We start from the raw sequence: 72,089 nt of genomic DNA on the forward strand, positions 1-72,089 counted from the left end.
TTCTCTTGTTAAAAGAAATGTCCCATGTAGAGACGGCACAGATGCTCACTGGCCGTTTCTGACCTTTATCAGAACTCCCACAGGGAAGAGTTTCTACAGTAGACTTTACACAGAATAGTGGAAACAAAGTGAGAAGTATGAAAGGATTGTTGATGAGAGAGTTTATTGTCTTTTGTTTATTGTCTTTTTTTTATTGTCTTGTAATTTTTTGACCTGCACTGTCTTGTCTGTCTTGTTCGTCTTGTCCTGCACTGTTTGCACCAGGTTGCACAGATGCACTTTATGTGGCTAAGACTTACTTACTAAAGCCGCGTTCACACTGCAAGTCTTAATGCTCAATTCGGGATATTTTACTCAGATCTGATTTTTTTGTTTGGCTGTTCACATTACCTTTTAAAATGTGTCCTATATCAGATACCAGTGTGAACTGTTTGCTGTTTCGAACTGACCCGCATGCACAAACGAACAATAACAATGACGTCACACGCAGCACACCGTTGCGCTAAAGGAATGGAGGAAGTAGGCATTTTCACTTTTCTTTCTAAATGTTTGTGTAATGGCAGCACAGAGACGCAGTGTTTTGAAAATTTTCGTATGTCGAGGGCAACATTTGATGATTTGATCCATTTTGTAGGCGTAGTCACGTTTGTGTGCGTACTCGGTGGCGCATAATTGTGACGAATGTCGATGTAAATTGACGTAAAAGTCGCATCAAATCCGCATTGGTTGTTCACACTGCGGCCACATTGGAAAAAATCAGATTTGGGTCTGATTCAGGACCACATACGGAAGTGGTCTGAATCTGATTTGAAAAAATCAGATCTAGGCTAAATTTGAGTGTTCACACTACTCCTGAAAAAGTCTGACTTGGTCACTTGACCCTAAAAAAATCAGATTTGGGCCACTTTTACCTGCAGTGTGAACGGGGCCTAATTCCTTAGCTCTGTCTTTATTTAATGCAGCTTCATGGTCCTGGAGAAATGTTGTCTCATTTCACTGTGTACTGCAACAGCTACAGTATATATGACAATAAAAGGGATGTGGTAGCCTAGTGGTTAAGGTGTTGGGCTACCAATCGGATGATTGTGAGTTTGATTCCTACGTCCACCAAGCTGCCACTGCTGGGTCCCTGAGCAAGGCACTTAACCCTCAATTGCTCAGTTGTATAAAAAAAATGAGATAAAAATGTAAGTCGCTCTGGATAAGGCCGTCTTCTAAATGCTGTAAATGTAAAAGCTTCTTGAATTGACTTTTGAGTCCAGAGGAAAATATTCCGGTTATTCTTTATTCCGATTAAAATTGACAGGGAAAGGTTGTGTAACTAATATAACCACTCTATATGTCTCTGATGAGCAGAAAAATATCTCACATGAGTGCAAAAGATGTCTCAGCTTGAGGTGGATGTCAGTCGGCAGCTGGTATTTTCCCTGTCTGAAACTGTCCAATTCCAATTAAAACTTCACTGAGACAGAGAAAAGTCAGTTGAAATTCATGGATGTTTGCATGGATACATCATTAGCTAATGTCACCTAAAGGCAAACAGATTTTGTCACCAATTATGATCAAATAATGCACTGGAGATGGCATTAATTTTCCACAACATTAAATTCTAGGCTTCACAACTTCGATATTCCGTGGCTAAAATTATTGTTTGCTTGTGGTTTGGGGCCTTGTAATTGAAACTCATGGCCTAGATATATTATTTTCCTGTTCATTTGAAGCCTGTCAGGATCCAGTTGAGGAGATGGATACAAATAAAAATGTTATGTATGAATGTATAAATTGCACAAACAGCAACAGAAATTCAAAAACTGAATTCAAAAACCATGCATTTAAACATAAAATATAGCAGATGTAGCAGGATTATGGTATACATGGCAACACACAAAAACACAACAAAACAATGAATTATATAATGTTGCTATATATTTTATTAGGACTTGTAGTTAATAAATGTAGTTTATACCAATCAAGAAAAAAATCAGTGCAAATGCAAATAATGGAAGCAGGACAAATAATACAACAGCAAAAGTCAAGTCAAGTCAAGAGTCAAGAAGCTTTTATTGTCATTTCAACCATATATACTGTAGCTGTTGCAGTACACAGTGAAATGAGACAACGTTTCTCCAGTCCTAGATACATAAAGTGTACTGTATCTGTGCAACCTGGTGCAAACAGTGCAGGACAAAAGACAAACAAGACAGACAAGACAGTTAGGATTTATGTATTAAACAATATTGCGTATGCAGTAATACTGGAATGAACACAGTGTTATAGCAGCAGTTACCTGAGATATTGTAAAGGGTTGTGCAAAACAGCAAATGACTGAAATGTGAGACAGCATGTGCAAAGAGCAAAAAAGTGTGCACTACAAATGAATTGCAAATATGCAAAATATAGCAACGCAATATATAAAGCAATACAGTATGTGAAATATAAGATATATGTAGTAGAAAACTCATTGAATGAGCTAAATAAACATACAGAGATATATAACCAATTTTCTACTTTTATTTAGTTAGTGGAGTAGCCTGATTATGTTGAGGTGGGTCGCATCACTGTTGCAGTAGTGTTAGTGGGTTAGTACAATACCGCTGTGCCGGTAAGATTTCAAATACCACACCTACTGTTGCACCATTCCACCCTGGACATGAGGAACAACTTATTTACTCCCAAGGAAATGCTTGAGTCAGCACAAAACCTGCTCCCTAATTGAGTTGCAATTCCCTGGTTGGGAGGTTTGTTCAAAGCTTCGAAGCTACTAATGCAACCATATTTTTGTTCTTTTGGTCAGTCAATGTTTGAGGTGCCGTTTAGCTCTGTTTTAAAAACAACTCAAATTCTTCTTCATCAACATGAACATTTCATTTTTCAGACAAACGGCAGTTTGTTCATCAGTAATTAAGAAGGTCCTTTTTAAATTACTTTACTTACTTACTTACTATTTATAGACAGGGTTTATTTTGAGGAATATGCAAGAAATAGGGGTGTTTTTCTACCTATCAAAGTGCGAAACAGAAAGTCTTGTCTGTTGCAACATATTCATTTAGCATCTGCAAGCTTGAAAAAGAACAGCGAGTACAAATTCATAGAACTGATGGGAGATTTTCTCTGGAACAAATACTGCACATTTATACAGACAGTACACAAAAGCACAAGCATGGTATAGAATTTATTTTGGGCCAATCAGACAAAAAGAAACACCTAGGTTTCCTTAGCAGTATTACAGGATACATTTTAGGCACTGAGGTATTTGAGTAGTTTGATGTATAAAAGTAGTAGGTCTTCCAGAAAGATGGTGAAGTTTGCTAGTTCTAGTGTTAGCAAACAGCTATAGTCCTATAGTAGTTCTTCAGGAGATATGTAACCAGGGGCGGTTCTAGGGGCGGGGCCACAGGGGCCCCGGCCCCTGCTGAAATCTGATTGGCCCCTGATTGGCCCCCGTTCCATCAATCGTTGACGAGAAGAGCAACCGGAGAATTTTTCACAACGATCACAGATGCAATTTCACCCCCAAACAACTGGCGGCACTTGAGCGTTTGAAAAAGGAATGACTGCTGAAATGTATTTGCACCGTACTGAATAAATTATTTTGTGTGCTTGAATGTACCCTGTACTTGGCCCCTGAATGTAACATGTGGCCCCTTAATGGCCCCTGTTACAGAAAAATCCTAGAACCGCCACTGTTTGTAACCCTCAGAAATTACTGCATAGAACTATTAATTACTGAATAATTATTAGTGAATTTATAATTATTAACATTCTAATTGAGTTATTAACTAGTAGTTAATAGGAATATGATACGTGTTGATGAAGAACTAATCATTAGTGAGCTATGATGTGTTGAACAGTATTATAAAGTGTCACCCTTATGAAACATTCTTAATAATGAACAACGGCTTCTTTTACTCATGCAAGATTTTCTACATTTTAGATACTTTCCACCACTAGTTGGATCACTACTATGGTTATACAGTACTATGATTAACTGTTTCTGATCATTTCTTTCTTTTTTTTGATCCTGTAATATTGTTTTTTTTCCAAAACACTCTGTTTGCAGATGTGTCTAATTGCTATCTTCCCTTCTCTGTCATTGTTATGCATGAGGAACGTCTTCAAATGGAGCGTGTCCTACAGGCACAACACCCACAACTGTCTTCCAGAAGAATCAGTTACAATATTTTTTGGATGTATTGCTTGCAGTGGAAATGAGGTCAGAGCTCTGCAAAAATAAAAAGAAAAATAGTGAAGGAGGATCCAATGCTAAAAGATCGTCAACATGAAAATAATGCATTTCAAAGTTATTATAACAATCCAGTTTATGAATTAATTATTTTTTTTTTTTCCCAATGGTGGTTATTCAGCATCCCTTCTAATGGCTTGAAGACATTGAAGACATAAATTCATGATTTATATTGTAATAGATTTACTTTATCAGTCAATAGCACAACATCACTGAGAATTTACTGTTCTTTATTTTAAGATCTTCAAAAAATTCTGATGGGGGCACGGTGGCTTAGTGGTTAGTGGTTTGTATGTTCTCCCTGTGCCTCGGGGGTTTCCTCCGGGTACTCCGGTTTCCTCCCCCGGTCCAAAGACATGCATGGTAGGTTGACTGGCATTCTCTGGAAAATTGTCTGTAGTATGTGATTGCGTGAGTGAATGAGAGTGTGTGTGTGTACCCTGCGATGGGTTGGCACTCCATCCAGGGCGTATCCTGCCTTGATGCCTGATGACGCCTGAGAGGTTCGGATAAGCGGTAGAAGATGAATGAATGAATGAATGAATATTACAATTGGAGTTAATCTTGTAGAAAGCCTTTTTTTTTTACTTGGAGAGGATTTCGTTTATGAAAATATTGCATCAGGATCTGCCTGTACTGAGATGTGGGATGTGGCTCAACACATGGTAGACGGGCATACAAAAAAAAAACTAACATGGCATTTTCTTCAGTCAGGATTAATGATCACGAAAATGATCTGTTCACTGGAGCACAGTGATCCTGAAAAAAACTCTTGTAGAGGAGACAGCATTTCTACAGCATGGCCTTATATCCATGAGAGTAAAATCTTTTATTACTGTAAGTGTGACACACACTGCTGCCTTTACTTCCCTTGGGTTCAAGGAACTCAAGAGATATATTGATTAATTACATCCCATCACTGGGCAAGCCATTTGTTTCAGCATTTTGCCTTAGTGATAGAATTAAATTCAGTTCATTTATTTTGATCTTTTATTCTCATATACAAGCCATTGATAAATCACTCCGGTCTACGCAGAGTAATAATAAAACATTTGGCTACAGCATTATACAGAAATAATCCACTTCAGTGTAGTAATTCTTAACCCCAGCGGGTATCACACTAACGTGCCATGGATCGTATACCAGTGCAGCCCAAAATATATAATACGGTAGAATTAAAGAGTGTGCACTTGACCAATAAATGTTTCCTTTTTTCTCACTTTTGCTCATATGGTTTTATCAAGACATTTATGAGATTTAATGTAGGTTCCACACAACATCGCTCAGTGGCAGGCATGAGTCACCATGCAACTCACCGCAAACTGAATGACCTAAATGTCTGTATCAATGACGTTTAAATCTCTTCTGTATTGTCTGCTGTGTGGCTTTTGGTAAATAACCTCTATAAAAGAGCATGGGAGCAGTTCTTGCCCATATAATGGAAAATAATAGGATGATGCACATCCAAAATAATAGAGGTTCACATATCTGCGATCAGGCTTGAATTATCAAGCCTCCCCATCTCAGTCTTTTTGTTCAATGCATCTAGAGTAGCAGGAGTGATAGTCAGTGCGGGGGAGGTGTAGGAACTTTGCACATCGCACATGTCTTGAATTGAGCCTGTGACTGACAAGTGCAAACCTCAAAGGGGGAAAAAATTCAATGACCAATCCAAACACATTTATTTCATTTTTGAATTAAATTGTGTGGAATCTAATCAGTATGAATGCAATGAATGAAAAGAAGAGGTCTTATTATAAAAATGTAGAGACGTTCATGTAAAGTTTTGAGGAAGAGAATTAGATACATTTAATAGCAGTACTGTACTTGACAAGAAGGTATGAAAATAAAAATTGTATATAATCTGTAATATAAATAAAATTGCCTATAGAAATGTTTGGACTTGCACCTCAACCCCACTGAACACCTTTGGGATAGTTGGAACTGTGTTTTTAGACTGTAAATTGTTGTAAATAATGCGTTAGCAGGGGCACAGTGGCTTAGTGGTTAGCACATTCGCCTCACACCTCCAGGGTTGGGGGTTCGATTCCCGCCTTCACCTTGTGTGTGTGGAGTTTGCATGTTCTCCCCGTGCCTCGGGGGTTTCCTCCGGGTACTCCGGTTTCCTCCCCCGGTCCAAAGACATGCATGGTAGGTCGATTGGCATCTCTGGAAAATTGTCCTTAGTGTGTGATTGCGTGAGTGAATGAGAGTGTGCGTGCCCTGCGATGGGTTGGCACTCCGTCCAGGGTGTATCCTGCCTTGATGCCCGATGACGCCTGAGATAGGCACAAGCTCCCTGTGACCCGAGGTAGTTCGGATAAGCGGTAGAAAATGAGTGAGAGAATGCATTAGCACTAGTGGAGATTGTGTTTTGGGATAAATGTTTGGAAGGGGTATATGCAGTTGTTTAGGGTACAGGTGGCCCTCAAAAAATCCATCCACCCATCCATTGTTATACATTAACTGGCCACTTAGGTGTACCATACTAATACATGGGTAGGGGCAGGATCCCCTATACACCCAGTCACCTGGCTCAATACTTGAAGGCATGGATTCCACAAAATGAACTTCCCCTCTCTCATCAATAAACCATGTCCACCTGCAAAAACAACTAACTGGAAGTTGTGTGTAAAAATTCCAGGATTAGTTTTTGAAACAATCAAACCAAACCGTCTGCCACTAGCAACCATGACATGTTAAACAGTCAGAGATTACAGTACATGTTACCACATTGTGATGTTTGCTGAGTAGCTGTAGTTGATGTGTTAATCGGTTTATGCATGAGTTTATTCATTATGCTTCTGGCACATGATTGGCTGCTTGTGTAGCTGCTTGATGATGTCATAGCATGTAGATAATCATAGCATAGACACAGCACTGGTTAAAGTGGTAAATGACCTATTACAAGACTCAAGAATCTTCTTACTTGTGTTTAGGTAAACTTATTGCAGGTTTTGACACAGTTGTATGTTCCAGCAATACCAGAAGAGGGGCACCAGCAAGAATGTACAAAGGACAGTAGGCACTTTATGCTTATTAACGTCCTCCTGCTTAATTCTGACAAGGCAAAACCACTTGTCTTAGGACCACATGCAGCTAGAAGAAAGCTTTCTGATTACATAGTGATTCTGGATGGCCTTTCTGTTCCATTATTTGCAGCAGAATTAATAACTTCACAGTTCATTTTGACTCGAATCTTTCATTTGAAGCTCACATTCTTTTCTCAGAAATATCACAAAGATAAGAAATATGACAACATGATGCAGAAATGCTAGTTTATGTTTTTGTTTCCTCCTAGTTAGTTTATTGTAATGCCATATTTTCTGGATGTTACAGAAGGTGCATCACCAAGCCTCCAATTAGTCCTGAATGCACCAGCAATATTCCTTACTAGAACCAGAAGATATGACCACATCCATCACCCATATCTTAAACACTCTGAATCAATGTTGCATTGAAGATAAATATAACTTTTGTTTATAGTGCATTCTACAATAAATTTGCAGATTTGGAGGGTTTCCACCCCACCCCACCCCACCCCACCCCACTCTCAAGCATTTACTTAGGTTTGGTGATGGAATAGTGGCTGGTTGCTTCCCTTTTGGCTCAGACTTTTGTTTTCTCTCTCTCTAAACATGTCACTGCTAAGATGCCAATAATCCTGACTCCCTTCTGCTCTCTGAACATGAAGTTCTCATCATTTGGAAACCACTCGCTGCTGCTGAGGATAAACCCACCCAGATGAAAACTTCAACAAAATATATAACACATATAATTAAAATACAGTTACACAATTGCACTTTTTAACCATATACAGTAGAGCAGTTATAGAGTAATGATTTATAATCTGCTGTCAACCAGCTGATCATGGCTTCCCTTGTGAATCTATTTTCTCTCTCAAGGTTTCTTAGGGAGTTTTTCCTCACGACTCTCACCTCTGGCTTGTTCAGTAGGGATGACCATATATTTCTATAAAGCTGCTTTGTGACAATATCCATTGTTAAAAGTGTTTTACAAAATAAATTGAATTAAATTTCCATATGTTGAGTCTTCCCAGGTTTGTAACTTGTTTTAACTGTTGTGAGCAATTATGGCACTAGAGCTACAGAGCTAAATTTGTAAGTGTGTGGGCTGTTCAGGTCACCGCATCTGAAATCTTCAACCAACCTGAACGCATTCTTCTGCACTCTTGCCTGATTAAGTCTCTTGATTAATGCCATCTTTAGATGGTGGATCTCTCTGCAATATTTAAAATAAGCAAGCATTTCATTACAGAGACCATTTAAGTACTATATACAGTATGATTATTTATACATTTATATAAATGAATAAATCAGATGAGGAAAATAAGAAATATTTAGAAATGAAAATGTTGGAGAAATTTTTGTGTGCATTTTCCAGGAAATAATCTACACTTTCTAAGTGATCTCTCATTATTGTCAATGCACAATGACATTTATAGCATAGTGTTTATCCTAGCACTGAAAACACTTAGGCGATAATTAGCATTTCTTTCTAGATCATCTTGTTCCTTATGAAATGTCTTATATCATAGTGCTGGTGAATTCTTGCATCTGATTAGTCAGATGGTGTTGAATTTTCTCTAACAGCAATTCTGTCTGAAGGACCATCTATGTCTCAAAAGGGTTACTATAAATAAATTTAAAAAAATCTATGTGTTGTTCAGTAATTAAAGAACTGGCAACCTGTTCTGCTGAAAGCCATAATGGGTGGTCATATTAGATGGAACCTAGATGTTTTTTAGGTATGTACATTATTACCATCTGTGCAGTCGGGAGCTGCTTGCTGGCAGCGGCCCCACACTATATTCCTTTTACATATTCATTCTTTAAAGGTGGGGTGCACAATGTTTGAAAGCCAATGTTGACATTTGAAATCACCAAAACAAACACGCCACTAACCCAAATGGGTATCACCCCTGTTTTGATAGCTCCTCCCCACACATACAGTACTGTACATACGTAACCCAGGCAACTGTTATGGCGGAACCTGTTGGGGCGGCTGGCTGAGGGGAGATTTTTATCAGTAAATGAACACGATGAGTAATACTATGGTAATACAAATGTGTTTTTGTAGTACTGTGTGTTGTACCGTGAAAGATTTAGCTCCGTTTCACGCGGGAGGAGACGGTCAACACCTAGAACCCGAGGCAGAGGTAACGGCAGGTATCCACCATGTCAACGTTTCAATCACTTTCTGCTAATGTCACACATGCACACTGAACACTCTCTCTGCCGCATATCGACAAGACACGCCCCATTCTGCTCATTGGCAACTGTTTGTTTTGTTTGTCGAGCCGACTCAGTTTTCTGAAGCATTTCTCAAACATTGTACTTTTTTACTGTTGCTCATTTTTCACTTTTTATTAGAAATCACCATTAACATTATTTGGGTATGATTTTGAAACTTTATTGTAAGCCTTTTTACTTTAATAGTTATCCTTTTTTCTTTTTCATTGGAAAATTGAAAGATATATATTGACCATTTAACTAGAACTATATACTGTACATTACTTATAGCCTAATTTTAACCAAGTTGAACATATACTGATACAATGATTCTATTGATTTTAATGAACTGAAAACATACTCCATATAACTTCAAGAACATGAGAGGGTGAAGTGCCTTCCAGATGGTGTCTATAATATCTATATCATTAGTATGAGAAGTAGGAGTATGAGAAAACAGTTCAGATTTGTATGACTCTTTTCTCATTTGGCTCCATGTGTGATTGGAATATATATTTGCGTAACTAGGCAGGTTAAAGACTATTGCATTTAATTGAATTAATTATTTAGCCCAAACTCCCAACAAGAGACTGAACAAGTGGCATCTGTGGATGAAAATGTCTGGTTCCATCTGCTGTTTAAAGGAAAAACATGAAGTTAATGAGGCTAGAAGGACAGTTAGTGGTCAGGATTACCTCAAAGTTGCATCCATTGACAGATGGTGAGATCTGAAAGTTGTCCACAGTCCAAAATGATAATTATTACACTATGTGACTGCTTTGTGCCTAGAGTTAGCAGCACATCTGGTCACCTTCTCTAGGTTATGTGTTTAGCTGTAGCTCTCTGGAATACTTCGCTCATAGTTCTTCATGTTTTTAGGAACTCATCTTACTATTGGCTCCTGCAATATTTGGGTATTTACTTACTTTGTTTTGGAACATAATTCAACGAAGTGTAGTGAATTGTGGTTTAAGAGACACCAGCTAGACATGTGTTGCACAGAGATAACACTGGACACTACAGTTTGAAGCAATGAAGCATAAAACTGAAAAAGCTGAAAGCATAAATATACAGACAGGAAAAATAAAATTGTCTTTTTATCCACTTTGGAGATAAAAGTAAATGACTCTTATTTGCATGATTTATGTAAAATAATATTTCACATACAAGTGTTTGCATTTTGGATTCAAATTTTTCTATTCTGAAAATTTTATACATGTAAAATACGGGAGTTGGCCAAGCTGTAGTAAACCACAAGGACTGGCCTTCTCTGCTAATCATGAGGGAGTTTTGCTAGTACCCTGAGGAGCTTAGTTCAACTTAATGGTATGCAATTATATTACCGAAATATTGAAACCGGAATTAAATGAATTTTAAATCTCTTTTTAATAAGCATTTATATTTATGTATAATTCACACACATACAGTATCTATGTATAATTCACTGTGATGCCATGCTGTTTCTTTTAAGTGTCCCACTGAGAGCAGCTCTGACAGCATACTTCAAACAATACAATTGCTTCTTATCATTATTCACATGGACTTGTATGGAGGATGGGCCACAATCACAATCAAATGCTAATTAAAGTGGCAACGTTCTGAAGCGAAGTTTGTCAGCGTTTTGCAACAGCCAGTATGTTTTCTGGAACACGAAACACTTTAGGGAAGAGGCGTTTGTGCTTTCTGGTTTCTCTGTCACATGTAAAAAAAAAATTAATTATGTCTTATTAACTTCAATATATACACAATTAAAGTTTAAAATTCATTTAAAAATATGAACTTAGAATTTAAAATATTATATTTCTATCCCTATCCCTAATGAGCAAGCCAGAGGAGAAACTCCCTGAGAAGAAACCTTGAGAGGAACCAGGTTCAGAAGGGAATCCATCCTCATTACAGGTATGTGAATTCTGGTGCCTTCTTTATCCTTGAAAGTTACTCAAGTTATACTTGGAGTTGAAAACATGCACAATATGAATAGCTTCAAACTATACAGCTAAGTAAATAAATATCGGACAGAACACATGCTGAGTCAATTATAAATTGACCATATTTTATAAAAAGAATTTGGGACTAGATGATCTGTGCAGTTCTGCTTTAATTGTGTACATGCAACCTTTTCCTTTTAGCATGCATACATTTCTGCCTCTAAGATTCATGCAATGCTGAAATGTGTTGAGTTGTTCAGAGCAACAATAGACTCATAAGCCATAAACATTGCCATGCTGATAAAGATGGAATCAGACTTTAATCCTCTAGGACAGCGGTCTCCAATCTTATCCACAAAGGGCTGGTGTGGGTGCAGGTTTTCATTCCAACCAAGCAGAAGCCACACCAGAGTCTATACTAAAAGCCAAGAACATCTGATTAAACAGGTGGAATCAGCCGTGGCTTCTGCTTGGTTGGAATGAAAACCTGCACCCACACCAGCCCTTTGTGGATAAGATTGGAGACCCCTGCTCTAGGACAACAAAACAGCATTCAAAAACATTAATTATTCAGCTCATCAATTACAAAGATCATCAGGGGCCTGTTTAAATTGACAGCGAGAGTAAGCATATGCTGCATATAAGCAAGACAACAAGGGCAGACTTCCATATCAATGAGAATCCCTGTTTTTCTTTTAAATGCTAAAGCTAAACCTTGCTCAGGGAAGAAGATGTCTATCCACATCCAATTACTTAATGAATATAAGAACCATGTATGCATCAAAAAGGTCTTCTACTGTAAAATATTCTATCAGATCATGTGATTAGGTAAATTGACACTACAAATACAACAAAGGTCAAGTTGTATGGCCCCATCCCATACTCCAACACATTTACAGCCAATGCGGAATCTATACATAAAAGGATATTCATTTATTCATCTTCTACCGCTTATCCGAACTACCTCGGGTCACGGGGAGCCTGTGCGTGTCTTAGGCGTCATCGGGCATCAAACCAGGATACACCCTGGACGGAGTGCCAACCCATCGCAGGGCACACACACACACACACACACACTCTCATTCACTCACGCAATCACACACTACGGACAATTTTCCAGAGATGCCAATCAACCTACCACGCATGTCTTTGGACAGGGGGAGAAAACCGGAGTACCCGGAGGAAACCCCCGAGGCACGGGGAGAACATGCAAACTCCACACACAAAAGGCGGAGGCGGGAATCGAACCCCCAACCCTGGAGGTGTGAGGCGAACGTGCTAACCACTAAGCCACCGTGCCCCCCTCCATAAAAGGATATACTATACAAAAATAATAACTGTGCTATCACCTTGACCTAATGCCGTCTTAGTTTGGGTGTCCAGTAGATGAGGTGAATTTGCACTCTGGAACATCAAAACCCGACAGACGTGAGGATGAAGAGGGTCTCAAGGCATGGAGACAATCATTAACGTTGCTTGGGCAGACTGACGAGAGGTGGATTACTGTACCTTTCTGTGAGAGATCTGTACATAGGATGACATCTTTTGTTGCAAAATGAGCTGATGAAGTAATGTAGAGGAGATGAGACTTGGACATAGGAGAAAAAAAATTAACTTTACCACTGCTTCTGTAACAGAAGTGTCCTTAGGAGGTTCTAGAGATCATGTTGAACCCCAGCTCCAGTTTAATGGTCAGAATATTGGCATGGTAAAGTGAAGAAGAAGGTGCCCTATAATCAAGGCATGCTTTGCACGAACAGGAAAGGATTATTTACAAAGTAATTTACAAAGAGATTTACAAAGTTCAGCCAGATCAATGAAGGACACAATGCAAGGTAAAAGGAGCGAAGTTTCACAGAATAGTCAAACTTTTACTACAATGCTACAGACAGTAAAGCTGCAGTAAATAAAATAATAAAATTATGGTATCAGTCAGCACATATGCCATGCGTATGGCAGTTGGGACTGAGAAATGAAATGGTTAGGGATAATGAAGTGACCTGGCCTTACAGCACAATCTATTCAGAACTGACAAAAGACAGGTACAGTCATTATTGGCTGTGGGGCAGTAAAAAGGAGATAAGTGCAGGGGTAAATGAGGTTAGATTACAAAGTTTTAGTAACAGGACTGCATTTCTGGTAAAACCACATCATATGAACAAACATACATAATGATGACATACCAGCTAATATCTGGAAGATGCTTGGAGAACCTGGAGTAACATTACTGACAACACACTTCGACTGCATAATAGCTTAGAACAATCCTCCAAATGTAATCTGGCCAATTCAGCTATTATGCCATGTGATGGTGATATTTGATTAATTTGTTAGCCTCCAATGTTCTGTCACCCTAATACCCAACCAATGTGAGTTTGTCAAGAGTGCCAGAAGTGTACATGAGTTGGACCCAACTTTCCACCTTTATAACAGGGAACAAGACGGCCTTAAACAGCAAGGGCCAAAAACTTGCCTCAGGGTCTCATCAGCAAGAACAATGAGTCAACATACAGAGAAGAGGTACAACAGCTAACAGTCTGATGTAGAGCCAACAACCTGTATCTGAACATTGACAAAACAAAAGAGATGGTTGTTGACTTCAGGAGAGCACAGAGCAACCACTCCCTCATTAAGAGCACCAAATTTCATGGTGTTCATCTGGTGGAGAACTTCACCTGGTCACTCAACACCAGCTCCATCACTAAGAAAGCCCAGCAGCACTTTGATTATCTATGAAGCCTGAGGAAAGCACACCTCAAACCACCCATCCTAACCACGTTTTATAGAGGGACATCAAGAGCATCCTGAGAAAATGAAACATTGTCTGGTTTGCAAACTGACAAGACCCTCCAGTGGATAGTGAGGACAGCTGAGAAGATCATCTGCATCTCTCTTCCCTCCATCACAGACATTCATCACAACAGGCTGCAGTCGCAAAGCCAACAGCATTGTAGGTGAGCCCACACACCCCTCACACACTCTCTTTACGCTCCAACCATCTTGGAAAAATTCAGGCCCTCATAACCAGACTGTAGCGATGAGGCAAAGGCAAGTGAGGACCCAATTGCAGTTAAACATTTAATAAACAAAACAAGAAACAGGAACACAGACAGGTAGGCAAGACTAGGCAGAACACAGAGCTAACAGGAAACAGAAACACATACAACGACTAGCGACAGGGAAGTGAACAAACAGTGTACAGTATATATATTAGACAGGAACCAATCACAAAGCAGAGACAATGAGTAACTAAGACAACAAATGAGAGGGAATGAATGAGTTCAATGAGTGTCCATGGCAACAAACGAGTGGGTGGAGCAAACAATTAACAGCAGGGCAAGACAGCAGACAGAAACAGGGCAAAACACAGACAGACTCATTACACAGACTGTGCACTAGTTTCTTCCCTCAAGCAATCAGACTCCTCAACAAACAGAACTGAACTATTCCGAACATACATACATATATACACACACACACACACACACACACACACACACACACACACACACACACACACACACCACTGTGTGACCTACATTGGACTCTTTAAATCAATTACTCACTCAGTTGCTGTTTTGCACATCACATTTCAATACCTCATCAAATTGCTGTTATTACATAAGTATGCATATGTTTATTTGAACCCTGTCTGTTTACAATTTCTCCAGTTTTGCATGTACTTTGTAATATACAGCAGTGGTCCCCAACCCCCGGGCCGCGGACCGGTACCGGTCCGTGGACCAAATGATACCAAAGGAACATTAAATTATTTCCATTTTATTTACTGTGGTGTATTTCTCTAGGGTTTGTGCGACTTTCTATGGACGAGAGGTTAACCGGGAGCTGAGAGACGTCACCTAAAGCCGCACCAATATATCGCAAAATATCATGATATTGGGCCGGGTTTAGGTGACGTCTGGAGCTGAGTGGCTGCAAGAGGCAGTGGTGTTGTAGCTTTGGTGGAGAGAAGGTGTGTATCGCTCTTCTCTCTGTTCACCGGTACTTATGTTTAACAGTGCTTGGTGTACGTGTATATTTTGTTTGCTCAAATTTAACCCAGGGGGCACGGTGGCTTAGTGGTTAGCACGTTCGCCTCACACCTACAGGGTCGGGGTTCGATTCCCGCCTCCACCTTGTGTGTGTGGAGTTTGCATGTTCTCCCCGTGCCTCAGGGGTTTCCTCCGGGTACTCCGGTTTCCTCCCCCAGTCCAAAGACATGCATGGTAGGTTGATTGGCATCTCTGGAAAATTGTCCGTAGTGTGTGATTGAGAGTGTGTGTGCCCTGCGATGGGTTGGCACTCCGTCCAGTGTGTATCCTGCCTTGATGCCCGATGACGCCTGAGATAGGCACAGGCCCCCCGTGACCCGAGGTAGTTCGGATAAGCGGTAGAAGATGAATGAATGAATGAAATTTAACCCACAAATTAGCAAAAATGAATACGAAACTGACGTCGTTAGAAAGTTAGAAACTCTGCCGGTGTTCTGGATTAAAGTCATGTCAGAATACACTGAGATTGCCACCGCAGCACTTAAATCTCTATTGCCATTTCCGACATGCTACTGTGTGAAGCGGGGTTTTCTGCAGTGACAGCAACCAAAACAAAACAATGGAATAAACTGGACATACGCAACACACTTCGGGTGTCATTGTCTCCTATTACACCAGATGGAACCGTCTCGTTGCAAAGAAACAAACTCAGGGTTCTCATTGATTTAGCGTTGTATTGAGTTAATGCATGTTTAAATACAATTAAATTTAAATTATTAATTTTAATTTAATTGTATAGCCGCCACCCTCGCCCCTCGCCCCCCACCCCCCACCCCAGCGAGCCGCGGTAAAATTATCAAACATTGTCCGGTCCGCTGTGAAAAAAATGATGGGGCACTGATATACAGGATGCACACTGGTCAGAACTATTCTGTGTATCTGTCTTGTAGTGTTTTGTCTTGTCTGCTTGCACTGTCTTTTGTTTCACACTGTTTGCACTAGGTTTCACACATTGAACTTTATGTGGCTAGGACTTATAGTCCTTAAGTCTGTGCTGTTTTTGTAGCTTTATATCATTTTCTGTAGCAACATTGTTCTGGTGAAACATTATTTCATTTCACTGTGTAGTGTGTCAGCTATACATGGTTGAAATGAGAATAAAAGCTTCTTGACTTGACTTGACTCGCAATGTTAGAAGTACAATTCAATGCCCAGACAATTTTTCCATTCGACAACACCGTCCACATCCACCAAGGCTCCACCTTTTCACCCCTATTTTTCATCTTTTGCAAAAACGTTTGTTGTCATAGACATTAATGACCAGGAGATGAACAAGAAAACTTAAATTTAACCAATTTAACCAAATTTAAATGCATTGTGTCTCTCATCACCTCAGTGTGTAAAACCCTGCCAGGCACCCAAGCTTGTCACAATGCAGCATGGATGAAATCATATCAAGTCCACAGTGGATGCCAATTCAACTCAAAGCCAAAGGCTTTCAAAACCTTATCATCGCTTGCCCTGTGGTGCTATAAGGACAAACAATGAGATGGAGATCCACATCATGGAAATGAGGATGTTGTTCTGGTCGCTTGGAATTTCTCGAATCTCTTAGCATGACTGAATCATGAACAAAGAAGTACGGAAGAAGATGGGAGTGGCACTCATCATGTATAAGATCTGTGAAGTGAGACTGGAGTGATTCGCTCAGGCTAAATTTACAAAGAACACTCCATCTCCAAGACGGCTCTCTGAATCAGCTCTGACGGACACTAAATGTTTTAGCACCGAAGCAGCGAAGCAGTCAGGAGAAAGCAAATCACAATCTCCACTGATGAACATATTTACAACCAGAAGGAGAGCAGAGGAAGAGGGAGAGGAAGAGAGAGAGGAGAGGAGAGGAGAGGAGATGGAGTGGAGAGGGAGAGGGATAGGAGAGAGAGGAGGGGAAAAGAGAGAGGAGAGGAGAGGAGATGGAGTGGAGAGGGATAGGAGAGGGAAGGAGAGGAGAGGAATAGAGAGAGGAGAGGAGAGGAAGAGAGAGGAGAGGAGAGGAGAGGAGAGGGATCTCTGAGGAGAGGAGAGGAGAGGAGAGGAGAGGAGAGGAGAGGAGAGGAGAGGGAGAGGAGAGGAGAGGAGAGGAGAGGAGAGGGAGGGGAGAGGAAGAGAGAGGGGAGAGGAGAGGAGATGGAGTGGAGAGGGAGAGGGATAGGAGAGGGAGAGGAGAGGAGAGGAAGAGAGAGGAGAGGAGAGGAGAGGAGAGGAGAGGGAGAGGAGAGGAGAGGAAGAGAGAGAGGAAGAGAGAGGAGAGGAGAGGAGAGGAGAGGAGAGGAGAGGGAGAGGGGAAGAGGGAGATGGAGAGGAGGGGAGAGGAGGAGGGAGAGGAAGAGAGAGAGGAAGAGAGAGAGGAGAAGAGAGGAGAGGAGAGGAGAGGAGAAGGAGAGGAGAGGGAGAGGAGAGGAAGAGAGAGAGGAGAGGAGAGGAGAGGAGAGGAGAGGGAGAGGAAGAGAGAGAGGAAGAGAGAGAGGAGAGGAGAGGAGAGGAGAGGGAGAGGAGAGGAGAGGGAGAGGGGAAGAGGGAGATGGAGAGGAGGGGAGAGGAGGAGGGAGAGGAAGAAGTGGTGGAGAGGAGAGGAGAGTAATATCTGCTTTCTTATGAAGTATTGAGCTTTTTGTTTTTTGTTGTTTTTTTCATATTATCTTCAATTTAGCTTGTTATGGCCATTCTTTACTACTTTTGGAGTTTGGAGGGTTTTAACGTACTTAAAAACTTTTTTTTTCCATAAAAAAAGATTAAGTTAGATGTAGCTTAAATATTCACTGAGATTAGATAGAATTTATTCTGTTTAGGTAAAATTAATCCAAATTTAATGGTGGTCTCATTCTGCTGGTGAACTATGTTGGGGATCTCGACCCAACATGATGAAGCCTAAACTTCATGAGAATTTCAGCCCCTTAATACAGATTTTCTCTATCTGCCTCCACAAGGACAAGAAACGAAAGCCTGATATGCATATGCTATACATACACACTGCATTATACACACTGGACTATACATACACACTGCATTATACACACTGGACTATACATACACACTGCATTATACACACTGGACTATACATACACACTGCATTATACACACTGGACTATACATACACACTGCATTATACACACTGGACTATACATACACACTGCATTATACACACTGGACTATACATACACACTGCATTATACACACTGGACTATACATACACACTGCATTATACACACTGGACTATACATACACACTGCATTATACACACTGGACTATACATACACACTGCATTATACACACTGGACTATACATACACACTGCATTATACACACTGGACTATACATACACACTGCATTATACACACTGGACTATACATACACACTGCATTATACACACTGGACTATACATACACACTGCATTATACACACTGGACTATACATACACACTGCATTATACACACTGGACTATACATACACACTGCATTATACACACTGGACTATACATACACACTGCATTATACACACTGGACTATACATACACACTGCATTATACACACTGGACTATACATACACACTGCATTATACACACTGGACTATACATACACACAGCATTATACACACTGGACTATACATACACACTGCATTATACACACTGGACTATACATACACACTGCATTATACACACTGGACTATACATACACACTGCATTATACACACTGGACTATACATACACACTGCATTATACACACTGGACTATACATACACACTGCATTATACACACTGGACTATACATACACACTGCATTATACACACTGGACTATACATACACACTGCATTAGACACACTGGACTATACATACACACTGCATTATACACACTGGACTATACATACACACTGCATTAGACACACTGGACTATACATACACACTGCATTATACACACTGGACTATACATACACACTGCATTAGACACACTGGACTATACATACACACTGCATTAGACACACTGGACTATACATACACACTGCATTATACACACTGGACTATACATACACACTGCATTATACACACTGGACTATACATACACACTGCATTATACACACTGGACTATACATACACACTGCATTATACACACTGGACTATACATACACACTGCATTATACACACTGGACTATACATACACACTGCATTATACACACTGGACTATACATACACACTGCATTATACACACTGGACTATACATACACACTGCATTTAATACCATAATCCATCTGTTACCACTAGATACCATCTGATGCACATCCATGTCACTTCTGTAGCTGTCTGTTACACCTTATAGTATTTTATATATAATATATTTACATATATTTACACATATACATATATAAGTACATATTGTATATACAGTAATGTGTAGTGCTACTGTAAGGATGCCCAATAGTACACTGTGTGTACTGACTATACAGTATGTATGAGCAAATTGCACATTTTCACATGTCAACTCATTATCTATATCTTTATCTGTATAACTGTTCTGCAATTTCTGGAGTTTGCTCCTAAGAATTTTACTCACCAAGGCACATGTGCTGTGGTGATGTGACAATAAAAGTGACTTGACTTGACTATAACTATGAGATGAGAAACTGGATTGAAAATGAAAGAAGCAAAACTATCTTACTGAATACAGACATCACTTAAATGTCATACAAACAGATGCACAAGTTTATTTAAGCAACATGATGTGTTCACCAAGGAGGTATGGTGGTTTAGGGGTTATGTTTGCTTGCACCTCTGGGGTTAGGGGTATGATTCCTGTCTCCATCCTGAGTTTTCCATCTGTGTCAGAAGTTTCCTCTGGTTTTTTCCCCGGTACAAAAATATGCAGTGTAAATTTGACTATAATTCTGTGGTGTGAGTATGTGTGCAGTTATGCACTGAAAGGGGTTGGCACCCCATCCAAAGTGTTCCCTGAGGATGGGAATCTGGAATAGACTCCAGGTTCCCTGTAACCTCGTGTAGTACCAGCGTTCCACAAAATGGATGGATAGATAAATGTTTTTCATCTTGTCTGAATCTCGTAGATGTAAGAATACTTCATAATAACTTTTATACTGTAGGAAATGACTGGAAAGGTGAAGAGGGATCGATATAGTAGAAAAAAAACCACATGAAATGTTTGCATATTTGCCTGACAGGTGCTTAATTGTAAATGAATGAAAAGGGTACGCAAAAAGCAGCACAGGAGTGCTCCATTTTCCACTCAGCATGTGCAATTATACTCAGACTTCCTTTGCTTTAAAGCACTACCGCCTTTTTCTCTCATAAAGGTTAAATGTGCGTGAGCTTGTGTTTGCACGTCCTTGGTCTAAATCTTTGACCTGCTCTTTTTTTAGCACCACTGAGTCATTTAGAAAGCAGTCAGTCATCGCTGATAAAGGATGTTCCATTTAAAATATCTTTATCTGGGATGTCATTATGGCCATGAATCTTCAAATCCTTGAAAATGAAAATGATTTATTTCAATATTTGTGACTTTCCTTAATGACATTCAAAGATTTGAATAAGTACAGTATGAAATATTTTTAACAAAGTCATAAGCACCACACTACAGAGGTGGGAGTAAGGCACACATGTGCAAGTCACAAGCAAGTCTCAAGTCATGAATGTCACGTCAAAGTCAAGTCGAGTCTTATGTTAATATTTGTCAAGCAAGTCTCAAGTCTCAAATTTGCGATTTACAGCAAGTCTGACTCGAGTCAAGTCGAGTCCCCCATCTCTGAAACATTTAACTCAAGTCTGAGTCAAGTCTCAAGTCATGAATGTCAAGTAAAAGTCAAGTCGAGTCTTTTTTTAATATTTGTCAAGCAAGTCTCAAGTCTCAAATTTGAGACTCGAGTCAAGTCATATGACTCGAGCCCCAATATCTGCCTGTCTATCTATCTATCTATCTATCTATCTATCTATCTATCTATCTATCTATCTATCTACAAAAAAAGCTCCTAGTGCAAATAAAAAAGACAGATCATTTAATTTACCATGTTATTGTGGTCTATTTGATCGTTAAAAAGGACTTAGTACTGTCCTATACTATACTATAGAGTCAAACTTGCATTCAGCTGATGCAACTTCAAAATAAAGTCATGGACTGAGGTCTCTTCCTTTTAGAAACTTTTTAAGAGCTTTACAAACCTGCTGTAGAAACAAAATATCACCCATATATTGAGACTAAAATAACTTATTATTAAGTCTTATTATTAAAGACTTATTTATATCCCACTGCAGCAGCTGTGCTAGTAGAACATTATTATTATTATTATTATTATTATTATTATTATTATTATTATTATTATTATTATTATTATTATTATTATTATTATTATTATAGTGATATGGAATTCATTTTATTTTAAGTCTTTAAGAAACACTAAGCCAGTAGCGAAAAAAAAAAAGAAATCCCAGGGGTCCTAGAAGATGTCATTGGGACAAGCTTACTTTGTTTTAAGATGAATAATTGGATACTAAGTCTGTAATTTAAGCAGGTAAATAAACACACTGCAGCATTGTTATATTAGTCTAGTCTCTTAGCTCCAGGGGGAAAAAATAACAAATAGAATAGAATAGACAAATATGATTCATGAAAATAATTTCAGTTTGTGAACTCCATGACTTGGCAAATAGAAAATATGCGTCAGTTAATAATGAGTCTTACATTTCTTTTTTAAAATCCCATCACTTAATAGACACCATTTAAATTATGATACTGGCAGCAAAGGTGAATCAAAGGAAATCAAATTAAAATCCTTCCACAAGCAATCTTACGGAACAGACTGACACCATCAAGACAATTATGACATTCAAAAGGTCTTCTTATCAGCAAGAAGTCAAATCATTCACACACACACACACACACACACACACACACACACACACACACACACACACACACACACACACACAGAAACCAACCCTAAGGAAAAGAATTTTAAATAGTTTCCCAGGAAACTCTTTTTCTCCAGTAATTGTGTGTTGACCTGTTTTACCTTTTCTTATACAATAGAACAAGCTGTACATCCAATTAAAGTTTTACCAAAAAAAAAAAAGTTAAAGTCTACCCTGCTTATGTGCTGAATAAGTTTGTACATGATGTAAAGTAGTGAGCACATTAATTTGTAAGGTGGTCTGTCCACACGGTGTATAAACCCCATGAAATCTAGACAAATATTGACTCATTGCTACTGAGATTCTGAGATATTCAACTTCTTCAGAACTTCTTCAGATCTGTATATTTATAATCACACCCTCCAGTGTCACCCATATGAGGATGAGGTTCCCCTTTGAGTCTGGTTCCTCTCAAGGTTTCTTCCTTCCATTTAAGGGAGTTTTTCCTCACCACAATCACCCGAGTCACTTCAGACTTGCTCATTGGGGATAAATACAAACACATTAAATGTATCTAATATTAATCGTGAATTTTGTATTCTATTAATCTTTATATTATTCTTTATAATAACCTTTTGTTCTATGTTTATGTTCTGTAAAGCTGCTTTGAGACGATGTCCGTTGTAAAAAGCGCTATACAAATAAACTTGAATGGAATTGAATTGAATTGAATAAAGAAGAACTAATAGCAGCGTTAAGGCTGTTGGAGGAAGATCCTCTCAGCATTGCTTACTGTTGACTGGAGTTTTCCAAAAACATGCTACAGTATATGTGCTATGGTAGAACATTCACCATCTTTGTTCACCATTCCTGCATTGCTTTGGTCTTGTTTCACTAACATTGCTAACACTGCTAGAAAATGCAGAATGAAGCAGATTTTCTCCTAATATCTCCCTGTATTTTGCTCCATTCATTCTCTTTTCAATTTGGCAGGTTCTGAGAATAAAACATATCCCCAGGGCATGATGCGAAATATGAAGTATTGAAGGTGTAATATGATAGGTGTTAGTTTTGCACCAATCTTGGTCTGATCACACCAAAAAAAAAAGATCTTCACTGGGTCACTTTCTTGGATCTCACTGGAGATTCCTTCTGTCTTGTTAAAAGGGAGAATCTTGATTAGGTAGCACTTGGGTGGTGCGATAGTTTCCACACTAATAATGCAACATCTTACAGAAGTGGTCGACCTCTGTGACATAATTTTGCACCTTAGTGCCAAAAACTCTATTAACTTATCTTTAACTTGCTACTATGGCTTCATTTCGACTTTGCCTCATCAAGGATAGTTTAAATGAGGTTTTTTCCTCCAGAATCTTTCATTTTAGATGAACCTCAAATATATGACGGTTGTGTAATTGTTGTCGTTCATGGAGTCATGATCACTTCAGAATGGACTGCAGCTCTAAATATGGTTGACGTCAAAGGGGAGAAAAGTTCAGTTTTATACTGATGAAAAGATAAAGTTTGTCACTAGGTGCAATCATCAAAATGTCAGCCATTCTGGGTACATTGTGTGTATGTACAGTATAGACCCTGTACACTCTGTACCTCAAAGGGTGCAGTGTAGCAGTTACCAAAGATGTTAGAAATGTATCTTCCACCATGATCTGATAGGCAGATTTAGTCTTATAATAGTATTGCCTTTTTTCCAAAGATTTAGATTTTATTCTATTAAAAAATTAATGCTGATTAAAATTCCGTTCTTGTTATTGAGACCTTAAACAAACTGACTATGTGATCAAATTTAATTAAGGAATTAAGGCTTACATCTTGTGATGGGATAAAACTGTCTGCCAAATTTGTGTGTAAAACCTGAGCCAATAATATATATTTTTGTAAACAGCATGATTACTTGTTTTTCTTCTAAGATCAGTCAGCATTGCATCCAATTTCAAGTTTTGAATCAGCTCAGAAAGATTTAGTGATCCGTGGAAATTGAGTAGTTATGAAATTATCCCCAGGGCTTGTTTTTTGTCAAGAGTGTTTAATTACAACCTGCTTTATGTGAACGTGGAACACTCAGAGGAGCAGGATACAATGTCCAAAAAAAAAAAAAAAAAAAAATCAGTGCGCACTCTCAAAATCTCTTATCGACTTTATCTCTTTCTTCACTCCACCACCACCACCACCACCACCATCAGACTATCTCTCTTTGTTCATTTATCCTCCTCTTTTTCTCTTGATGCCACCTTACGCAGTGGTGAATGTACAGTACAGTACATCCCTGGATGGTGTAAATGGAGCAAGCTGTTCTTTTTTACTCGCCTGAATGACGAGACAAGGATGAGGGACAATGTGGAAAAAAAAGTGTTCGGTGGTTTCTTCTGCATTTGTCCTCCCCATCACCACGGAAAGCTGGTCAGTTGCTCTACAAACTCGCGTCGTCATCCTGTAGTATCTCACTCTGGAGAAGGTTTTACGCGTGATCAGACTGTATTTTGCGCCTCCGTTAAACCACGAGAGATAAATGCATTCAGCTGTTTAAATCTGTTACACACTGGATGCATTTAATTCGCATAACGAAGTAAAACAACTTGGATGTGAGCAGATTTTGTTTTTCTTCGCCATAATATTTGGATCATGCTGAAGGCTCTGTGTGTACAAGTTCTGCTTTGGAGTTTGGCCAAGGCGCAGGTGAGCACCATAATCTTTTTAGCTAATAAATGACTCAGTATGACTGTGAATAAAAATAAATGCCTTTTTTTTTTATTCCTCCCATCCAAATATAACCCTTTATTTCCTCATCATTTGCGTGATTTCATTTAAGACTTTGGAGTCTAATAAACAAAAACCTTAAATATTCAGGACGCATCAGTGTGGCTAATTAACGCAATACCGATTGTATAACAATAATAATATTTTTTGTGGAAAAAAAAAGTTAAGATACAACTCCAAATACTGAAGAAATACTGATTTGATTAAATCATGCCATGATTAAGATAATTATGGACACTAAAACGTCTTAATAATAAAGACGTGTCGAGCATTGAGCTTGTTATTGAGTGAAAAAAAAACAAAAAACAAAAAATCAATTATACAAAAAAAAAGAAAGAAAATGAATTGTATAAATAAATGAGGTTTTATTTCAAGTGATTTAAATTTTGTTTGTATTCTGTGTATTCATGTGAAAACTCATTAATACACATTTTGCGCATGATAGCCTGATCTTCCCAAGCGTTTAGGATGTTAAATATTAGGGTTATTTTCTGGGTAATAAATTTCACATCCCTGCAAAATGAGACAGAAACATAATGTCGCTGCTTGAATCCAATAAGCTGGTACATGTTCAGTGTCAGTCCTATAAAGCATTCTGTGCAGCTGCTGACTGGGTGACTGCTGTGTGATCATCAAGGCATTCAAGAAGCTCTGATAGTTTCTCGTCAGTCTAATCACGAATTAGTGTTTACTTAATGATGATGATGATGATGATGATGATGATTTTGGGGCAGATGAGAGTGAAAGTAGGTACTCTGAGGATTCAACCTGATAAGATGGAGGGCATGTGATTGTGCTCTTGGTTCCAACAATCATACATTTCTTAAGATTGGAAAAACCCCACAATTTTATCACCAATAAGAGGCTTTATTTGTTCATTTTAACCCTAATTGTTTGGAACAAACATTTGCCCAAAAGTATAAATTTTTATCCTAAAGAAAAAACGTAATTGTGAAAGTTAAAGAATAAAGAAAATTCACAATTAATTTTCGAAGTTTGCCTTATTAAAAATATTCTTTTATTTTGTACATTTTTAAGGGAAAATGGGCCTGACTCTTTACCTTTATCCACAGCTGGTGGATCCTGAAGTGGGACTCACTGCACAAGAACAAGTTCTTCTGCTCTATGACATCAAACTGCAGTGTCTCCAGAACATTTCAGAGCATGATCCTGAAGGTAGGCAATGCTGACACTTTTCTTTTTCAGAAGTTGTCTTTTTTTTCTTCAGTCAACAGGGGTGGGCCGGGTAAAAAAAAAAAAGAAGAAAAAAATCAACCTGGCAATCTATGTGACATGACATAAATAAGAGCGAATGAACTAGATAAAATGAAATCCCTGTCTGTTTTATTTTTTGTTCCACAGTCTCTTAGATAAAATGCTTAGACAAAATCCAGAAATTGGCCATTTCTATGACTCGATCCAATTATATAACCTTCACGGACACATGGACTTCATGATAGTGTGAATTCTTCTTTGGTCCTTCACATAGAAAATGACAAGATGTCCTAGACTGCAAATTTAGCATTTGATTGGCAGCATTAGTCCCAGCAAGTAGTGCATTTTCCTTTTCAAGCAACAAGTGAGCATCTTATACTATGCTCATTTTGAGGCATCTCAAACCACTGCACAATTCAATTCAGTATCTATATTTTTTATGTTATTCTCTCTTCTCTCACCATCACTGTGTTTCTCAGCATAGCATCACAGCAAGCAGAGTGGTTTGCAATCAACAAGTTACGTTCCTCAAACACATCTTTCACAGTTCAGTTATGTCTGGATGACGCAGGTGTTTTTTGAACTCATCCCATTGTCAGTCAAGTGCCAGAGAGATCTGCTTCCAAATTAATAAATATATAATAAACACTACAGTGTAGGTAGCTTCACATGATATGATATGAAAATCGGATTTAATTATCTGTCTAGCACAAAATGTCCAGAAGCCAATATAGTTCACATTTTTAGGCTGCTTTGGAATAATGCTTTTTTGGAATCTGAAGTTGTATCATAAACATAATGTCCTGCAGTCTCATAAGTGGCACATTGTATCTAGTATATTGTACGTTACTTTGGATTTACTTTGTGAGAGTAGATATCCGAGTTAAACTGGACAGAGTGATTATATGCCAGTCAGATTTTTCTGTTGTGGCAGTAATTGGGGATGAACTTCTGGCTTCATTGTAGAACACAAAAGAAAGTAGAGATGAAAGATGGACAATGACTCACATCACGTTGGAGAACAAACAGAACATTGACAAAAGTTGCTGAAAAAAAAAGACTGCATGTCTTGAATTGTAGATTCCACTTAAACTGGAAGAAAAAATATATATACATACGACTCAATGGTTAAGGCACTAACAAGATAACACTGTTGGGCCCTTGTGCAAGACCCTTAGCCCTCTCTAGGCACTGCGTATTATGGCTGACCCTTCGCTCTGACCCCTATTTCCTAACAAGTTGGGACATACAAAGAAAGAATTTCACAACAGACATTGACGCTAAGGGGAAATAGTGCTGTAATGTATGTCACATATACATCCTGGGCTCATTTACTCACTCAGATAGGAACAGAACAAGCGTTGTGTTTGTAATTCAATAGATCGTTATCAGCCATGATCACAACCTTCGTGGTTAAATGAGCCCAGGATATTTCATTAGGAATAGAAAAAAAATCCTAAAGCTTAAGATAAAAAAAACTCTCAGACAGGTTAAGGCAATATCAGATAATTATCTACAGCTAATGCTGTGGAGATAAATTTCCCAGTTGTCCCATTACATAGGGACTTGATGTAACATGCAGAATTTATGTGTATTAGGAAAGTCAGCAATAATGAACAGGAATCTTCTTTTTCTAATAAGGCACAGGTTTAATAACGCTGTTTTAGTCAAAGTCAGTGTTCGGTCTTCAGAACAGAAGCATTATGACAAAATGCTCATGTATACAGAACTATATACATCATGGGTTACATTAGCTGCAGTTAATTCCAAACCTCTGACTCTAATAATAAACAACCGATATGAACAAATGCGTTTTTCCTGTAAATGTGTGAATAACAGAACAAAAATAAATATTCTTGTGAGAATTATGTGGAAAATCAGAAAGGGAAGCATTTATGTTGAAATTATGTTTATTTTTTTATGTAGAAAATAAATCAGAGGAAATCAGATGTGAAAAATTATTCATGTGGGGAGAAATGAATCATGTGGAAAATATGATGTGGGGAAAATGGAAAAGATTTGCATGTAGAATGAGATAACACAATCATGTAGAAATGTAAAAGATGAAAAAATTTACCATGGAAGAGTGGACTGGAAAAATCTGATTTGATAAATGCATCATGGAAAATCAAGTCAATTAAACAAAAAAGGATAATAGAAAATCAAATGTGAAAAATGAATTATGTGTAAAACCAGATTCAGAAACAGATGAATCATGTGGAAAATCAGGCATAAAAAAATGAATCATGGAAAATCAGATGTGGTAAAAATGAGTCATGTGGAAAATACGATATGGCAAAATTAATTGTGGAAAGTTCACATTAAAGGTCAGATCTGAAAAATTAGTCATGTAAACCATCAGATGGGGAAAACATGCACCATGTGTAACGTAATAAATAAAAATAAAATTTCAATTCAATTCAATTCAAGTTTATTTGTATAGCGCTTTTTACAATGGACATTGTCTCAAAGCAGCTTTACAGAACATAAACATAGAACAGAAGGTAAACATAAGGAGAATTATAAAGAATTAATATAATAAAAATTCAAGATACTGTATATATAGTTCCCAGTATGTATGTATGTATGTATGTATGTATGTATGTACTGTATGTATGTATGTCTGTATGTATGTACTGTATGTATGTATGTCTGTATGTATGTATGTACGTATGTATTTATCCCCAATGAGCAAGTCTGAGGTGACTCAGGCAGCAGTGGCAAGGAAAAACTCCCTTAAATTGGTAAGGAAGAAACCTTGAGAGGAACCAGACTCAAAGGGGAACCTCATCCTCATATGGGTGACACTAGAGGGTGTGATTATAAATATACAGTCAAACAACTGTTGTATTGGTCATGTAGGAAATCAGATTAGATAGATAGATAGATAGATAGATAGATAGATAGATAGATAGATAGATAGATAGATAGATAGATAGATAGATAGATAGATAGATAGATAGAGTTCATAGGTTATTTGGCACTTGTTACATTCAACGTTATGTGCCAAGACAGAGTTTATCACCATTGCCAAGTGTGCCCTGGGGCAACAGTGACAAGCTGACCACAGTTAGAGCAAGTATGTAAGTCAGAGTGTCTTTATTGGTATGCAATAGCTGATGAAGGACAAATGTTAAATTATATAAACAAACAAACAATAAAAAAGGCGGAGAAAAGATTTAATTATACAGTAACTTTTTCTCATTTCTCTGCAATATGACTACTGTAAACACTAGATCATTTACAGTTACCACAAAAGTAAAAAATATATTATTATTATTATTATTATTATTACTACTACTACTACTACTACTACTAATAATAATAATAATAATAGGAGGAAGGAATTTTGGTGGTAGGAATTTTTTAGCACATGTATGATGTACAAAGAAACAAACAAATAAATAAATAACAGGAACAATGCATGAGGAGGATATCATTGTGGACTGTATAACCCTTTTGAAGCTTTAAGTCAAGAGTTGTGTGTATAAATATAAATTGACCATGGAAGAGCAGACTGGAAAAATGGATTGTGGTAAATAAGATATGATTCATGAATCAAGGAAAATCAGATGTAAAAATAGATGAACATTCAAAATCAGATCAGTAAAAAATTGTCACGTAGAAAGTTAGTGAGCATAAATGAATCTTGTTGAAGATCTGGGGGAAAAAAAGGTGAAGATTCTGATTCGAAAATAAATAAATCATGTAGACAAAATGGACATTATTTCCATAAAACAGCAAAATCGGGAATGTTTCCACTTCTACCACATTGATTTGACAATGATTACAATGTTTTATTTATAAATCTATAAATTGGTCCATATTTAAATGGTTTATAGTATAATTTTACAGAATGTCGTGGACCGTTTGAAAGAAGATAGTTTCTGTCCTTCCTCATGTAATTCTCACTCAATTGCAAAAACGATTACAAACGATCACGATTATACACGAGAATCTTCTAGAATCTAGAATGTCATTTTAAATAAAGGTCTAATAAAAAGAAGTCACCACATCAACAATGATGAGTTCTACACTGCTTTAACTCTTTTAGCCAGAGGACAAACCATTTTGTCGTGTCCATGTTCAGCATTGAATGTCTCACACCACTGTGGTGGTTTATATGAAGCTCATATCAAAGTAGACACTCAGGGCTTTGAGAATTTCTGTTCTTCCTTTGCATACTAGGAGCAAAATATTCATAGAAAAGTTTTTTAAACCCGTGTATGTTGTTTGGGTCTGTGGGACCCATATTCATAAACATCAATAGTTTTGAAAAACTTTGCTTTCTTGTAAATTTATTGATTTTTTTCCCACTCATAACTTGATTAAATTTGATTTTCTTTTTTTTATTACATTTTATTAAAAAACAGCAAAAAACGAGTAGCACTTTAATTAAAAAATGTGATAATAAAGGTAAAAGGCAAATATTAACCATATATACTGTTTATATTGCTTGTAATTGGGATGAAGTAAACATCTGTAGAGTATTTTAACATAAAATTTTTGATTGTGTTGAATTAAAAACCCAAAAATGCAGCAGGTCCAACAGACCCACGAACACTGGCTGAGTAACAAAAATACGAACAACATACAAGGGTTAACACTAATGTTTGTATCTATCTTCAAAGTAAATGATGACATTAAACCCATTTCTGGTCTCTGAGATGCCCATAGTGCAAGTCTACCACTAAACCACTAAAATTCTGTGTTAGGATATCCAACATAGGGGGGAAAAGGTGTGTCCTGACGTGTGGGCAGAAAATAATTCATTTGTTTACACTAATTTAAAATGTCTAAGTCCATTTCTGTTCCAGGAGCAGAGTGGAACACCAGTGTACTGGTAGAAAGGGTTAAACAACACAACACCTTCTCAAAATACGTTTATTATTAGTTTTAAATTACACTCAACATCTGCCTTATAAGTCCTTGACTCGTATAACTCGTTACTATAGAAACAATAATGTCTTAGAACCATCTCATTAAAATAAACTCATCATTCAGGTTACAGCCAGAACTACTTCCCAAGCCGTGCTGTTACTACAGTATATATATGATCCGATTGGACTGTTCTGTGGTAATACTGTAAGTTAAGATATCAGATGCTGAATGCCAGGCAGACAGACCCGTTGCTTAAGTTATTTAAAATGGAAGGCATCGTTAGAGAAGCACAAAGGTAGAATCCCGAAGCTTCACATTTAATTAAACCTGCACCATATAATCTAATGTGGTCTCTCATCAAAGCAATCGAGAACATCTCTCTTATCCTGTCAATGAATGAAGAATACGCTAAGCTTTTTCCCTCCTCCTTCTGCCAGCTTTGAAAAGCAATGTCGAAGGAATCCTTCATTCATTCATTCATTTTCTACCGCTTATCTGAACTACTTTGGGTCACGGGGGTCGAAGGAATCGATTAACATTAATAACTTATTTTAATCTTATAAAAAAACTGGACAACTCCTCGACCTACAGTATAAACTGTGCAAGTACATTGGAGCTCAAGTTTTGAATTACTGTCAAAGACTAAATACAGTATAGAGGCTAAAAAATCATGATGGAAACATTCCTAAATACCTTCCTCATTCCAAAACTAAAACCAAAAAATAGTCAGTGCTTCACAATAAAGAAGAAAGATAGTCTGCACTGTGACGGCTAAGAATAACGCATGAAATCCAAAGGCGATTTTTGTGTCCTAAGGAAAATTGGCGTAAGCAACACGAAGCCTCAGCGAAAAGACATTAACATAAGGCTCCATTTTCTATCATTTATTCTACCATCATGTTACAAATATTGTCAGATGGAAAGAATATTATCTATATATCAGGAATCCCTGTCAACAACAGTGACCTTGTTACTCTACATGTGAGTGTCTGGAAAAAGAAGGTCATTGTGTGTTTTTTATGCAACTGGAGTGGAAATTTGAATGAAACCATGCATCCATGGTTAATGATATTATCTCTGCTGGGTTCATCTTGCACAACTGTGCTGAATGACCATCAAATGACCATCGTGTTAAAAGGTTGCTAATCGACAACATACTCAGCATAGCTACAACTGTGAACTAACATTCATTACACATTAGCTGATAGCATAAGTGTGGACAGCTTGGGAATTAAAGGCTATGGCATTATTAATGAAGTCCTACCCCAGTAAAATCTATGGTCATGAATTCATTGTCTATGATTTGTATATTATATATATATTATATATAGATATTGTATTTATATATTTATTTATTTATTTTTTAGGGGGGCACGGTGGCTTAGTGGTTAGCACGTTCGCCTCACACCTCCAGGGTTGGGGGTTCGATTCCCGCCTCCACCTTGTGTGTGTGGAGTTTGCATGTTCTCCCCGTGCCTCGGGGGTTTCCTCCGGGTACTCCGGTTTCCTCCCCCGGTCCAAAGACATGCATGGTAGATTGATTGGCATCTCTGGAAAATTGTCCGTAGTGTGTGATTGCGTGAATAAATGAGAGTATGTGTGTGCCCTGTGATGGGTTGGCACTCCGTCCAGGGTGTATCCTGCCTTGATGCCTGATGACGCCTGAGATAGGCACAGGCTCCCCGTGACCCGAGGTAGTTCGGATAAGTGGTAGAAAATGAATGAATGAATATATATATTTTGTTTCAGTTTATAATATGCACTTTACATTTTTTAAGAAAATAAATGGTTAAAATGTTCAAAATAATCATTAGAATAAAAGAGTTATATATTTTTGTTAATGTTAATTTATTTCATGTTATCAGTTAAAACCATAGAAAGGTGAGAGGGAACATATCCTTTTGTTTCACTGGAGAATTATTTAATTGTTGCTATCCGTTCACTTGTTTCGCGGGGCACTAAAGGTAGAAGAGACTAATGAGGTACGCACTAGTAACGTCTGTAAGAGTTACACTTGTAAGAAGTGCTAAGAAGTGATATTGCTGCTCTTTGGTTTAAGAAGAAAAAGAAACTGTTACCCTTCAAGTTTATTCTTCTTGAGTTAGAGAGGCCAATGAGGTACAGTATGTGTTTGTCGTTTTAATTGCTTTTTGTACGTGAATATGTGTAAGTTATGTGACTGTGTTAATGTATAATAGCCAATTTAAGTGTATTTTCTTACGTGTTGAATGTGCACTTTATTTATGTATGTACTTTCATAGTTCTGACGGCATTAGTGGCATTATTGGGGCATAAAAAGCTACAAGACTAGCATGTGCAAAACATGTTGAAGACTCGTGTCCAAAATAAATGTCTGTTAGAACCAAGAACGACCTGAGCCTTTGATTCAACTCGAGGGGAGTAACACAAATTAAACACCACTGTGGAGTGAGACGTGGCGAAGACATTCAATGCTGAACATGGACACAAGAGCAAATTCCATTTATTTTGTCTCTGGAAAAAAGAATTTTTTCCTTTTTGTGATACTAAAAGAAAAATGTTGTACTATTATGACAAACCACCATGCACTAGAAGATTAACGATGTATGTACATTACTCTTATAATATTTGTCGTGGACATTTGCGTACTCGTGTGTACAGATAACGTATGCGCCCCTGGATGGGACGGGCTCATTTGCTGGCCTCAAGGTTCTTCAGGGAGCCTCACCAAAGTGCCGTGCCCCAGATACATCTACGACTTCAATCACAAAGGTACAAATGTTGCTTTCCTCTCACAAATGGTTAAATACTTTATTTCTGTCTGCTTTGTAATCTAGAAGTAATAATTTTGTAGTTGCTTTAGTGGAAAACACAACATTATTGCCTATAGGCATAAATTGGTTAGTCCAATTTAATACACTTATATTTACGAAACGGTTTTTGTACGCCAAGTTATATTTGTCCATATTTTCTTGAAGGCTATGCATACCGTAAGTGTGACATGAACGGAACATGGTTCTCACTGGAGAACAGAACCTGGGTAAACTATTCAGAATGTCTGTGGTTCCTGACACCAGGCAAGGAACGAGGCAAGGTACTGTAAATCTCATTCTTTTTTGTGTTTTAATAGATATTTATATTTATATATATTTATTTATATTTAATAAAATATATCTATTTATATTTAATAGATAAGTGTTTTTTTTAAGCTACTGAAGAAATTTCTTATGAAACTAAGGTGTGTAGAACAAGTGCTATAAAAATATCTCCAAATACCCTCTCTGTCTTGCTTCTTTTGGAATGCTCGCAGAGGGACTTTTTTGAGAGACTGCACATCATGTACACTGTCGGCTACGCTGTATCCTTCAGCTCCTTGCTGGTAGCCATTTTTATCATCGGCTACTTCAGGTACTACTCGTTGGAATGGCTGTGGTGCCATTTGTCCTGCACTTGTTCCTTGACTTTTAGTCCTCCATCCATAACATGGTGTCCAACATCACAGCAACCGTTTGTGCCACTGTTCGTCATGCCGTGTCTTGTCATTTTGTCACGTGCATTACGATTCGTACAGTATTGTACGTTTCAAACGTCATCCTCATAGAGGTGGTCCAGCTATGTTACTTTGTGTTTCCCGTTTGTTTCTGGACTAACGGAAAAGTGAGCTTGTAAAAAGTGTTTCTCAGAAATGTACCTCAATTGGTACTTGTTTGGAAAGAACCTCTATTTCCGGGCTCTCAACCCACTGACCTTCCTCTTTCATAAAAGTTACACAAGATCGAATATATTCAATTTAAATTTAATTAAAATTAAATTTATTTATATAACACTTTTAACAGTGGATGTTGTCTAAAAGCAGTCTTACAGAAGCATAGAAACAACATTTTAATGTTTAGAATTAAGTTGCTATTTACCTTTAACAATTATCCCTAATGATTAAGCCTGAGGTGACATGAGGAAGAAACCTTGAAAGGAACCAGACTTAGAAGTGAACCTCATCCTCATTTGGATGACACTGGACACAAAATAATGTAAATATAAATATAGCGTTCAGCGTCAGTTCAGGCAGGCCACATAGTCAAGCTCGGCTATCAGCTGATGTCAATTTTCTAACCCCGCCCATCAGCTGATCTGATTCCTAAGCACGCTATTGGTCCCTTTCAAACAGGGCGCCCTATTTAAATGCTTTTTTCAGTCTGTCTGCTTGGCTGTTTCCTCTGCATTGGTGCAACCCTCCTCCTCCCCTAGCCCCTCCTTGAAACTTTGTGTTTAACTTAATCAGTGTCATTCTGTTGTCACTGATGCAGGCTCTGTTCTAAATGGGGGATTTTGTCTTGCTGCTTTCCCAGTTAAATGGGAGATTGTCCCCCCACAAAGCTGCTGCTGTTCCCTGACTAGCTTTCATGGAGCTCATGAAAAGGATGGGGAATTCAGAACAGAGCCATACCGCCAAATGTAAATTTTATAAGCTTGCAAATCAAAAATTTAAATATGTCAAAGAATTGTCTTTATTTTGACTCAAGTGGTCCTGACTGAAATAATGTCTTTTATACTCAAGTGGAATTGTGCAACCAAGAGGTCTTGAGGAACTAACAGGTCAGGGTCATTCCTGAGTTCATTAGATTAGATTAGATTAGATTAGATTAGATTAGATTAGATTAGATTAGATTAGATTAGATTAGATTAGATTAGATTAGATTAGATTAGATTAGATTAGATTCAACTTTATTGTCATTGTGCAAGGTACATGTACAGAACCAATGAAATGCAGTTAGCATCTAACCAGAAGTGCATAGATAGCTTATTTACAAGTGGCAGTGTAATAAATAAGGGTATGAGGTTATACAGAAGGTGTAGTAATATGTACATAGAACTGAATAAGGGTATATATAGAGTGTTTTTTATATAAGTATGATACAGTATGAAGTGGTATGACAGATATAGCTGTACAAAAGGAATGTCATTATGAATAAATACATCTATATATATACACAGAATAAACTGAATAAATATGGATGGACATACAGAAGTGTAATGATTTGTTTTTGGGTGGTGCAAGGATGCATGATTTTAAAGTGGTGCAAAATAGTGCAAAACACAGAAGAAAAGGGACAGTACAGTGGTGATTGTTAACACCATATCAGCTGTTCAGTGCAGAAACAGCCACGGGAAAGAAGCTATTTTTCAGTCGGTTTGTTCTGGCTCTGAGACAACAGCAGCGTCTGCCCGATGGGAGAAGTGTAAACAGTCCATTACAGACTTAACACTAATTCTTTCCTGGAGAAGTCTTCAAATGTTCAGTGATGATTACTTTGTTATGTACGAATACGCACCTTATATAGAACAAAGATTTGTACTCTGTTTAAAAAATATTTCGGCAAGTCAATTTTGATTGCAACCAGTGAAATTCCATGCATTGGAGCATATCGTCGCTGTCGGGCGGAAACCTCGTATGTCCAAATTTGGTCAATTTCATATTTTTTACATATCGATGCTATTGGTCTCCTGGATTGGACATCAAATGTCTTCAAAACACTGGGCTCAAAGAAAAAAAAATCTTGACCCCTGCTAGTTCTGGTGCTCGTCTGAGGACAGGAATTTAGCGCAAGACAATCCACTGCAACGCGGACTAAACCCTGTGCACTGCAGATAAGGTACGGCGTTTTTTAATTTCCTGAAAAATAATGGTTTTGGAGATATGAGGATTCCGCCCGACAGCGACGATATGTGACCGTGAATAAGGGAGTATGAATATTTACATCCATCATAGATGTAGCAAAAACACTATGTGCTATATTCTTAGAAAAACACTTAAGTAAGCTCAGGAACACCAGACCATCCAAAAGACCACAAAAAACTACTGTGAGATAACAGAAGAGTCCATGAAAGGAAATTTGGCCAGACCAAGATGCATCTATACCAGTCAGCAATCATAATAAGACTTCACTAGAGGTATTTTTTGTTTGCAAAAACAGCTTAAAAATCCTGTACAGATGTAGAACAATTCCCTATGGACAGGTAAGACCTTGATCAACATATATAAGAATTATGGGTAGAGAAATGTATGGAGAAGGAACTACTCATGATCCCAAGTAACTACACATCATCTTATGGTACTGGTTCAGCTGGATTTATTGGCATGACTGATGAATCCCGCAAGATGAGCAGCAAGATGAATCCCGAGGTATAATAGCCAATATTACCTGCAATGGTTCACCCAAATGTTTCAAAACTCATTGGAAGGTGTTTCATAGTGCAAACGGACAATGAACCAAAGCATACTTTTAAAGCAACCAAAGGCTGTGGAATTTTTAAGCAATGGCCAAGAAATCACATGACATGTATCCAAATGAGCATCATTTTTACTTTAACTGAAGTCAATATACCCACGAACAAACAGGAAGTGAAGATAGTGAAGGGGAAGGTGAAGGATAACGTAGTGGGTAAGGTGTTGCCTTCAATTGCTCAGTCTTATAAATTGAAATAAAAATGTAAGTTTCTCTGGATAAGACTGCCTGCTAAATGCCAGAAATGTAATGTAAATCTCTGCCTGATGGAACATTACCAGCGTCTGGTCGTGACTATGACTAAAGGTTTCTGACTTCAGGTAGACTTTGCCCAAGAAACAAAGATCCCCAACAACATCCGGGAGTAAATAAAAGGGAGGAAGAAACAAACCTCCTTGGACAGGTTTTTATTAAAATGACCGGGAGATGTTAGTGAGGAAGGAGTGACAAAAAAGGCAAAAACAAGTGAAGAGAAAAGCGATGAAGAAAATGTAAAGATTAATGTAAAGAAAACAGAAATTGTAAAGTTCAGTTAAGTTAATTTCAGTTAAGTTCATTAATTTTAGTGAAGTTTAGTTAAGTTCCATTTAAGTGTAAAGTAGCATTAAGAGTGTACAGTAGCGAGTAAGTGAACGAAAGTGAAAGTGTACGAGAAAAAACTCCTCCTAACTCCTCCGCCTGTTTACTCCTCCCTCAAACTCCGTGCGCATCTTCCGTTAGCTCAAGTCGTTTGATCTCCAAGGTAAATAATACACTTTATAGAAAAACCATATTTGTCATTTATATATACAGGTACTGTACATTTTTCATATTCAAAACACATAAACAAAACAACTGGAGTGGAATTTTGCGAGCTGGAACGGATTAATGGGATTTCAATTCATTTAAATGGGGAAATTGCTTTGAGATACGAGCAACTTGAGATACGAGCAAGGTCACGGAACGAATTAAACTCGTATCTCGAGGTATTACTGTATAAGCTATTTATTAGAACCTACGTGGGTACCCTATATGGCCACTAGGATACCATAGACAATAAGGTTTTCCATGCATCCAACCATTTCTTACATTGCTTATCCTACTGGGTTGTGGGGAACCTTAAGCCCTTCCCAGGAGACTTGGGGCACAAGGCAGGGTAAACTCTGGAATTGATGCCAGTCTATCCAGGCCAGTCTATCTAGTCTATAGACACCAATTCACCTACAACATGCCTTTGGATTGGGGAGAAAACTTGAGAACCCAGAGGAAACCCCTTCATTTATGTTTTAGAGTAAACCTCCAGAAGAAATAAATCACTGCAAAATCAGTATTATTCTCAATGAGCATCTTTGTTCTATGATGACTATTTCTATCTTGGTGAAAGTGGTGTCTTTCAGTTTGATCTTATCTGTATGTACTGTGCAGGGTACAGTGGCTTAAAGGTGGGGTCTCCGATATTTGAGAAATGCTTCTGAAAACTGCGTTAGGATACCAAACAAAACAAAAATGAAAACAAACGTGTAGCCAATGAGCAGAAAGGGCCGTGTCTTGTCAATATGGGCGAAGAGAGTGTTCAGTGCGCATGTGCACAACTCCTGAGCTAAACACTGTTACTACACAAAACGTGGTTGTAGCTGCATCTCTACATTACTACGATAGAAAAGAGGTGTTATTTGTGTAGTAACAGCGTTTAGCTCAGGAGTTATTGACTCGGGAAACTCCAATCTGTGAATATGTGACCAAATTCCTGCTCCTTCAGTTCTCTCCAGCGCTGGAAAGCTGATCCTATATTAACACGCCCTACTTCTTGCCTTATCGTAAGTCTTTCTTCGCTTTCTTTCTTTGTTTTTATCCTCCATGTCAATGTTAAAACCGCTTTCTGCTAATGTCACACATGCGCACTGAACACTCTCTCTGCCCATATTGACAAGACACGCCCTTTCTGCTCATTGGCTACAAGTTAGTTTTGATTTTTGTTTAGTTTTTGGCCCGACTCAGTTTTCTGAAGCATTTCTCAAAAATATGAGACCCTACCTTTAAATCATCTGCAATGACATCACACTTTTGAGATTTTGGAGCAACATGTTACACCCCATTGTCTTTCCACACCTATACTCAAGAACATTCGCTGAAGGAATATCTTTAAAAAAAGAAAAGTACTAAATTTGATCAGTGATGTTTCTGAGGAGCTGTACTGAGGGTGGCCTGATACTTTATTTACCCTCTTTATGTTTTTTGATTTTCCCTTTAATTTGGCTTCCATCTGTATATCCATGCAACATTTTTCCATTGATTGTACTATTAAGAATTCAAAACGCATCCCATTTGCATGTGTTTTGGAGTTTCAAATCACAAACAGATTTCAAATCTGTGTGATGGAGTATGGACCAGACTGTTTATCACATGTGATGTATTTATATAAAAAAAATAATAATTAATTAATTAATTAATTAATTAATTAATTAATTAATTAACTAAATTAAAAAAACTTCCCCTGAAAAGATGGACCCAGGTTTTGCCATTGAAAGGAAGTCCTTGATCCACCTCTGTGCAATGTGTCTCAGGACCCACATGAGCTAAACCACCCGATTCTTAGGCAGTACAGTATTGTAAAATTATGTCGTTTATTCTCTTTGCAGACGTCTTCACTGCACCAGAAATTATATTCACATGCACCTGTTTGTGTCCTTCATGCTGCGTGCCGTCAGCATTTTTGTGAAGGACCTGGTGGTGGATTCCAACGGCGGCATGCAGCAGTATGACGCAGTCCTCATGGACAACATCAATGTGGTTTCTATTAGCCCTCTGGACAAGACTCAGTATGTAAGTCTACTGTATATGTTGCTGCTGTGAATGAACTATCTATGAAATAAATACTGAATTGTGATTCGTTCCTCTGAGTGTTTGTTTCTGCTGGGACTCTAAATTGGTGTCTTTTTGCAGGTCGGTTGTAAGATCACTGTTCTGCTGTTTATCTACTTTCTGGCTACAAACTACTACTGGATCCTGGTGGAGGGACTTTACTTACACAGCCTTATTTTCATGGCCTTCTTTTCTGACTCCAAGTACCTCTGGGGCTTCACACTTATAGGATGGGGTGAGTGTGTAGAGGGTTTTTTTTCACACTTGAAATAGTTACCCCTGGGGTCATCTAAACTCCAGGTAAATGGACCCCTGGGTTATTTTATTTGACTTCTCACACTGATCGTATTTTACCCTGGGTTAACAAGCAACCCTGGCTTTTTACAACCTGATGTTTCATGCTGTACTTTCCTAAAGTACAGCAAGGGGGAAGGGAAAGGGGGAAGTCGTGGCCAAGGGGGAAGTCGTGGCTTAATGGTTAGAGAGTTTGACTTCTAACACTAAGGTTGTGGGTTCAAGTCTCGGGCCGGCCACGACTGAGCAAGGCACTGAACCCCCCAACTGCTCCCCGGGTGCCGCAGCATAAATGGCTGCCCACTGCTCTGGGTGTGTGTTCATGGTGTGTATGTTTGTTCACTGCTGTGTGTGTGCACTTTGGTTGGGTTGAATGCAGAGAACAAATTCTGAGTATGGGTCACCGTACTCAGCTGTACGTCACGTCACTAAACTCTGGCTTAAATTTCTTATGAGCATGTTTCAGCATGGTCAACAACCACAACTGAATAAAAACAGCATGTGACCACTTGTTACTGATATCCAACATCTGCTTTTCGGTGTCACCTTTTTCCCCCTTGCTATGGCACAAACTTGCATGCAGTTTTATCTAAAATTGCTCAGTAGTCTCATACAGCAAGCACTAAATTAGCACATCTAAATTACAAGTGTGAATTGTTCCTCTGCCTGGGGTTTATCTTAGCGTGAATGTCCCATCAATCCATCTGTTTTTTTTTCTCGCTTTCATTTCTTAAAAGTAATTACTATTACTAAACAAATTTGTAAAGTTAGTGTTCAGCAATTTGTGTTTTTTCTGTAAGACTTCTTAAGGGTATTCTATGCAGGATGTGACTATGCCTAGAACACACTGAACATATTCACAAGCGAGGATATTGTGAAGTCAGGAATTAAGTTTGAGGCCCTTTCACACGTCTACTCTATCATTTTCTTTCATTTTATTCTCAAACTCGATTTTTATTTCTTCTCTCCTCACATGCACACAATACATGTTAAAGATATCAGTTCAAAAGTAATTTCCCAACTCAGTCTGTGGGCTTTGTGCATGTTTTCCCCCAACCTTATCCATCCCATCCACCCTTCTATGCCTTTTCTCTTTTTCCTCTCATCTTTTCAGTCACTATTATCATTAACCCACACGTTTTAAAATTATTCTCCTTGCTACATGTTATGCATGTCATTAATCCTGTCCAGAACATCTCATTTTGTCCTGTTCCTGTGCTTTCACTCCTACATCTTGCCTGATTGCTCTGATTGTTGACAGCCCCTTAAGATTTCTCATTTATCCCTCGTTTCTGTTTGATGTGCAGCAGCACCTCTGACAGCTTTGAAGGGCAACATTCAAAGGAATGGATTTTTTTAGCATCGCTACCGAGTGCCAGTATGCGAACCATCTGAATGGTTGCGTAGTTGTGGAACCAGTAACAATGCCACCTCGGATCGATTGTTGTGTAACATGTATGAGTTGAAAGATTAGAATAAATTTTGAGCTGAACATTCCAATATATCACTCAATTACTCATTCACTCATTTTCTCATTTTCTACCGCTTATCCGAACTACCTCGGGTAACAGGGAGCCTGTGCCTATCTCAGGCGTCATCGGGCATCAAGGCAGGATACACCCTGGACGGAGTGCCAACCCATCGCAGGGCACACACACACTCTCATTCACTCACGCAATCACACACTACGGATAATTTTCCAGAGATGCCAATCAACCTACCATGCATGTCTTTGGACCGGGGGAGGAAACTGGAGTACCCAGAGGAAACCCCCGAGGCACGGGGAGAACATGCAAACTCCACACACACAAGGTGGAGGTGGGAATCGAACCCCCAACCCTGGAGGTGTGAGGCGAACGTGCTAACCACTAAGCCAACGTGCCCCCCTCCAATATATCAAGGATTATTAAAATTACAAAGCAGTGAATAGATCATTCCATACATTGTAATACATTACACAATCCACAAAATGGTTACATAAAAAACACACACAACACTGCTACTTTTATTAAACAAACAAACAACAAAAAAAGGTTCTTTGGGCTTCTGTGTAGAACCCTGTGGTTCAGAGTTCAACATTCAAACATTCAACAATTCAATTAAATTTTTTTCTATTTCAATTATGTGGAGCGTTTGCTTTTTTTTAGCTTTTATATTAAAATAGAGATTTTTCTTATGATGATATGATTTTTTTATGATGTAGATATTTTGTATGAGTAGACAAAAAATAGGAAATGTGCGACAGTGAAGCCACAGATTTCTTTTTTTTTTAGGTGACTCAACTTTACTTTTATTAATTCCTTATACATGATGCCTATGTGTGCAGGTGCATGTCAGTGAGCTCATACTTGCCTTACGGTTTGGGATCTAGCCTGTGAGTGTTTCTCTCCTGCTTGAATGGACTGTGTTTGGCCTCAATTTCCAGCATCTCTGAATCATCTGTAGAAGATTAAAGCTCTGACACTCGCACTTATATCATGTCCGCTAAAATTCTCTGGCATGTTCTGTAATTTGCTCGTTTAGCCCGGTTTCTAGACCTGATAGGCTGATTTTCTTCAGTTAAGGCATGAAGGCTTTTTTTCCTCGCCAAATGTTTATGCCTTTGTTTGTAGCCTTGACACCAGAGTCTACTTTATTCTGGATCCAGAAAGATCTTCTCCAGCCTGGTTTAAGGCTAATCTAGCAGCTGTTTTGCTGTAAATAAATATATATATATATATATATATATATATATATATATATATATATATATATACGTATATATATATATATATATATATATATATATATATATATATATATATATATATATATATATATATATTATAATAATAAAATAATCAAACTACATTTTCCTTGTTTTTAAAATATATATTTATTTATTTAATTTTTTTTTATTTTACCTCAAAGCTCAAATTAATTGGCTTAATACTAACAGCTATAAAATGTGTTTGTTTTCTGAACCTATTCATAACCCTCATTTACCATAGCATTTAAAGTTGACTTGCATTTTACTGGGACAGGTACAAAAGTACAGATTTGCAGTTTTGGTTGACATGGCAACCCTAAACAGAAATAATGAGCGGTTCTGGAAAAAAGACCTGTCTAAAAAAAAAAAAAAATAAATATAAATAAATATATATATATATATTGCTGTTAACCTGCTGCTCAAATAGTTAATTTAATACTTTTTCTATAGAGCTTTTTTCTCTTTTAGCTGAAAACATGATCGCTTTCAGTCAAAATTTCAGTGAAAAAAAAATTTGCTAAGTACTTCTGCAATACAAGTAGTACGAATGAACTGAAAGATAACTAAACAGACTAACTAACAGTATAATACAGTAAACCCAGCTCAGAACTTGGGTGAGTAACAAGTGAGAAGCGTGCTTATGCAGCGAATAAACATTACAGGAAGTAGTATTAACTAGTATTCGGCTTATGTTAAGTGTGTACATGTGTGACTGATAATGATGCTTTGTATGTGTTTCTATAGGTGTTCCCGCTCTCTTCGTCTCGGCTTGGGCCGTCGTCAGGGCTGTTTTAGCAGACGCACGGTGAGGACTAATTATCTCTAACCCTCTGACTGCCAGTACGGACATGAACCCTAAGACCTTGCAAAAAAAAAACATACACACAGAGCTCTCCCACAATCCAGTGAAATTATTATCAGCAGCAAATTAGCCTCTTTATTTTGGATGGAAACTTTTTCCTTATATTGTTTACTCTATTTTCTTCTGCCAGGTGCTGGGAACTGAGCGCAGGCAATATTAAGTGGATTTATCAGGTCCCTATTCTGACAGCAATTGGAGTAAGTAAAGAATGAATTGACCTATAAGCACTGATTAGAGCCATAAAGCTTATTACTGATTCAGGAACCTTCTGTCCATAGACCTTATTAGAGCCGTTATTTATAGCCATATTGTTAATAAGCTATTGAGGGTTGGATGAAAACCTATTCAACTAAATGTATAAGAACCACAGCATAAGAACTCAATAATGCATTTAAGGACTTTGGAAGTGCTTAGTTGTGATTTTCAGAATTGCAACAACAGCAAAAAGAAATTAAAATGGTTTCATTCTCACACACACACACCCACACACACACGCACAATCTTTAATATCTTGATAATTAACTAATTACCGAAGCAGGGTAGACTCCAATTTTTTACCATGCTTAAGTGAAAATCTTAGCTTTGTGTTCGTAATAAAAGTCTCTCAAGACAGAAATTTGGACAGGCGTTTTTTTTAATAATGGACGTGAGGATGTTGGTCCAGAAACCTGGCTTTTTGTTCAATTTAATCCAATCTGGTTGCTGTGAGCCATTCCCACAGCTAATGTTGAAAGCCAGACATAAAAACCTAATAAATGGTGTAGAATGGTGAACAAACAAACAGAATATCTGGTAACATTACAGGAATATGTCCATGAACTATACTGTACATCCAGCGTCATGAAGCTGCATAGAAATAGGCCTGATAATTGTCTGATAATAGTGTAGAATTAATGGCTCAGATGTTCTGACAGCTAGTTATTTTCCTGGAATTTTTTTGTGGACTGTGGGTATAAGGAAAGTAACACACCTGTCAAATAAATTGCATAGCTCCTAAAAATGGTCAGTGTGTTTTTCTTACAGCTCAATTTTATTCTGTTTGTGAATATCGTGCGAGTCCTGGCCACCAAGATCCGAGAGACGAACGGCGGCAGATACGACACTCGCAAGCAATACAGGTAAATGAAAAAAAGACATCCAAATTATTCCCTCAGTCGGTAGCTTGATGATGGTGGAAGAGAATGTTGCCTAAAACTTGCTCCAATATATCTACAGGGATTCAATTCAATTCAATTCAATTCAATTCAAATTTATTTGTATAGCGCTTTTTACAGTTGACATTGTCTCAAAGCAGCTTTACAGAACATAAACATAGAACAATAATATAAAGAATAATATAAAGATTAACAGAATGCAAAATTCAAGATTATTATTAGATATATATTTAGTTCACAATGTTTATGTATTTATCCCCACTGAGCAAGTCTGAGGTGACTCAGGCAGCAGTGGCAAGAAAAAACTCCCTTAGATGGTAAAGGAAGAAACCTTGAGAGGAACCAGACTCAAAGGGGAACCTCATCCTCATATGGGTGACACTGGAGGGTGTGATTATAAATATACAGTCAAACAAATGTTGTATAGATGCAAAAATCACACAGAGTTCACATCTCCTCTTTAGTATCACAGAGTTTAACTGGAGCTGGTAGATCTGTAGATGCCTCAGGATTCTCACAGAGACGGCATCGTCTCAGTGGAGGTCTAAAATCTTCATCACACGGAAGACGATTGGAGCTGGTACAATTTCTGGATGCCTCGGGATGGGTAGAAAGAGAAGCAATGGAGAGGGATTAACATATCTGCTGTTCATAAAAATATGCAAGTCTGATGTAATAGTGCACAATATTATGGGATGTATTATGTGTACGCCTGACTAAAGAAATAAGTTTTTAATCTGCATTTAAACTGGGAAAGTGTGTCTGAGCCCCGAACACTATCAGGAAGACTATTCCAGAGTTTGGGAGCTAAATAAGAAAACACTCTACCACCTTTAGTAGACTTAGATATTCTGGGAACTACCAGAAGTTTTGTGATCTCAGAGAGCGTGAAGGATTGTAACGTGTTAGAAGACTAGTTAGATACATGGGAGCTAAACCATTAAGAGCCTTGTACGTAAGTAGCAGCAGTTTGTAATCAATTCTGAACTTAACAGGTAGCCAGTGTAGAGATGATAAAATTGGGATTATATGATCATACTTTCTTGTCCTCGTAAGACCTCCGGCAGCTGCATTTTGGACTAACTGTAGCCTATTTATTAAAGATGCAGGAAAACCACCTAGTAACGCATTACAATAGTCCAGTCTAGAGGTCATGAAAGCATGAACTAGCTTCTCAGAATCAGAGACAGACAGGATGTTTCTCAGCTTGTCAATATTTCTAAGGTGAAAGAAGGCTGTTTTTGTAGTATGGGCGATGTGATTTTCAAAAGACAAGTTGCTGTCTAATATAACACCCAGGTCTTTCACTGTCGAGCTACTAGTTACAGTATATCCCTCTAAATGGAAGTTGAATTTAGCTTCTGTGTACTGGTTTTTGGACCAATAAGTAGTATTTCTGTCTTATCAGAGTTTAACAACAGAAGATTACAGCTCATCCAATCTTTTATCTCTCTAACGCACCGAGTTAATTCAGACAATTTAGCTTTTTCATCTGGTTTTGATTCAATTGGGTTGATATCTGGAGTGTGGTCAGGATAGAAATGATTCAGCCTTGGAAAAAAAAAAGTGTTGATTTGTATTGAATCAGTGCAGCAAATAGAGGTGAAGAGGATCAAAACACGATCACATCAAACAACAGAATGAGGAAAAAGTCTGTTGGTGCCAGATAGGCTGGCTTGAGTATTTCAGAAACTGTTGTTCTGCTAGGAGTGCAGAAACACATCGCTGTTGAGAAAGATAAAGGAGAATTACCAGACTGGTCTGAACTGGCAGGAACTCATCCACTTCAAGGTTTAATGTTTTGTGCATGCTGAAATGCTTTTTTGCTCACCATGGTTATAAAGAGTGATTGAGTTACAACAGCAGGAGACCACGTCAGGTTTCACACCTATCAGTCAAGAACAGGAATCTGAGGCTATATTGGGCACAATGTTTATTGTCATTTCATCCATATATAGCATATATGTAGGGAGAAGAGTTGTGTGTGTGCGAGGGGTCTGTGGGGTCATCCACAATGCTGTTGGCTTTGCAGATGAGGCATGTGTTGTAAATGTCCATGATAGAGGAAGGGAGACTCCAATAATCTTCTCAGCTGTCCTCACTATCTGCTGCAGGGTCTTGCAATCCAAGATGATGCAATTCCCAAACCTCTGTAAAATGTAGTCAGGATGGGGAAGGGAGATGGGCTTCCTCAGCCTTAGTAAGAAGTACATACACTGCTGGGGCTAAGGTTGAGTGACCAAGTGGCCAGATAAACACAGAAATTTGGTGCTCTTGATGATCTCTGCAGATAATCCATCGATGTTCAGCAAAGAGTGGTCACTCTGTTCTCTCCTGAAGTCAACAACCATCTCTTTAGTTTTATCAACATTCAGGTTGTTGGCTCTACACCAGGCAGTTAGCTTTCATCTCCTCTCTGTATGCTGACTCGTCATTCTTGCTGATGAGGCCCACTACGTTCAACAACTTGATGATATGGTTAGAGCTAGGCATTGCTACACAGTCAGGAGTCAGCAAAGTGAACAGCAGTTGGCTGAGCACACAGCCCTGAGGGGTTCCACTGCTCAATGTGGTGGTGATCAGGTACTGAGGGATGCTCGTGTTGAATGCTGAATTGAGGTCTATGAACAGCATTCATACTCAATTTGTTTGAATGTTGCCTAAAACTCGCTCCAAGATATCTACAGGGATTCAATTCAATTCAATTCAAATTTGTTTGTATTGTTTATTTGTTTATACAATTGACATTGTCTCAAAGCAGCTTTACAGAACATAAACATAGAACAAAAGGTTAATATAAAGAATAATATAAAGATTAATAGAATACAAAATTCAAGATTAATATTAGATATATTTAGTTCACAATGTGTATTTATTTATCCCCATTGAGCAAGTCTGAGGTGACTCAGGCAGCAGTGGCAAGGAAAAACTCCCTTAGATGGTAAAGGAAGAAACCTTGAAAGGAACCAGACTCAAAGGGGAACCTCATCCTCATATGGGTGACACTGGAGGGTGTGATTATAAATATACAGTACAGTCTGATAAATGTTGTATAGATGCAAAAGATCACATGGAGTTCACATCTAATTTTAGTATCGCAGAGTCTGACTGGAGCTGGTAGATCTCTAGATGCCTCAGGATTCACTGAATCAACCTCATCTCAGTGAAGGTCCAAAAAAAAAAAAATATATTTATTGTCCAGGTGGGATGAGGGCTAAATGAATGGTTGTGGCAATGGCATAGTCTGTGGAGTGGTTTGGACTATATGCAAACTGGAGGTGGTCCAGTGAAGGTAACTGGGTCTTGCAAAGCAAACACAAACTGGAAGTGGCTGTAGATTGTCTGGGCATGTGAGCACTTTGATCATCTGATGGCTTGGGACAGTTTGGTCCTTGCTGTTCTTATGGCGGTCATATGCATGAACACTGCCGTCTCTGGTGTCCATGTACTATGAACACTCATGCTAAGAATGTACTGTAAATAGCACCATATTAGATTCAGAGTAGTTGCTAGGTGTTACTGCCATGCCGCCATATTTCCCTTGAAGAATATTAAATAAAAAAAATAAAAAACTGATCTCTTCCCAGTCTTCAAAAACATCAGGTCTCATACAGAAATGGTTTGACCTTCTGTTAAAAAAAGGTTTTGAAGCTCCTCACATTTGCAAACAATCAAGGTGGGGAAAAACTTTACTTTGTTTGACAGCACAAACTTCAATAAAGGTCATTTACTGGATTGATGAGCTGAGAGATCGTGAGATGATCGTGAGATGATTGCACTCCCTGGTGCAAATGAGATTGTATAAAGAATACAAAGTGTGGAGTTAGTATTCCACACAATCATTGTTTCTTTTGTTATAACGGCACATTCCCAGGTATTTTATTCTTCATATACAGCAGTATCCAAAAGACTGAGACCACAGTGACAATCTGAGATTTTCTGTTTAATTTAAAAAAAAAAACCCAATAAAACCAGGAGACGTCTAACATCTTGACTATTCAATATTTGTTTCAAACCAAGCAAATTTGTGATATTAACATTTGGATGACCTGCCAATGGATTTGATAGGGCATTTATAGGGCATGTACCAAATACTACCAATTTCAGAATTTTCATTATCCTATTTCTAAGATTCTACTGAGAGTTCACTTTATTTGCTGCCGATTAGGTCACCTGTAATGAAAGCCTTTGTGTTGAACTGAAGACAAATGCCGAGTGCACTTAGCGATTTGGATCTCCAGTGTATATTATACTTTAAATTGATAACATTATGCCTAGTTAAAAATGGAATGGATTTGTGCCAGAGTATAATATTAATATTCTGAAAATCATGCCAAAGACTCACCTGCCTTCTGATATGCTTATTTAAATCAGATTAACTCATTTTTTGCATGTTATTTATTTATTTATTTATTTATTTTTCACACAAAACATACAAATTTTTTTAAACTTAAAATTATGGTCCGAATCTTCCAGATTTCAAGTATATTTAAAGCAACCGGTCCCGTCAGCATCCTCTACCGCAGGTTACTTTCCACCATCACTGTAGATTCACAGCCGGCAGGTTTATGACAACATAATTGGCCATACTGTCTTATCTCGGAGAGACTATACGTCTCGCTTTCGTCTCAGTGTTACGATTGCTAATTGCGGCTACCTGTGAGCTCATTTCTATTTAGAGCAAGGAAATTAATAGGGTTCTTTAAGAACAGTTTATCTTGTGATGTCGCGTAAGTGGATGTAGGCGTTCATGTAGATCAGAGGAAGCATGTTAACGTTCATGCTCCATGCAGTTGCTGTGCATGTGAACTAGTACGTGTCGAAAATCAAGCAAGCTGTGCCATATTTGGATGGAGATTGCAATTTCATAAATTGCAATTTTACATTTTGCACAAATTTGGTTGTCATTGCACATTCAACCGAATCCCTCTTCGATTCATCGGCATGGAACCTGAGTACAGCTATCATAGAAAGTAATAACGTGTGTCTTCACCTGCTATTAGTTTAAAAGAAATAAACAAGTTAGTTTATCAAAAAAAAGCTTACAAAATCAAACATTTTTGACTGAAAAATCTAAGGTCTAAGGTCCTCACTAAGAAGGTCTTTGCACATCCATCTGTTTCTTTTTCTTTCAAACTTAGATTTGACTGCTAAAAACTACCCCCACCGCATGAAGGTACCAGGCAGGCACTAAATACCAGGGGTTTCCTTACCACGACGTAAAGTAGGCGTGTTTCCGGAGTTCTTGGAAAAACGCCTTCTTTCAAAAAATCCAGCATACTACGAAGAACAAAACAGTCATACAGGTTTATTTATTTTAGAAAACAAATAAACAAGCAAAAACTACGGTTATGGTTACGGTTAGGGTTAGGGTTAGATTATCAAATAGGCCACGCCTACCCGATGATGCAATATCTGTTACGCTGTACTGAAATCCCTGCATATAAATGCCTGCCTGAAGGTACCACCACCGTGCTTCACTGTGCTCAGTAGGGATTATCTTATCCTGTAGGGCGAGAGAGAGAGAGAGAGGGATGGGGAGAGGGGGGAATGACAGAGGTTCTGAGATATATTGTCATAAGATATTGTCTATATAAGATAGTATCTTTGTATTAAGGGTTTAAATTACTATAGTCAAAATGAATCAAGATGTACTTTCAGTTGTCTCAGTTGCTAAATTGCTCATTGTCTGCTAGCATAAGACAGTTTACGCTATCAAAATAAATCTGAGCTTCAGTTTTTTTAGCTAAAGAAATTTACATTATCATTTACACCTGCAGAAAAAATAGCATTCAAGCTAGAAAATGCTGTTAGAAATTAAAGTCCTATTGACAGAATTTTGTTTAAGCCAATAACACATCAAACTGAATTTCTGTGTTAAAGCAGTAAAATAATGCACTTGTAGGTGCCTTGTTAATGTACCCTAATACACTATTGTTTAAGAGCATCAAAACCCTAGTTTTATTATATAATGAGGACAGACATGAGCAAGATGTACTGAAATCTACTTGTTTTGTGACCTCTGATTTGTATATATTCTTGTTTCCTGAGGACATTCAGATAAAATTGGAGCTGACCTTCAGTAACTCGTGTTATTTCCCGAAGTATTGCTTTAGAAACAGCGTAGGGGTGAGAATGACATTTCTTTGAAAGTGAGGACACACAACACACACACACACATACACACACACACACACACACATCTGAATTGTGATGTAGAAAGGAACCTTTGCTCACCGTTATGTGAAATAACTTCAGGCCAGTTTTATGTGAATGACACCTTAGATCACCTTCTTTACAGAATTCAAAAGCATTCCTCTAATCTAGTGTGTTGCCTCGAGGCAGCACAGAATACTGCAACTCGTCATTCATTGGCCAGCACAAAGAACATCTAAAACCTGAGTGTTAAATATATAAAATACCATAGTTCTCTAAAAGAAAAGTGTCTTTACAGAAATCTAAAGACATCTTCACACCATATAGACTTGTAAATATCACTGTATATAAGAAAATATTCTAACAAATTTTATACATGTTTTAGGGGGAATCAAAAATGCTTCTATGGCATCAATGTAAAAACACTTTTTTTGGTCCTTTCTGGGACCTTGATTTTTTATATATTTTTTCTGAGTTCCAATTAAATCCCATCCCTCTTACTAAAGGATGTAAACTGTAACGACACCGATTTCATGTTACACATTCTGTGAATTCTGTAAGAGTTTTAATATAAAATGTTCATTGCTCTCCAAGGGGTCCCAGATAGAACCTTTTTTTCGCGAACCCCATGGCACCTCTTAATGTGACACAGCAGATTCATGCTAAACATCTCTGGTGGAATGCTTTTAAACCTGCCATTGGATTAATGTCCAAGAAGTATGTCCAAGAACTTTAGCCCTAGGTAGGTCCTATTAAAAGAAAAAAAAAAGGTTACCCTAGCCCTCAGACAAGAACGTTCGATTATATTACAGTAAATTCTGCCAATCATATTACAGTAAATTCATCCATTTTAAAGAACAGTAGAAAAACATTAACAACTCAAATGGTGACAACACACAGAAAATACACTCACTCTCGCTCACTTTCTACCGCTTACCCGAACTACCTCGGGTCACGGGGAGCCTGTGCCTATCTCAGGCGTCATCGGGTATCAAGGCAGGATACACCCTGGACGGAGTGCCAACCCATCACAGGGCACACACACACACTCTCTCATTCACTCGCACACTCACACACTACGGACAATTTTCCAGAGATGCCAATCAACCTACCATGCATGTCTTTGGACCGGGGGAGGAAACCGGAGTACCCGGAGGAAACCCCCGAGGCACAGGGAGAACATGCAAACTCCACACACACAAGGCGGAGGCGGGAATCGAACCCCCAACCCTGGAGGTGTGAGGCGAACATGCTAACCACTAAGCCACCGTGCCCCCCCACAGAAAATACAATACAGCAAAAATGTATATACCAAAGGAAATATTCCTCTCTGGATGAAAGAAAAACCTGGAAAGCGCAAGCCATCAAACTCATACAAAATCATTCATGTCATAATGTAATTAGTGTTTCATTGACCTTGTAATTCCCAATTTGACTGCATAGCTACAGTTTAATAATCCATGTGTTATGCTTTGGTTTTACAACAAATGAGTGAACATTAAGTAAATTTTCTGCTTGAACACCCCATTTGTGAAGTAAAGCCCAAATACAACTCCAGAGCATCCTAGAATCTACAAAAATCTTATGTTTTGTACAAGCTTTTCTACAGATAATATCACTCCTGTGAAAATGTGAATAAACAAACCTGTTACTTTCCAAAGTTTCTAAAATGTGCTCTGCTTCCCATGTGAAGATGGTTTACAGTGATAGTCCATCATTTTTAACACTGCCATTAAAACTTTATGCAGTATCTGTGTATCCTCTTGAGACAGACCAAATGAGTCTGCAGTCTCTGTTTTTGCAGACTTTACCGGATGTCTACGCCAATGTCTTCACACTCATCTGTTCTGAGGTAGCCATTATCCAACGTGCAATATTTTCGGATGTAAAGCCTCCCAGTGACAGGTACCACCCTTCAGGCATGTGCTCTGTTAGACTGTTGATGGTGGGAAATACTGGGAATAATCAGGGTCACTGAGGCAACAGCGAGAGGCCTGAGGGTGTGGATCCTTATACATGAGGTTAAGACGAGGCTGGTAGGTGTTTTAGGGGGTGTTGGAGCATAACTGGATTGCCATGCAACAGGGGTGGTTCTAGAGGCGGGGCCACAGGGGCCCTGGCCCCTGCTGAAATCTGATTGGCCCCTGATTGGCCCCCGTTCCATCAATTGTCGATGAGAAGGGCAACCGGAGAATTTTTCACAACGATCACAGGTGCAATTCCACCCCCAAACAATTGGTGGCACTCGAGCGTTTGAAAAAGGAATGACTGCCAAAATGTATTTGCACCGTACTGAATAAATTATTTTGTGTGCTTGAATGTACCCTGTACTTGGCCCCTGAATGTAACATGTGGCCCCTTAATGGCCCCTGTTACAGAAAAATCCTAGAACCGCCACTGCCATACAAACATTTCTGGCTATGAGGGCTTCAAGATTCAAAACCCTGCATCCTCCATTCTAAGGCCTGAACTAGGCAGTGTGTATTATTGCAGAGCAGAAAGTTGTCCCCATCCTGTGCTTAGGTCCCAATATGACGTTTTTTTGTCGGTGTATATTTTAAATAAGAAGTAAGGACATGTTTTAAAGGATACTGTACATGCACTCAGTTACAATACTGAGGATTAGATGGTGAAAGAAGTGTTAATGGCATTATTTGGAACTTCCACATATTAATTGTTACGACGGAGTGTGTGTGTTATTTCAAAGCTATTAACATATGCAGGGCACTTCAATGCAGGAAGAACTACAGAAGATTAATGAAAGGCTTTTAAATCAAAGGTCTCTTCAAAGTCTTTTTGTGCTGTTTTAATGCTAAATGGCAAAAATGTAAGACTGTAAGAAACATTATATTTATTAATATTAAATTGTTAATATTATAAAATTTTGCCAACTTACAACTCCAAGGTCCTCAGTTTGGACCTGAGCTAAGGTTACGATATGTGGAGTTTCTTCTTTATGTTCTAGCCATTCCACTCGACTTCCTCCAGGTTTTCTCCCACCTCTTGCTGGTGGTGGACTGGCCACACTAATTGTCCATGGGTGTGAATAGTTTAGAGATAGACTGGTTTCCTATCCAGTGGTCTACTCCCAGGATAGACTCCAGATCTGAACAGGATCCACTGAACAGGATAACATGGCTACTCTCTCTCTCTCTCTCTCTCTCTCTCTCTCTCTCTCTCTCTCTCTCTCTCTCTCTCTCTCTCTCTCTCTCTCTCTCTCCCTCTCTCTGCACAGGAAACTGGCAAAGTCAACACTGGTGTTGGTGCTGGTGTTTGGGGTGCATTACATAGTGTTTGTTGGGATGCCACACACTTTTACTGGTCTGGGCTGGGAGCTTCGCATGTACTTTGAGCTATTCTTCAACTCTTTTCAGGTACAGTAAAAACACCCTCACATAATCCAACAACTGAAGATACCACACATAAATAAGTCTGGTGAGATGGTCTTAAGATGGTCATTGATTTTGGTACTTTTGGTAAGAGGCAATTATACTTCAAGACTCTTCTCTGTTCTGGCACCAAGGTGGTGGAATGAACTTCCCCTAGAGGTCCGGACAGCTGAGTCACTGGTTATCTTCAAACGATGGTTGAAGACCTACTTATTCAGGAAACACTTCAACTAGCACTTCTTTCCCTGTTTGTTGCCTTTAAAAAAATACATAAAAAAAAGTTTTAAATTCATGGTATCTTATGTATGTAACCAGAGTAATGTATCCAATGATAGAGACTTAAGCACTTCTGTATGTCGCTCTGGATAAGGCCGTCTTGCCAAATGCTGTAAATGTTAATGTAAATGTAAATGTTATGAGTCAGGAAAATGCAGTCTCTGATATCCCTAAAAGTGTTTTCTGTTCTATTTAAGGGATTTTTTGTATCCATCATTTACTGCTTCTGCAACGGGGAGGTGAGTGACAGCCTTTAACTCTAACTGTGTGTGTGTGTGTGTGTGTGTGTGTGTGTGTGTGTGTGTGTGTGTGTGTGTGTTTTGTGGACGGTTTTTCCCCATTATGCTCTGCCAATGTCCTGAAGAAAGGTAGATGCCAGACTGCAGCAAAGGAAATAGCATTGTCAGTCTTCTCAGCGAAAAGAGAACATGTTTCTTCAGTTGCTTTCTTAGACATGACCAGCTACAGAAATCTGTGCTTTTAAATGTTCTCAGCAACCCTGTGATAACCAAAACTAAAAGCTTTTGGGAGCAGTTAGTATGACTCCATCTGGCTTTTTCAAATTTCAGTGTCACAGTAGTAATTGCCTGGATTATATTAAGCGTTTTAAAAACACTTAACCTACAGAGTATTATAATCATGTGACTACAAAGGGTTTGATAATAGCCAGATAATGGATGGTTTCTTTCATTATCTGTGAAATGAATGTGTTTGAAAATAAAAGCTTTTTTTGTAGCTTCTGAATTACAGAACTTTTTAAGAGACTGTACTTTTAGCAGTCGGCCCGATCTCGTAGGCTAGAGCATAGATTGAGAACAGTTTATGGTGTTTTAGTGAAACATGGTCATTATTTCACACAAGGATTCTCTTTGTCTTAATTCGTGATTAATACAAGTTTATGGTGTTTTAGTGAAACATGGTCATTATTTCACACAAGGATTCTCTTTGTCTTAATTCGTGATTAATACATGATTCATTCAAGTATTAATGCAGGATTAATCACATACTGTTGTTGTTAAATTTGTACCATCAAAACTATGTGTGTTGAATTCTGATTAATCTCTGACTAATTATTATTCCCACCACAGTTGACTGTCATTAGCGCAAACGAACAGCCTATTGTGTGTATGGCCTGCAGCGGTGTGTGTATTTAGCAGATATAGAGTAGATCCTTTCATATATTTGATATAGTTGCTTTGAAACCTCTGTAACCCATTCAGGACAGCATGCTGAACGGTATTGTTTTGCCATTCCCCAAAGGAGTTTGATCATGGACAAATGTCTGAATGATTTGCGACTGTTGAATTGCAGACTGTCATTTACAGAGACTTGCCCTAACAGCAGCAAGTATGGGAACAGCCAATTATTGATTTTCCTTCTGGGATTTAAGTGAAGAAAGCTCCTTTGTTGATTTGTTCCAGGGTAGAAACAGAAAAATGCAAAATGCACAGCTACAGAAGAGCTTTAATGAGCAACGCGACAAGTGATGAACTTTGACAACAAGCCATTGAAGTGATGAGGATCACAGGGTGACATCGATCATATTAAAATGCTCTTGCTTTAATTTCAGAGTGAAGTAAACCCACAATTTGCTAAACACACAGCATGCAGACACACCAAGAATGCCTCCACGCCTCAAGGCCTCCAGTTAAAACCTAGTGTCCATAAAACTGCTGTCTGCACCAGGTGTTGTGTGAAAAAGTTTAATGGTTCGTGGGAGTGGTTAATAATCTGGGTTACCGATCAGACGGACAGGGGTTTAAGCCCCAGCACATACTGTACAGTCTGCCATTGTTGAACCTTTGCAGCGACAAAACCTTCTTTTATTTATAACACAGTTGCTCCTGACCCTTAATGAGAAAATACTTGTAGCTTTAGGTGCAATTGGTGAAGAAATCCTAGAAGCCAACAAAGCAATGCGGCACTGGCTCACTCAAACACTTGCTGCTAGTAGCTGCAGCTCTTTATCGCAATTAAACACTGGAAAAACTACATTTACAGGCATCTTGGAATATTATTTTCTATCTCAACAATCTCAAAGGGTCCGAGATCAACACCAACCAGGTGTACTGACTGAGGAAGTGCAGTTACTATTACTCTTAGTACACAGGCCATAAAGCCTGGCTGGAATCTTTTCCTATTCAAATAAATGAAGTCTTAACCTTAACGCATTCTTAAAAATAAATGCCGAACAAACAATTTGTTTGCAAAGATAAGCATCTGAAGTACACTTCATTCTGGGTTAGCGGCGACACCCATGGTGATTACAAAGTTTGTGAGAGCTGTGTCTTAAAACCTAAAGCCATGGTCTGTGAGTATTCCCTTACGTGGATGATTACTGTAGCTGCTGTGCAGACAGTCGTAGCAGCAGCTGTGCAAAGCAAGCAAGGCTTAAAATATCTAACACATGACCGCATTAGTGCTGATAGTCGGTCATTCGGTCATTCAGGAAAGAAATAACAGCCAAAAAGTAACTAGTAAAATTTGGCACACCTCTTCTTTCCTCTTCCTCAGGTCCAGACAGAGATCCGAAAGATGTGGCAGCGATGGACATTAGCATTCGACTGGAAGGGTCCAGTCGTGCTGGTTAATTATCGTTACCGCTCAGTGTTAACGAGCGTCAACCGCAACAGTAGTGTTCAGTCCCAGGTCCCGGCCCAACTGACTAACAGAGTGTATCGCTCGTCTAGACGTAGCAGCAGCACTTGCATCTCGCACAGCATGTGTACACACTCGCACCTCACCCTTCCCGGATACGTCTTCAGCAACTCAGATGCCGAAAGTCTGCCTCAATCTATCCCTGAGGAGAACGAGGACGAAGCAAAACACGTCGACGACATCACGCTCAGCGAAAGCACAAGAGCTTTTCTGAAAGACGGTGCCAAAAGCTCGGATGACATCATCCTAGAAGGGGAGACCAAGCACAACGATGAATTCCAAGAGAATCAGGCATTTGAAGGGGTTGATTTCCAAGAGTATGGAAACAGTGCTGGAGACATCATACTGAAGGACACGGTACAGGTGCGCTACAGCAGTTTGGATCAGGAAGAAGAACAGGAGCTGTAGGAGGACAAGGGACAACTTTGTCTTAGTTTGCCTTAAATATGCAGCGTTACTGGCTTTATACATCACTTTCTTTCTCAGTATGGGATTTTTCATTCCAAGGTGTGAGGCATGGAATTTTAGGAGAAGTGCCATTAGGTTGTTGTAAATGGAATTGCTGTGGAAGGATTTACATTCAGAATCAATTTAAAGATTCAGTTCAAGTGAAGAGAATGAACTTTGTCCACAATATCTGTGCGTGTGACATATGCAAGGACAATCTGTAAAAAAAAAAATCTTACTAGCATTTAAAAGGTGATGTAAAAGTAAACATGAGAGAAGGAGAGACAAATTGAGTTATTTTCTTAGAAATATTACTACACAAACTTTCAGTGTCACTTAATGTCATTTCCTGTGGTTATTGACTCAATGCAAACCAATTTACACAAAAGACATAGAATGTGATTTATTTTATCATAGTTCACAATAGCTGAAGGTCTTAAGATCTTAAAGATGTATAGAAAATGTAAGACAGCAGCATGAACTTTCCATCGAAAACCTGAGGCTTGAGCCTGCTCTTCAACCTGTGCTGTCTTACTCCAACACTGATTTTGCATGGAGCTTAAAAGACGCTCATAAAATTCAGTCATTTTTGCTGAACTGCCTGACAGGCACAGACTAGTTTATAGTGTCTCAGTGAATGCTGTCCTTGTAAATGTAGTGAATATCTTCTGTTTTCTGAAGAGGTGTGAGAATGTACTATATTTATCATAACCGTTATGTATTGTGTGCTTAGCTAGCTAGCTACTGGTGTATCTAGATTAAGTCTAATAAGAAGGGTGTTTTGTTTAGACCATACGTAAATGACTGCTTCACTGAAACGGTTTCGATACGTGTTTAGTGCTATGCAGTCGAAGGCGGGTCAGCAAAACAAACCGATTGTTTGCCACAAAGAAAACAGATAAGCATAAACGCAAAGTGCAAAGCCGCAGCATGAGTATATGCTGTTTTTTTTTTGTTGTTTTTTTTTTTTGCACTGCTGCTTTGTTTTCGATTATAAACATGGTGTTCAACCTGAGATTTCGATATGGCAATGTAGTTATGTAGAAAATGTGATCCAAGGTTCCATTATTATTGTGTGCAATGTTTATTAAAAAGTGATTAAAAGTGAGAAAAAAAAATTGAGAGCTATTCCATTCTTCAAATTTTCATGTCTCTCCATGCAATTCTTCAGATTGGTTGAGATTATTCATTCATTCATTCATCTTCTACCGCTTATCCGAACTACCTCGGGTCACGTGGAGCCTGTGCCTCTCAGGCGTCATCGGGCATCAAGGCAGGATACACCCTGGACTGAGTGCCAACCCATCACAGGGCACACACACACACACACTCATTCACTCACGCAATCACACACTACGGACAATTTTCCAGAGATGCCAATCAACCTACCATGCATGTCTTTGGACCGGGGGAGGAAACCGGAGTACGCGGAGGAAACCCCCGAGGCACGGGGAGAACATGCAAACTCCACACACACAAGGTGGAGGCGGGAATCGAACCCCCAACCCTGGAGGTGTGAGGCAAACGTGCTAACCACTAAGCCACCGTGCCCCCTGGTTGAGATTATGTTTATATAAAATATTTCTGTACACTCGACGCACACTTTAATAGTAGCCCAGGGAGCAGGTTCAAAAGGATTTTGACAGTTCTTGCCCATCTGCATTAAGGCTCATTGAGTTAATACAGAATTCATTTTCTGAAAAACAAACAAAACTGTGTGCCACCAATAACCAGGCTACAGTCACCGAGATTACAATACCACCAAATTCTGAATGATTTTCATGCAGAATGAGCACGTGTACACATGTTCCTATTAAAGTGGCCAGTACGTATTGTTTGCTTGGATTACCTTTGTTCAATCATTCATATATCAGTTCACGTCGCTTACCATGAGAGCTGAAACAAAGCTGAAAACTAGCAGGTTTGTCTCCAGACTACAGTATGTTAAGGAAGAGAAAATCGTGTGATAATTAGCTTTGGAAAGGTCATGGCTCTTCATGTCTTACTGGCAGTGCGGTTCCTGGTGTTCCGTGCGCTTCATAAAGAGCATATTAGCATCCAGGAAGACGACCTTATCACATCTCCAGCGTATGTTTTCTCTACGTTAACTAGATCAGAATCAAGAGTTTTACAACAAGAGGTCCATCTCTTTAAACAGCTGGATGATTGCTGGATGATTTAAAGCGCCTCTGATTGGCCATTTGCCATAATTGCATTTATTGAGGGTCTTCATATTGATTAAAAAAAAACCAAAACCTTCAATCCTGAAAAATTCCACTTGTTCCACTTGCGTAACAAAAATTTACATTTCAACATGTTTCAAAGCTACTGATGTGGAGGAACCACTGAACAAATGGCTATGTTGGTTGTTACAGTAGGAAAGATGATGCATTAGAATAGGTGTGTGTGCTTTGCAGACAGCAAGACCACAGAGCTCATGGTAGGGAAAACCAATCAACACCTACTGACCAATCAGCTTTGAGAAATCAATGGTGGTCTGGTAAAGAGGGTTCTTCAAATCAGGGCAGAGATGGGGGACTCGAGTCATATGACTTGACTCGAGTCAGACTTAAGTCGCAAATTTGAGACTTGAGACTTGCTTGACAAATATTAAAAAAGACTCGACTTGACTTTGGCTTGACATTCATGACTTACTTGTGACGTGCACGTGTGTGACGTACTCCCACCTCTGAATCAAGGTGTTCAAGACCAGTGTTGTAATGTTACGGAGTACAAATACTTCGTTACTGTACTTAAATAGAAATGTCACGTATCTGTACTTTACTTCGCTATTTAAATTTATGTCAACTTTCACTTTTACTCCACTACATTTCCTAGATAAAATGTATACTTTTACTCCGCTATATTTCCACTAAGCATCTTCGTTACTCGTTACTACAAAATAAAATCAGAAGAAATGTGTGCCACTGCAATAAGGGAGGTTTGGCGAATCACTGCTCCTAGATTGCGTTACGCTCCGCACGCTCTACGGAGAAGCACAGGCACATGCAGTGTGCACGCGCAGTCAGAGCTGGAGACATTTATCTACAACGTTAATCGGCGGAAAGCCGCAAAGACGGCAACCAAAAGCAGTGAAATTTCACTATTCTTATTACCAGAGTTGTAGCACAAACAAAATATTAATGCAAACAATCCATTCAATGCTAAATAAAAATAACATTTGTTGAATATTTTTTATGTCTTTGTGAATATTTTATTTATTAATGACTGCATTCATTGGACAAACTGTTTGTAGAGAATGCACACATACATGAACTGATTTGAATCAAGACTGGCATCATTACGTCATGCATAAAATTTTGGTGTCCACTTTTGCCATTAAATAATACCATAACTTTTGGCTTAAAATGTAGTCATATAATATATAATCTAAAATTGTCACTGAGGGCTAAAAACCCCCTAAAGATGAAACCCTAGAACCGTCCCTGCTCTTATGCCTACCGAAAATCACAGAAATTGTACTTTTTACTTTTACTTCAAATACTTAAGTACATTAAATATCAGAAAATGACTTTTGATACTTAAGTACAGTAAATATCAGATACTTTAAGACTTTTACTTGAGTAATATTCTAAAAGGTAACTTTCACTTCTACCAAAGTCTTTTTCTAGTACTTTTACTCAAGTATTGCTTTCTAATACTTTATACAACACTGTTCAATCATGAGCTAGGAGTGCTTCTTGAAAACTTACAAAATGATCATTACAAAGGGAAAAACCAAGAATGCAGTGGAATGCAGTTCAACCGTTTTTAATAATTTAATAAAGACTACTGTTCAACATCCGCTTGTGCTAATGCTTAACCAATAACTTCTTCAGTGGTTTCAAGTCTGTATTGATAAAGACACAGAACTAAACATTCAGAAGATGACATTCTTGAGCGTTTCTTTAACACTAACATTTAAAGGGCCTTTCCTTGAGGAAAAGCAAGTGGAGAAAAGATCTGTGAATCAGGGATGAAAGTGATCTATGTGAAGCCTGCTAGCATTTGCCTGATTAGGCCTTGATCAAAGTAACATGAGCCTCCTAAGATGTGGAGGTGTGCCCTAACCCTGTATCTAACTTCAACGTGGCTATGGTGCCATTTGGGGCAAGTCTTTCTATCCAAGAATGCCTATTACGGTTATAAATACATTATTCATAATAAACAGAATATATTCTAAACAGATATAAATTCAGATACAAACAAAGGCATGCTATTTTTTTTTTTACCTTAGTGTTTAAACTATAGTGTATTACTATTAGAATAGATTTGTGTATTGGGACTGGGATCCTACAGGAGGCCAGATGGTTACCTACAGTATGTAGCAGCTGGAGATGTACACATTCAGTCAGAGGTAATTTAGAATAATATAGCCATGGTGTTGCATGATGTATGATGATTAATATGATCAGGTTCTGTTCCAATGCGCTGTGGTAAGTGTGGTTTAGAGCAGGTCATGGTCACTGAACTGCTGAACGTATAGGTGATGTATTACTGACAATTGTACCTTGCATAAGCATTCACCAACCTCAAACTCTTCCACGTTTTGTAGCGTTGGAATGGGAATTTAACATTTTTGTCAACTTTTATCAACTGCTTAATCTCCGTCAGTAACGTTTCTTTTAGGATTGCCCTTTAGCAGTTCTGCCTACATTCCCTTCATGAGTGACCAGTTTCATAGTACTTGCTGATGGATACCACCACACACACACACACACACACATACACACACTACCACCACCACGCTTCACTGTGGGGTGATTTCAGGGTCAACATCAACACAGAGCTCTGCTTGTTTATTAAGAGAATGTGGGCTTGTTTCTTCCCTTCTGTAAAGCCCAGATCTGTAGTGTGTCTTGCACAAATTGGGGATCATTCAACACCCATCCCTTAAGTATGGGCCATTCTGTGTAGATACATGGCATACAACATGTTTGCTAAATAATTTTGGTGGCCTTTTACTTGTTTACAAGCAATGTTGTCTTGACAATCTAATGACAAGAGAGGTCTATCCACTGGAATGAATTCTTTCCCTCAGATGTGCATGCTACATGGTGTAGAAAGTTGTTGGCACAAAACTAGTAAACATCATTAAGTTCTCTGCTTCTTATCAAGCGTATAATATACATGTACAGTCATCTTAACATCACTGTGCTTAAAAACACCACAAGCTCTTTGGACTGCAAGTAATTACTATCTGCACTCGAGCTGCTAGAACGAGGCAGTGGTGTTTACCAGGAGCACTAAGGAGGAATCAGTGAGGGGTAAATAAGCTGCTTTCTGCATGCTCCATTCCTTCTCCTCCCCTAGAGCATGTTAATTACTGAGAATTGAACAATGACAGCAGTAAAGAAACAGAAAGCTTTACATATCAGTGCATATGTACTCTGGCTCAGCCTTTGCAAACACTTTAATACACAGCAGTAGATTTACAGAGCAGACAGAGAAAGACTCATCTACTGGGACCAGCACGCATGAAAAATCTAGTCAAGGTTAATTCTCTTGATCAATAATGTAGTTAATACATTACAATAGAATCAAAGGTCCTGCTGAAATGTTGTAGGCTGTAAATACACGCAATATACTATGAAATGTCATTTGCTGCCAATATTAAATGGATAAATGTTACACTAGTAATAAATTAACTGCTTATCAGTAGGACTGGATTTTTTTTTTTATGAATTAACTTAAGGGGCTGTAAACATAGCAGATGAATGCTTGGTCAGATTAGTGGAAAAAAAAAACTTCAGCTCGCTAGTCCAGTAATCCAATGCAACAATCAGGGAGGAAGCCATTTTAAGGGCAAAATTGTTCCAGTGCTCTGGTACATTCACTTCATTCGTTCATTTTCTACCGCTTATCCGTACTACCTCGGGTCACGGGGAGTCACAGGCGTCATCGGGCATCAAGGCAGGATACACCCTGGACGGAGTGCCAACCCATCGCAGGGCACACACACACTCTCAGTCACTCACACACTGCAGACAATTTTCCAGAGATGACAATCAACCTACCATGCATGTCTTTGGACCGGGGGAGGAAACCGGAGTACCCGGAGGAAACCCCCGAGGCACGAGGAGAACATGCAAACTCCACACACACAAGGCGGAGGTGGGAATCGAACTCCCAACCCTGGAGGTGTGAGGCGAACGTGCTAACCACTAAGCCACTAAGCCACCGTGCCCCCCACATTCACTTCTTAAAAGAAATAATTCCACAATACACTGCAAAATACAAGGGAGCATCAATCAAGATGGCATGGGAAAAAACTGGGTGGAATGGGCGGATAAACCAAAGCCTTTACTACTTCTACAAATCTAAGTAGCTGGTTAACGTTGTTGTAACTCTGGAGTGATTATTTACAGTAGCCATTTGTAACTTTAATTGACTTTCAATCATTTAACGTGTTTTAAAAAGTCCACTAGCTTGCTTACGATCCTGATTGAAGCACCATGACAAATACATGACGAAGCGAACACATTGATAGGACAAGAAACATTTGATACATGTGGGTTTTTTACAGTGACTCATTACAGGGATATCAAGTATCACGCATTGAGAGTGACAGTCACTCATTTCGGTCTTTTGTCACACTCTCCCGCCACACATTGTATTTGTCACGCAGAAAAACTTTTTGACTCAAGCGCCCAAAATGTATCAGTCCGCACCGCTGTCTCTATGGAACAGGGCAGGAATAAAGCGCGTCTCCCCTGGAGCTCTTAATTCGAGCCTGACACTTATCAGCATCGTCCTCGTTCACCCACAGAGAAAACCACTGGAGCTGCGAGCATCACTTTGAGCACAGAGTAAGTCATGATCTCCTGTTGTAATGTTACAACAAATTCACAACTTGTTTGACACAAACAATGACATTGTGACTGCTGTTAGAGACGTTTCCCAGATAATCAGCATCAGTTTTTCATGAGTGTCTGTAACTTAGCCAACAGTTTTACAGCCTGTTCACTGACGACACCTGCTCAGAACAAGTAGTCTAGGCCTGTGGTTCTCAAACTGGGGGCCCTGAGATGGTACCAGGGGGCCATGGTTTTATGATATTTTATAAAATAATGAATTTATCATAAATTAAATCTCAGAAAAATAAGACTACTGACCACCAGCACTAAAAAGACTGTCATATTTAAAATATGACACTCTTGCCTGTCTTCAAAACATGATAGCCCTGTCATTACTTACTTCAAATATACTTCTGTTCAATTATACAAAATACAGGCCTTTCATTCGAGCTCACTTTTAAATGGATGAAGTATTTCTGTGAATGAATATTCAGGGTTTATTTCCCTACCTTTCTGTTCTTCTCTGTGAGATTGGGAGAAAATCCCATCTGGAACATTCAGAGGTTCATTGGCTTACAGCACAGCAGGAACTCAGCATTGAAGACTTGAACAAAAGTAATGACTTCCAGCAACACGGCTGTTGTTAACGTTCACAGTTTGTGCTGCTGCTTCCCTGTGGTTATTCTATTGATACCATGTACAAGATAATTATAGGAAGAATTATACAAAGGGAGTCATGGCTAAACACAAGAGCTGGAGAAGTGATGGTTTTTTGGACTGCTTCAAAACACTAAACCCAAAACTTATAATTACACAGAAATGCAGAATGAGAAAGTATAATAGTATAATTTCTAGAAGAGTACATGGAGAGCCAGGGCTTAGGGTAAGGAACAAATAAAAACAGAATAAAAGCTGTGCTTAAATGAACATAAAAACAAGTTACTCAGGTGTTGTATTCTCAGTAGAATGGTGAAGGCAAAACATATTCAGGAACTGGAAGTTGTGTGGAAAAAAATATGACAGCATTTCAAGACATTTTGCATTATTTCCAATCAAGGTGTAATAAATGAACAAAAAATATAAGAAAATAAATAAAATTCTAAATTTCTTGTACAACATGCTACCCTTAGACTATGCTAAGCTAGGCTAGGCTAGGCTAGTTTAATTTCAACATGAAAACAAATGCGGGAAAAACCCAAAACTTTAATAACATGATTAATCAGTTAATAAAAAAACAGCTGAGAACAATAACATGGAGGAAACTGGAGCAAACGACAGAAGAACGTTTTCACAATGAATAAGAGCACCTTCAAGTGGCCTGCGGAGCATTCCTTCATGGTGGACTTCAAAAAACTACTAGTTTCTTGTGAAATACATACATAAATAAATATTTCAGCAATTGAAGGAAATCTTGAATACGACCAAATACTGCATATCTTTATCTATTTCTTATTATGATACTACTTTAAACTAAATATAAAATTATTCAGCATATAAATCTATAAAGCTTTTCTTTTCTAGTATAATCGGTCAGTTGAACAAGGCCATCTTAAGCTTAATAAAATGTCATAATAAAATACTAATTTTGATATTTTATTTTCCATGTAGACTTTGTGTTTTGTTTTGTTTTATAATTGTAAAAGATGAGGTGACATCATGAGTAGTTTTAAACACCATTTCTGTGATTGGTTTAATGTGAAGATTTAACATAACAAGACAGACACATGAATGGGCTTTGTGGAGCTTGTTTAAGCAAGAAATCAGAGTTAGAGTCAAGGTCACAGTGGACAAATGCAGATGAAGTCTGTGAGAATCCACCCATTGTTGAAAATGAAAACGTTAAAAGTTGAATGTAATTGTATGTGGGGAAAGGCCCAAAAGCTGGTGGGGTGTTTTGACCCTGAAATTCAGTCTGAAGTCAAGAAATATAAGGACGGCGCTTGGAAGCAGTGGTTTGTGGGGTTGGTGGAATGTTCTTTAAAGGTGCCCTGCTACACGTATTTAATTACTTTTGTGGTAATGTCTGAAGTTCACCATGGACTCTGTAACTTTTTTTGTGGGAAATAATGTCTTGGTTACCTTGTTTCAAGCCATTCTAGTGTGGTATAGAAAGCCTGCAGGAAGACTCAGCTCGATTTGCACCAGTTCTCATGAATATTCAAATGAGCTATGCTGCTTGGCTCTGATTGGCTAACCGCTAGGATATGAGCGCATGACTATTCATTCACCCGGCGCGATAAGTAGCCTAGGCTAGAGGAAATTTGTTTACAATCACCTTGAATTGCGGCAGAACGGCTTCTTCACAAGCCCGTTGACGTTCAGCCATCCTTGCTGTATAGGAAACTCACTGAGCTACACGAATTCTGGGGGCGCGGTCTCAAGTGGGAGAGCTCATGAATATTAATGAGCTCAATCATTACCACGTCACACTGAGCAGCTTTTCCAACTGACCTGATTTCTCCCCTTAGCTCTTTTAAGTGGCTAGAACTGACCGGGGAGGTAACAGGTCGTTTTCACATTCACGACACAACACAAACACATATCAAAAAATCCAAGTAAAAACATTAAGAACATCTTAAAACTTGTACTCAGCAATGACAATAAACCTCATGTCTACGATCATTCAGTCCGAAGAATTGGCTTTTTTATTGTGCTCGTTTCGACTGAGCTAGTCCGGTCAATGTGCTAACATAAAGTCAGAAAGATTTATTTTGATAAATATATTTTTTCTTTTTTTATTTATTTATTTATTTTTACCAGAAATTCCAATGATTGAACATGTTGTTAAAGTGTCTCTAGATATGTAATTTGCGGATTTCTTCACTTTCTGTCATGCAGAATGGTTTGAAGACACTGGTGGGCAGAAAGTCACAATGTCTTCTGATATTGTGTACCAGGCTCTCCTAAGGTCTGGATTACTTATTCATGCAAAATTGTCACTCTTTTATCATCAGAAATGTATTTTTTGACAATCATAAGCAATTCAGCCACTTCGACCACTCCTCCATTCTAACTCCAGCCTAACAATCAGTGTAAATGACACATTACATCATGTCCTGAAAGTTAGTGCTTGTATTTCAGATTGACAGCGACGTCATGCATCGATATTTTTAAGTGTGCACAGAAACATGTGACACAGAGAAACAAAAAGAAGACTAAATTGCTCATTACCTCTGCGTTTGCAAATGTAATAGACTTAATAGCTTAATTTGTGGTAACCCTACTGTAAGTGTACTGGCACTCACTGTGTGTGTGTGTGTGTGTGTGTGTGTGTGTGTGTGTGTGTGTGTGTGTGTGTGTATGCATTTGCCGTAATTAGGTGAGTGTGCATGTGCACGGTGTGTTTGAGTGTTACGGCAGACAAGTTCCCTACCACCAATGCTTGCCTACAAAGACAAAAATGGACCAGCTCCCTCTCACCACAAAGCTCTTGTAAAAATATAATACTGTTAAAGCCAATTTCTAGACTTTTGTACCAATTCCAAGCTTGAGATCATTTTCTTGTTCTGTTTGCAGAAGAGGGGGGCATGGTGGCTTAGTGGTTAGCACGTTCGCCTCACACCTCCAGGGTTGGGGGTTCGATTTCCACCTCCACCTTGTGTGTGTGGAGTTTGCATGTTCTCCCCGTGCCTCGGGGGTTTCCTCCGGGTACTCTGATTTCCTCCCCCGGTCCAAAGACATGCATGGTAGGTTGATTGGCATCTCTGGAAAATTGTCCGTAGTGTGTGATTGCGTGAGTGAATGAGAGTGTGTGTGTGTGTGCACCCTGCTATGGGTTGGCACTCCGTCCAGGGTGTATCCTGCCTTGATGCCCGATGACGCCTGAGATAGGCACAGGCTCCCCGTGACCCGAGGTAGTTCGGATAAGTGGTAGAAAATGAGTGAGTGAGTGAGTGTTTGCTGAAGTTTTAACTCATTTAAAGCATTCATTTTGACAAAGAAGCAAAAAAATCTTCTTCTTTGCTTAGTAAATGTTTGAAATGAGTAAAAAAAATGCATGGGAATAGGTTCATTGTAATCATCTGATGAGAATTAATAGATAAATCTGAGTATATTTTAGAAGATATTTTCACTTGCTTGGGGTGTAAACAGACAACCACATGACTAAATATATCTTTAAGCTGACTACAAATTGAACACTTATAAAAATAACTATTAACTATTAATTAATAACAATAACTAAAGACAAGAATGGAAAAAATGACTTGTAGAAGTTTAAAAAAATCAAAATAAAAAGCAATTCAGATGTTCTGGTAAAAAGGGTGTTTTTCTTTACAGATTTGAACTGCCAATAATGATTCAAGTTTCCAATTGAGCTTCAGCGCATCGAACAAAAACAAAGACACACCATTTCACATACAGTACCAGATCTAGGAACAATCCTCACTATCTTCATACTTTTAGAGATGAAAAGGAGAAGACAATCTGGTACAAAGAGTAATTCTGTTTTTTTAGGATCCAGGATTTGGAGCTTCATGTTTTTCCTGTAATAGTAATGTGTAATAGAGTTCTAGGTGTGAAGTGTGTGTTTGTGTGTGAGATGCCCGCAATGCGGCGTTGTAGCATCCAGAATCCACAAGTTTATTCCACAAGTGTTCCTGGAATAAACTCCCAATCCACCACAACCCTGACCAGACTGAAGTGCTTAATGGAGACGAATAAGACGCTGCATCTCTCTCACTCTGTAATACACACGTGTATCCATATATAATCCATATACACTTATACAAGATTGTTACTCCAGCTCTGGATGAAGTAAACAAAAATCGTTTTCAAAAATAATGTTGATAATGTTGATATTGATAATAATAATTTGATAACATGCAGCATGGACAAATTAAAATGTTTTTTTATTTTTTATTTATTTGTCACATACACAATCGTGTATAATTGTGTTTACATGCGGTTTAAAATAGAGTCAAAATAATAGTCAAAAATGGAATTTATATTTTATATAAATTCTAAAATATAAATTATATTTTATAATTTATACATAAATAAATAGCTGTACAGAACAGAAGAAAAATATATGTTTAAATATATAATACAGGAAATTAAATTAAAATACATAATATTATTGAACAAGTATTTTTGTATATATGTGTGTATGTGTGTGTGTATATCTCCATGAAAAACACACACATGCACTGTCTCATTCTGTCTAAAAACATTTCAGTGCATCCATTTTTTCACTCCTATTTCAGATTGCGTGATTATTGTAAGGAAAATGTGTGTGTGTGTGTGTGTGTGTGTGTGTGTGTGTGTGTGTGTGTGTGTGTGTGTGTGTGTGTGTGTGTGTGTGTGTGTGTGTATTTTCTCTTCCCAGGTCTCTTGGACACTTTTTTGCTGTTTTATTCTCTTCACTGTTCGTACTCTGAGACCAAGGCAATCTGTTCCTGCTTTTTTTTTTCTTTCATCTACGTGACTGACAGATTTTTTTTTTCTTAAAGTGAAAATCAGATATCCTTTTTCAGAAGAACACTTTCAGACCAAAAAAAAAAAAAAAAAGTGATGGAGATAAATCGCTAAACACTGAAGCAGGACGCAGGATAAATTCATTTAGTGTGATTAAACATTGTCCTCTAATTACGGCTATTTGCACCTCTTGTGTTCAGAACACTTTTTATTCAGTGTGATTTAACATTGTATTTTAAAAGCAGATCTTTAGTACTCTACCTCATGGTGCCTCTGTGACTGCATTGTGGTGTCTCTGTACTTGTACACTGCACAATGGCAATACATTTGAATCTGAAAGTGAATCTAAATGGGAAAAGCTTCTGGATAAAAATGTGAGTCTATTCTATTGAACATGAAAAGCATCTAATGCAATATAATGGGCTGCTACTGTTATTACTAGAAAGGAGAAACAACAGCTTAAAGTGGTCCTACACACACACCTGCACCCTCACACACACGTGTATAAATGTGTCTAATCATGTACAGGTGTGTAGACACACACACACACTCACATACGGATGTGTCCAATAATGTACAGGTCTGTACACACACACACACAAGCACACACACACAAGCACACACACGTGTATAAATGTGTCTAATCATGTACAGTTGTGTAGACACACACACACTCACGTACAGATGTGTCCAATAATGTACAGGTCTGTACACACACACACACACACACCTGCACCCTCACACACACGTGTATAAATGTGTCTAATCATGTACAGGTGTGTAGACACACACACACTCACGTACGGATGTGTCCAATAATGTACAGGTCTGTACACACACACACACAAACACACACACACACAAGCACACACACGTGTATAAATGTGTCTAATCATGTACAGTTGTGTAGACACACACACACTCACATACGGATGTGTCCAATAATGTACAGGTCTGTACACACACACACACAAGCACACACACACACAAGCACACACACACACACACGTGTATAAATCATGTACAGGTGTGTAGACACACACACACTCACGTACAGATGTGTCCAATAATGTACAGGTCTGTACACACACACACACACAAGCACACACACACACACACACAAGCACACACACACACAAGCACACACACACACAAGCACACACACACGTGTGTAAATGTGTCTAATCATGTACAGTTGTGTAGACACACGCACACACACTCACGTACAGATGTGTCCAATAATCTACAGGTCTGTACACACACACACACACACACACACAAGCACACGCACACACACACACACACACACACAAGCACACACACGTGTATAAATGTGTCTAATCATGTACAGTTGTGTAGACACACACACTCACGTATGGATGTGTCCAATAATGTACAGGTCTGTACACACACACACAAACACAAGCACATGCACACACACAAGCACACACACACAAACGTGTATAAATGTGTCTAATCATGTACAGTTGTGTAGACACACACACATATTTGTCCAACACGGATTTGTCCAATAATTTACAGGTCTGTACACACAAAAACACACACAAACACAAGCACACGCACACACACACA

At 38.5% G+C, this 72,089-nt stretch overlaps 1 protein-coding gene across 1 annotated transcript; it reads left to right on the forward strand.

Annotated features, from left to right (window-relative positions):
- The first annotated feature begins 24,692 nt into the window (after nucleotides 1-24,692).
- On the forward strand, nucleotides 24,693-58,498 carry pth2rb (parathyroid hormone 2 receptor b). The gene is made up of 13 exons (XM_060859366.1): nucleotides 24,693-25,018; nucleotides 26,173-26,275; nucleotides 33,836-33,946; nucleotides 34,153-34,268; nucleotides 34,485-34,582; nucleotides 40,077-40,260; nucleotides 40,381-40,534; nucleotides 44,087-44,147; nucleotides 44,335-44,401; nucleotides 45,228-45,322; nucleotides 54,750-54,888; nucleotides 55,377-55,418; nucleotides 57,694-58,498. Exons 1-13 carry the CDS (start codon nucleotides 24,965-24,967, stop codon nucleotides 58,243-58,245), a joined length of 1,776 nt encoding a protein of 591 aa, XP_060715349.1. The 5' UTR covers nucleotides 24,693-24,964; the 3' UTR covers nucleotides 58,246-58,498.
- Nucleotides 58,499-72,089: the final 13,591 nt, after the last annotated feature.

Source organism: Tachysurus vachellii, chromosome 23 (assembly GCF_030014155.1).
Source record: "Tachysurus vachellii isolate PV-2020 chromosome 23, HZAU_Pvac_v1, whole genome shotgun sequence".
Classification (NCBI taxonomy): domain Eukaryota; kingdom Metazoa; phylum Chordata; class Actinopteri; order Siluriformes; family Bagridae; genus Tachysurus; species Tachysurus vachellii.

Excerpts from the sequence above, each read along its gene's own strand:
- pth2rb (XM_060859366.1), top strand. The coding sequence starts at position 24,965 with ATGCTGAAGGCTCTGTGTGTACAAGTTCTGCTTTGGAGTTTGGCCAAG. Across the intron at positions 34,583-40,076 it reads TTTATCATCGGCTACTTCAG|ACGTCTTCACTGCACCAGAA; the intron begins GTACTACTCGTT and ends TTCTCTTTGCAG. Across the intron at positions 44,402-45,227 it reads CTATTCTGACAGCAATTGGA|CTCAATTTTATTCTGTTTGT; the intron begins GTAAGTAAAGAA and ends TTTTTCTTACAG.